The sequence below is a fragment of the Henckelia pumila genome, chromosome 3, assembly GCF_033568475.1.
Source record: "Henckelia pumila isolate YLH828 chromosome 3, ASM3356847v2, whole genome shotgun sequence".
NCBI lineage: Eukaryota > Viridiplantae > Streptophyta > Magnoliopsida > Lamiales > Gesneriaceae > Henckelia > Henckelia pumila.
The window spans coordinates 97,162,663-97,234,751 of record NC_133122.1 but is presented as its reverse complement, the minus strand read 5'-3'; the positions used below and the strand labels follow the sequence as shown (position 1 = coordinate 97,234,751).

Below are 72,089 nucleotides of genomic sequence, written 5' to 3'. Positions count from 1 at the left end.
TAGTGCGCTCTGACTGACCATCAGTCTCCGGATGATAGGCTGTACTCAAACTGAGAGTAGTACCCATCGCACGCTGAACACTCCCCCAAAATCTAGAAGTAAACCTGGGGTCCCGATCGCTGACAATGCTCACAGGCACTCCATGAAGTCGGACGATCTCCTGAATGTACATCCGTGCCATGCGATCCACAGAGTACTCTCGGCTATAGGCAATGAAATGCGCTGACTTGGTGAGTCGGTCCACCACAACCCAGATAGCATCACAGTTCCTCGGGGATACCGGCAAATGGGTCACAAAGTCCATAGTGATAAACTCCCATTTCCATTCAGGAATAGGCAGACTGTGAAGCAATCCTCCAGGTCGTCGGTGCTCTGCCTTGACCTGTTGACACACCAAACATCTCGAAACAAACTGATAAACACTGCGTTTCATTCCCTTCCACCAGAAACGAGTATGTAGATCCTTGTACATCTTGTTGCTCCCAGGATGAATACTCAACTTAGTGCGATGTGCCTGAGACAAAATCTCCTCTCGCAACTCTTCATCCTGCGGAATCACAAGCCTACCAGACAAACACAGAAAACCATCTGACTGATAATGAAATCCAGACGAGCTACCCTCGTTAGCTAGACGAGCTAAACGCTGGGTCTTCGAATCAGACATCTAAGCATCTCGGATCCGCGAGTACAAGGCTGGCTCAGATAATATCGCAAACATCTGGATACTCTGCATAGCTTTCTTATGCTTGAAGGTATAACCTGAAGTGCAACAGTCACTAATCGCACTAGACATCGAACAAGTCTGAAGTGCGGATAGTCGCACCTTGCGACTCAAAGCATCAGCGGTGAGATTAGCAGCTCCCGGATGTTACTTGATCTCGCAATCATAGTCCTTAAGCAAGTCCATCAAACGTCTCTGCCTCATGTTCAACTCCGCCTGAGTGAACAAATACTTGAGACTCTTATGGTCGGTGAAGATCTCAAATTTCTCACCATACAGATAATGACGCCAGATCTTCAAAGCGAACACAATGGCTGCTAACTCCAAATCATGGACTGGGTAATTGTCCTCGTGAAGCTTCAGTTGTCTAGAAGCGTATGCGATCACATGCCCATTCTGAGTCAGGACACAACCTAACCTCTGAAGAGAAGCATCCGTGTAAACTACATACCCTCCAGATCCTGACGGTAATGCCAACACCGGCGCAGAAGTTAACCGCCGTCGAAGCTCACGGAAATTCTCCTCACACTCGGAGGACCACTCGAAATCCACACCCATGCGGGTAAACTGCGTCAACGGTCGAGCTAACTGAGAGAAGTTCAAAATAAAGCGACGATAATATCCTGCTAGACCCAGAAAACTACGGATCTCAGCAACTGTCGTCGGACGCGACCAATTAAGTACCGCTTCAATCTTGCTTGGATCAACAAAAATCCCCTCCCTGGATATGATATGGCCAAGAAAAACCACTCTATCCATCCAGAACTCACACTTGCTCAGCTTGGCGTATAACTGCTCATCTCGAAGAGTCTGTAGTACCAACCACAAGTGAGAAACATGCTCTTCCGTATTACGCGAATACACCAAGATGTCGTCAATAAAGACCACGACAAACTTGTCCAAATACTCCCTGAAGACACGGTTCATCAAATCCATGAATATAGCCGGCGCATTAGTCAAACCAAATGGCATCACTAGAAACTCGTAATGCCCATAGCGAGTGCGGAATGCAGTCTTGGCTACATCCTGATCACGGACTCTCAACTGATGATACCCAGATCTCAAGTCAATCTTGGAGTAAACTAACGTGCCCTGCAGCTGATCAAACAAGTCATCAATACGAGGCAACGGATACTTGTTCTTCACAGTGACTCGATTCAGCTGCCGATAGTCAATGCACAGCCGCATCTACCCATCCTTCTTCTTTACGAAGAGAACAGGAGCTCCCCAAGGAGACACACTAGGACGAATGTACCCCTTGTCCAAAAGATCCTGTAGCTGATTCTTCAACTCACGCATCTCTGACGGAGCCAGACGATACGGTGCTCTAGAAATAGGCGAAGTACCCGGCATCAACTCTATCCCAAACTCGACTTCCCTAGCAGGAGGAAAACCCGGAATCTCATCAGGAAATACATCTGGAAATTCATCCACAACAGGAATGCTCTCTATCCCAATACTCTCAGCGGACAAATCAACTGCATAGATAAGGTAGCCTTCCCCGCCAGACTCTAGAGCTCGACAGGCTCTCAATGCGGATACCAAAGGCATCGGGGGTCGCGCTCCCTCACCATAGAAAAACCAACTCTCACTCCCTTCCGGATGAAAGCGTACTAATCTTTGATAGCAGTCCACTGAAGCTCGATAGGTAGTCAACACATCTATTCCCAAAATGCAATCAAAGTCGTCCATCGCCAGGACCATGAGATTCGCTAACAGAATGTTCCCTTCGAACTCTAAAGGGCAACCCATCACTAGACGCTTAGCCAAAGCAGATTGGCCGGTCAGAGTAAAAACAGACATCACTACGTCTAGTGCAATGCATGGTAACTTATGCCTCTTAACAAAACGTGCAGAAATGAAGGAATGAGATGCACCAGTGTCAATAAGTACAAGAGCAGGTATACCATAAAGCAGAAATGTACCTGCGATGACTTTCTCATTCTCCTCCACAGCCTGAACATGTCTCAGGGCAAACACTTGGCCAGAAGCTCGTGGCCTCAAATGAGAGCTCCCAGCAGACTGTCCCTGCGACCTCTGCTGAACGGTGGCCTGAGAACCCGATCCTGAACCAGATCTAGAACCGACTCCCCCAGACTGTGGACAATCCCTCCGGATATGACCAGTCTCTCCATAATGGAAACAAGCTCCAGAAGCTCTATGGCACTTGTCGGATGGATGGTTCTTCCCACAGTGATCACACTTGTCCTTCTTACCGAAACGAACAACGCCTCCAGAACCAGAGGAAGAAGAAGATCCAGACTTCTTGAAAGTTTGGGCACGGGGACCCAAAGAACTAGCAGGTCTCGACTGAGAGAAAGACCTGTTCCACCGAATGCTGTCCTCCGCCTGGTGACAACGGCTCACCAAACCCTCGTAGGACATGTCGTCGCCAACTGCCACACGGTCATGGATCTCAGGGTTAAGGCCCTGAAGGAACAGATTATACTTCATCTCTGAGCTATCAGAAATCTCGGGACAATAGGATAACAGATCAAAGAACCTCTGCTGATACTCATCGATAGACATGGCTCCCTGTCGCAGACTCAGTAGCTCGCCTGCCTTCGACTGACGGAATGCAGGAGGAAAATACCGCTTTTGGAAAGCTGTGCGGAACTCGGCTCGCCGTAACAAAAGGTGCAGAAGTAAACCTCCACCACCTGCGCGCACGCCTATCCAGAAGATGGCCAAGGGTCTCCACCTTCTGCTCATCGGTGCATTGGAAAGTCTGAAAAGTCGTCTCCATGCGGTCTAACCAGTTCTCCGCATCCTCCGGAGACTCACCTCCAACTAAGGGCTTAGGACCCATAGCTAAGAATCGACGCACAGTGAAACGCTCGTCGTCATGGTGACGATGACGCCGTTCTCGACGAGGCTCCCGGTCGGCATCACCCCAACGCCCACAAACACTGCCATGAGAACTCTGGTCGTCACGATTTGACATCTACAAAAATACCTCAAGATGAGACTAAATCCCAAGAAATCTTTTGCATGCTCTGATACCATAAATGTAGTGACCCTTACCTGGATCACCTACTAAACAGAACTTAGGCATGCAATTAACTTATTTAAACAGATATCAGAATAAAACTACGGAAACCATAAATAGTTTACAACCCCAAGTAAAGGAATCTGTAATTTAACCAATAATATACAACCAAATCGAATAGCTGTATAAACCCAAACAACAGTAATAAAACCTAAGCAAAGCTCCAGCTGGCCAACCACTGACTAGCCCCTCCTGGATCCACCCTCCTCGTCCAATCGCAAACCTGCCCCATGGAATAGGGTGTCCAGAAAAATACAGAGTATGAGACGTGAGCATAAAACGCTCAGTGCGAGAATATGAATATACATGCATGCAAAGTGAACTCCCTATAGACTCGAGGTCAAGGATCAGATAACAGAGACAGACCGGGCCCTGGTATGTAGCACGTTGTGCCGTCGCTTCAGGAGGTGGCTCCCATACCGAGATAACCGTGGATACGCCGGACCCAAATCGATGGAAGTCCATCCACTAACAGGATAGGGTACAACCCTACTAACAGACATCTCGAAAGAGATACAGCAAGATGCAAATGAATGCAGCATAATATCATGGCATATAAATCATGCAGTCACATAATACATGCATATTCAGTCAGGATATCTTGAACAGTACTTTCGTACCTCAAAACAGTGCAAGCTCTACCAACTCTAGGTCCACGCCTATAGTCTGCTCTACACTGCCAAATGATACTACTATCATAAAAATGCTCTAAAAGCCTTAACTAAGCTATTGCATACTCCTAAATATTTATAGGAAGCAAAAGCTATACCTTCGTCCGTCGTTAGCCCTTTGATGTCGATGCCTCCAGAACTTGGGCACAACTCCGCTACGACTGCCGAACGCCTCGCCGACCTCCGGACCAAGCCTAAGAAGACTAGAACAGCTCCAAAAGGACTAGAAGGGAAAGGAGAACTCGGAATTGGCAAATGAAAGTGAAGTCTCGGCCTTCTATTTATAGACAACGATCGGAACTTCCGATCCTTGATCGGAACGTCCGATCCTGCCATCGGAGCTTTCGAAGATCCTGATCTGCCACGTGTCAAAATATCACTTGTTGACTCCGGATAGGGGTGATCGGAGCCTCCGGTCCTGATCGGGGCTTCCGATCCAACCACACGTCATGCCTTACGTAATACCGATCGGAGCTTCCGATCCTGTTCGGAGCTTCCGATCTCACCTTCGGAGCTTCCGAACTCTACCCAAGTAATTATGATTAATCCCTTAATTACTCAATTAGGGTACGGGCTACTACAGCTGAGGCACTGAGGAAGCTACTTGGGAGCTCGAGGACAGGATGCATAAAGACCATCCTGAGTTGTTTTTATTTCATTCTTTAAAGTTGTATTCAGTTGCAACTCTGTAAACATTTGATTTGAATAAAGAATGTTTTTGATTTCTGTATTTTGCATTCGGTACTTAAGATTTGATTTCGAGGACGAAATATCTTAAGTGGGGGAGAATGTAGTAGCCCGTAACCAAAATCAGTAATTAAGGAATTAATCATAATTACTTGGGTAGAGTTCGGAAGCTCCGAAGGTGAGTTCGGAAGCTCCGATCAGGATCGGAAGCTCCGAACAGGATCGGAAGCTCCGATCGATATTACGTCAGGCATGACGTGTGGCAAGATCGGAAGCTCCGATCAGGACCGAAAGCTCCGATCACCCCTATCCGGAGTCAACAAGTGATATTTTGACACATGGCAGATCAGGATCTTCGGAAGCTCCGATGGCAGGATCGGACGTTTCGATCGAGGTTCGGACGTTCCGATCAAGGATCGGAAGTTTCGATCGTTGTCTATAAATAGAAGGCCGAGGCTTCACTTTCATTTGCCAATTCCGAGTTCTCCTTTCCATTCTAGTCCTTTTGGAGCTGTTCTAGTCTTCTTAGGCTTGGTCCGGAGGTCGGCAAGGCGTTCGGTAGTCGTAGCGGAGTTGTGCCCAAGTTTTGGAGGCATCGACATCAAAGGGCTAACGACGGACGAAGGTATAGCTTTTGCTTCCTATAAATATTTAGGAGTATGCAATAGCTTAGTTAAGGCTTTTAGAGCACTTTAATGATAGTAGTATCATTTGGCAGTGTAGAGCAGACTATAGGCGTGGACCTAGAGTTGGTAGAGCTTGCTCTGTTTTGAGGTACGAAAGTACTGTTCGAGATATCCTGACTGAGTATGCATGTATTATGTGACTGCATGATTTATATGCCATGATATTATGCTGCATTCATTTGCATCTTGATGTATCTCTTTCGAGATGTCTGTTAGTAGGGTTGTACCCTATCCTGTTAGTGGATGGACTTCCATCGATTTGGGTCCGGCGTATCCACGGTTATCTCGGTATGGGAGCCACCTTCTGAAGCGACGGCACAGCGTGCTACATACCACGGCCCGGTCTGTCTCTGTTATCTGATCCTTGACCTCGAGTCTATAGGGAGTTCACTTTGCATGCATGTATACTCATACTCTCGTACTGAGCGTTTTATGCTCACGTCTCGTACTCTGTATTTTCTGGACACCCTATTCCATGGGGCAGGTTTGCGATTGGACGAGGAGGGTGGATCTAGGAGGGGCTAGTCAGTGGTTGGCCAGCTGGAGCTTCGTCTAGGTTTTATTACTGTTGTTTTGGGTTTATACAGCTATTCGATTTGGTTGTATATTATTGGATAAATTACAGATTCCTTTACTTGGGATTGTATATTATTTATGGATTCCGCAGTTTCATTCTGATATCTGTTTAATTAAGTTAATTGCATGCATAAGTTCTGTTTAATAGGTGATCCGGGTTAGGGTCACTGCACAGACCGGGCCCTAGTATGTAGCACGTTGTGCCGTCGCTTCAGGAGGTGGCTCCCATACCATAATACAAGTGGATATGCTGGACCCAAATCGATGGAAGTCCAACCACTAACAGGATAGGGAAAAACCCTACTAACAGACATCTCGAAGGAGATAGCTCAGTATGCAAATGAATGCAGCATAAATCAATGACATATAAACCATGCAGTCACATAATACATGCATACTCAGTCAGGATATCTCGAACAGTACTTCCGTACCTCAAATCAGTGCAAGCTCTACCAACTCTAGGTCCACGCCTATAGTCTGCTCTATACTCCCAAATGACACTACTATCATTATAGCGCTCTAAAAGCCTTAACTAAGCTAAAGCATACTCCTAAATATTTTTAGGAAGCAAAAGCTATACCTTCGTCCGTCGTTAGCCATTTGATGCCGATGCCTCCAGAACTTGGGTACAACTCCGCTACGACTATCGAACGCCTCGACGACTCCCGGGGCAAGCCTAGGAAGGCTAGAACAACTCGAATACGACTAGAGTAGAGAGGAAATCCGGAATTGGCAATTGAAAATGAATTCTCGTCCTTCTATTTATAGACAACGATCAGAACGTCCGATCCTGCCATCGGAGCTTCCGAAGATCCTGATCTGCCACGTGTCAAAATATCACTTGTTGACTTCGGATAGGGTTGATCGGAGCTTCCGATCTTGCCACACGTCATGCCTGACGTAATACCATCGGAGCTTCCGATCCACCTTCGGAGCTTCCGATCCTGTTCGGAGCTTCCGAACTCTACCCAAGTAATTATGATTAATCCCTTATTTACTGATTTTGGTTACGGGCTACTACATTCTCCCCCACTTAAGATATTTCGTCCTCGAAATCAGATCTTAAGTACTGAATGAAATACAGAAATCAGAAACATTCTTTATTCAAATCAAACGTTTACAGAGTTTGCAGCTGAATACAACTTAAGAATGAAATCAAAACAACTCAGGATGGTCTTCACGCATCCTGTCCTCAAGCTCCCAAGTGTCTTCCTCAGTGCCTCGGCGCTGCCACTGAACTAAAACCAGAGGAATGACTTTGTTCCGCAAAACCTTATCCTTATAATCCAGGATACGAATAGGTTTCTCAACATAAGTCAAATCCTTGTTCACCTGAACCTCAGACCGCTACAGAATATGAGATTCATCCACCACATACCGTCGCAGCAAAGATACGTGAAACACGTAGTGAATACTGGATAGATGTGGTGGCAAAGTTAGTCGATAAGCCAAATCGCCAATGCTCTCCAAGATCTCAAACGGACCGATAAACCTGGGAGACAACTTGCCCTTAAGGCCAAATATGAGAATCTTGCGGAAAGGTGACACTCTCAGAAACACTTTCTCCCCGACATCGAACTGCAAAGGCCTACGCTTGATATTAGCATAGCTGGCCTGACGAACCTGTGCAGTCTTAATCCGTTTCTTGATCTGATCGACAATGTCTACCGCCTGCTGGATAAGCTCTGGTCCCTCAGCCTGTCTCTCCCCCACTTCTTCCCAGAAGAGTGGAGTACGACAACGTCGCCCATACAACGCCTCAAAAGGTGCCATCTCAATACTAGTATGATAGCTGTTGTTGTACGCGAAATCGATCAACGGCAAATGATCCTGCCAGGATGAACCAAAATCCATGACGCACGCTCTAAGAATATCCTCCAAAGTACGGATAGTGCGCTCTGACTGACCATCAGTCTCCGGATGATAGGCAGTACTCAAACTGAGAGTAGTACCCATCGCACGCTGAACACTCCCCCAGAATCTAGAAGTGAACCTGGGGTCCCGATCGCTGACAATACTCACAGGAACTCCATGAAGTCGAACGATCTCCTGAATGTACAACCGAGCCATACGATCCACATTGTACTCTCGAATATAGGCAATGAAATGCGCTGACTTGGTAAGTCGGTCCACCACAACCCAGATAGCATCACAGTTCCTCGGGGATACCGGCAAATGGGTCACAAAGTCCATTGTGATAAACTCCCATTTCCATTCAGGAATAGGCAGACTGTGAAGCATTCCTCCAGGTCGTCGGTGCTCTGCTTTGACCTGTTAACACACCAAACATCTCGAAACAAACTGATAAACACTACGTTTCATTCCCTTTCACCAGAAACGAGTACGTAGATCCTTGTACATCTTGTTGCTCCCAGGATGAATACTTAACTTAGTGCGATGTGCCTGAGACAAAATATCCTCTCGTTGCTCTTCATCCTACGGAATCAGAAGCCTACCAGACAAACACAAAAAGCCATCTGACTGATAATGAAATCCAGACGAGCTACCCTCGTTAGCTAGATGAGCTAAACGCTAGGTCTTCGAATCAGACATCTGAGCATCTCGAATCCGCGAATACAAAGCTGGCTCAGATAGTATCGCAAACATCTGGATATTCTGCATACCTTTCTTATGCTTGAAGGTATATCCTGAAGTACAACAGTCACTGATCGCACTAGATATCGAACAAGTCTGAAGTGCGGATAGTCGCACCTTGCAACTCAAGGCATCAGCGGTGAGATTAGCAGCTCCCGGATGGTACTTAATCTCACAATCATAGTCTTTAAGCAAGTCCATCCAACGTCTCTGCTTATGTTCAACTCCGCCTGAGTGAACAAATACTTGAGACTCTTATGGTCGGTGAAGATCTCAAATTTCTCACCATACAGATAATGACGCCAGATCTTCAAAGCGAACACAATGGCTGCCAATTCCAAATCATGGATTGGATAGTTGTCCTCGTGAAGCTTCAGCTGTCTAGAAGCGTATGCGATCACATGCCCATTCTGAGTCAGGACACAACCTAACCCCTGAAGAGAAGCATCCAGATCCTGACGGTAATGCCAACACCGGCGCAGAAGTCAACCGCCGTCAAAGCTCACAGAAATTCTCCTCGCACTCGGAGGACCACTCGAAATCCACACCCTTGCGAGTAAGCTGCGTCAAAGGTCGATCTAGTTGAGAGAAGTTCAGAATAAAGCGACGATAATACCCTGCTAGACCCAGAAAACTACGGATCTTAGCAACTGTCGTCGGACGCGACCAATTAAGTACCGTTTCAATATTGCTTGGATCAACAGAAATCTCTTTCCTTGATATGATATGGCCAAGAAAGACCACTCGATCCATCCAGAACTCACACTTGCTCAGCTTGGCGTACAACTGGTCATCCCGAAGAGTCTGTAGTACCAACCGCAAGTGAGAAACATGCTCTTCCGTATTACGCGAATACACCAAGATGTCGTCAATGAAGACCACGAAAAACATGTCCAAATACTCCCTGAAAACACGGTTCATCAGATCCATGAATATAGCCGGCGCATTAGTCAAACCAAATGGCATCACTAGGAACTCGTAATGCCCATAGCGAGTACGGAATGCAGTCTTGGCTACGTCCTGATCACGGACTCTCAACTGATGATACCCAGATCTCAAGTCAATCTTGGAGTAAACTGACGTGCCCTGCAACTGATCAAACAAGTCATCAATACGAGGCAACGGATACTTGTTCTTCACAGTGACTCGATTCAGCTGCCGATAGTCAATACACAGCTGCATCGACCCATCCTTTTTCTTCACAAAGAGAACAGGAGCTCCCCAAGGAGATACACTAGGACGAATGTACCCCTTGTCCAAAAGATCCTGTAGCTGATTCTTCAACTCACGCATCTCTGACGGAGCCAGACGATACGGTGCTCGAGAAATAGGAGAAGTACCCGGCATCAACTCTATGCCAAACTCGACTTCCCTAGCAGGAGGAAAACCCGGAATCTCATCAGGAAATACATCTGGGAATTCATCCACAACAGGAGTGCTCTCTATCCCAATACTCTCAGCGGACAAATCAACTGCATAGATAAGGTAGCCTTCCCCACCAGACTCTAGAGCTCGACAGGCTCTCAAAGCTGATACCAAAGGCATCGGAGGTCGCGCTCCCTCACCATAGAAAAACCAGCTCTCACTCCCTTCTGGATGAAAGCGTACTAATCTCTGATAGTAGTCCACTGAAGCTCGATAGGTAGTCAACATATCTATTCCCAGAATGCAATCAAAGTCGTCCATCGCCAGGACCATGAGATTTGCTAACAGAATGTTCCCTTAGAACTCTAAAGGACAACCCATCACTAGACGCTTAGCCAAAGCAGATTGGCCCGTCAGAGTAGAAACAGACATCACTACGTCTAGTGCAATGCATGGTAACTTATGCCTCTTAACAAAACGTGCAGAAATGAAGGAATGAGATGCACCAGTGTCAATAAGTACAAGAGCAGGTATACCATAAAGCAGAAATGTACCTGCGATGACTTTTTCATTCTCCTCCACTGCATGATCATGTCTTAGGGCAAACACCTGGCCACAAGCTCGTGGCCTCAAATGAGAACTCCCAGCAGGCTGTCCCTGCGACTTCTGCTGTATGGTGGCCTGAGAACCAGATCCTGAACCAGATCCAGAACCACCTCCCCCAGATAGTGGACAATCTCTCCGAATATGACCAGTCTCTCCACAACGGAAACAAGCTCCAGAAGCTCTACGGCACTTGTCGAATGGATGGTTCTTCCCACAGTGATCACACTTGTCCTTCTTACCAAAACGGACAACACCAGCAGAGCCAGAGGAAGAAGAAGTAGATCCAGACTTCTTGAAAGATTGGGCACGGGGACCCAAAGAACTAGCAGGTCTCGACTGAGAGAAAGACCTGTTTCACCGAATGCTGTCCTCCGCCTGGTGACAACGGCTCACCAAACCCTCATAGGACATGTCGTCGCCAACCGCCACACGGTCATGGATCTCAGGGTTAAGGCCCTGAAGGAACAGATTATACTTCATCCCAGAGCTGTCAGCAATCTCGGGTCAATAGGATAGCAGATCAAAGAACTTCTGCTGATACTCATCGATAGACATGGCTCCCTATCGCAGACTCAGTAGCTCGCCTACCTTCGACTATCGGAGTGCAGGAGGAAAATACAGCTTCTGAAAAGCTGTGCGGAACTCGGCCTAGGTGGCCACTCCTCTCGCCGCAACAAAAGGTGCAGAAGTAAACCTCCACCACCTGCGCGCACGTCCATTCAGAAGATAACCCAGGGTCTCCATATTCTGCTCCTCGGTGCATTGGAAAGTCTGAAAAGTCATCTCCATGCGGTCTAACCAGTTCTCCGCATCCTCCGGAGACTCACCTCCAACTAAGGGCTTAGGACCAATAGCTAAGAATCGACGCACAGTGAAACGCTCGTCGTCATTATGACGATGACGCCGTTCTCGATGAGGCTCCCGGTCGGCATCACCCCAACGCCCACCAATACTGCCATGAGAACTCTGGTCGTCACGATCTGCCATCTACAAAAGTACCTCACGGTTAGCTTATACAGAGTCTAAATCCCAAGAATACTATGCATGCTCTGATACCATAAATGTAGTGACCCTTACCCGGATCACTTACTAAATAGAACTTAAGCATGCATAGCTGTATCAACCCAAAACAACAGAAATAAAACCTAGACGAAGCTCCAGCTGGCCAACCACTGCCTAGCCTCTCTTGGATCCCCCAGCCTCGTCCAAACGCAAACCTGCCCCAAGGAATAGGGTGTCCAGAAACACAGAGTACGAGATGTGAGCATAAAATGATCAGCACGAGAGTATGAGTATACATGCATGCAAAGTGAACTCCCTAAAAACTCGAGGTTAAGGATCAGATAACAGAGACAGACCGGGCCCTGGTATATAGCACGCTGTGCCGTCGCTTCAGGAGGTGGCTCCCATACCATAATACAAGTGGATATGCCGGATCCAAATCGATGTAATTCCAACCACTAACAGGATAGGGAAAAACCCTACTAACAGACATCTCGAAGGAGATAGCTCAGTATGCAAATGAATGCAGCATAAATCAATGACATATAAACCATGCATTCACGAAATACATGCATACTCAGTCAGGATATCTCGAACAGTACTTCCGTACCTCAAATCAGTGCAAGCTCTACCAACTCTAGATCCACGCCTATAGTCTGCTCTACACTGCCAAATGACACTACTATCATTATAGCGCTCTAAAAGCCTTAACTAAGCTAAAGCATACTCCTAAATATTTTTAGGAAGCAAAAGCTATACCTTCGTCCGTCGTTAGCCTTTTGATGCCGATGCCTACAGAACTTGGGCACAACTCCGCTACGACTATCGAACGCCTCGACGACTCCCGGGGCAAGCCTAGTATAGTGACCCTTACCTGGATCACCTACTAAACCGAACATAGGCATGCAATTAACTTATTTAAACAGATATCAGAATAAAACTGCGGAAACCATAAATAGTTTACAACCCCAAGTAAAGGAATCTGTAATTTAACCAATAATATACAACCAAATCGAATAGCTGTATAAACCCAAACAACAGTAATAAAACCTAAGCGAAGCTCCAGCTGGCCAACCACTGACTAGCCCCTCCTGGATCCACCCTCCTCGTCCAATCGCAAACCTGCCCCATGGAATAGGGTGTCCAGAAAAATACAGAGTACGAGACGTGAGCATAAAACGCTCAGTGCGAGAGTATGAGTATACATGCATGCAAAGTGAACTCCCTATAGACTCGAGGTCAAGGATCAGATAACAGAGACAGACCGGGCCCTGGTATGTAGCATGATGTGCCGTCGCTTCAGGAGGTGGCTCCCATACCGAGATAACCGTGGATGCACCGGACCCAAATCGATGGAAGTCCATCCACTAACAGGATAGGGTACAACCCTACTAACAGACATCTCGAAAGAGATACAGCAAGATGCAAATGAATGCAGCATAATATCATGGCATATAAATCATGCAGTCACATAATACATGCATACTCAGTCAGGATATCTCGAACAGTACTTTCGTACCTCAAAACAGAGCAAGCTCTACCAACTCTAGGTCCACGCCTATAGTCTTCTCTACACTGCCAAATGATACTACTATCATTAAAGTGCTCTAAAAGCCTTAACTAAGCTATTGCATACTCCTAAATATTTATAGGAAGCAAAAGCTATACCTTCGTCCGTCGTTAGCCCTTTGATGTCGATGCATCTAGAACTTGGGCACAACCCCGCTACGACTACTGAACGCCTCGCCGACCTCCGAACCAAGCCTAAGAAGGCTAGAACAGCTCCAAAAGGACTAGAAAGGAAAGGAGAACTCGGAATTGACAAATGAAAGTGAAGCCTCGGCCTTCTATTTATAGACAACAATCGGAACTTCCGATCCTTGATCGGAACGTCCGAACCTCGATCGGAATGTCCGATCCTGCCATCGGAGCTTCCGAAGATCCTGATCTGCCACGTGTCAAAATATCACTTGTTGACTCCGGATAGGGGTGATCGGAGCCTCCGGTCCTGATCGGAGCTTCCGATCCAACCCCACGTCATGCCTGGCGTAATAACATCGGTGCCTCCGATCGCTCATCGGAGCTTCCGATCCTGTTCGGAGCTTCCGATCGTGCCTTCGGAGCTTCCGATCAGTCGGATACCCAATTCAATTAATTAGCATTAATCCTTTAATTAGTCAATTAGGGTACGGGCTACTACATTCTCCCCCACTTAAGATATTTCGTCCTCGAAATCAGATCTTAAGTACTGAATGCAAATACAGAAATCAGAAACATTCTTTATTCAAATCAAACGTTTACAGAGTTTGCAACTGAATACAACTTAAAGAATGAAATCAAAACAACTCAGGATGGTCTTTACGCATCCTGTCCTCGAGCTCCCAAGTAGCTTCCTCAGTGCCTCGGCGCTGCCACTGAACTAAAACCAAAGGAATGACTTTGTTCCGTAAAACCTTATCCTTATAATCCAGGATACGAAGAGGTTTCTCAACATAAGTCAAATCCTTGTCTACCTGAAACTCAGACCGCTGCAGAATATGAGATTCATCTGCCACATACCGTCGCAACAGAGATACGTGGAACACGTCGTGAATACTGGACAGATGCGGTGGCAAAGCTAGTCGATAAGCCAAATCGCCAATGCTCTCCAAGATCTCAAACGGACCGATAAATCTGGGAGACAGCTTGCCCTTAAGGCCAAATTTGATAATCTTGCGGAAAGGTGACACTCTCAGAAACACTTTCTCCCCGACCTCGAACTGCAAGGGTCTACGCTTGATATTAGCATAACTGGCGTGACGATCTTGTGCAGTCTTAATCCGTTTCTTGATCTGATCAACAATGTCTATCGCCTGCTGGATAAACTCCGGTCCCTCAGCCTGTCTCTCCCCGACTTCTTCCCAGAAGAGTGGAGTACGACAACGTCGCCCATACAATGCCTCAAAAGGTGTCATCCCAATACTAGTGTGATAGCTGTTGTTGTAAGCGAACTCAATCAACGGCAAATGATCCTGCCAGGCTGAACCAAAATCCAAGACGCACGCTCTAAGCATATCCTCTAACGTACGGATAGTGCGCTCAGTCTTCGGATGATAGGCTGTACTCAAACTGAGATTAGTACCCATTGCACGCTGAACACTCCCCCAAAATCTAGAAGTAAACCTGGGGTCCCGATCACTGACAATGCTCACAGGCACTCCATGAAGTCGGACGATCTCCTGAATGTACATCCGTGCCATGCGATCCACAGATTACTCTCGGCTATAGGCAATGAAATGCGCTGACTTGGTGAGTCGGTCCACCATAACCCAGATAGCATCACAGTTCCTCGGGGATACCGGCAAATGGGTCACAAAGTCCATTGTGATAAACTCCCATTTCCATTCAGGAATAGGCAGACTGTGAAGCAATCCTCCAGGTCGTCGGTGCTCTGCCTTGACCTGTTGACACACCAGACATCTCGAAACAAACTGATAAACACTGCGTTTCATTCCCTTCCACCAGAAATGAGTACGTAGATCCTTGTACATCTTGTTGCTCCTAGGGTGAATACTCAACTTAGTGCGATGCGCCTCAGACAAAATCTCCTCTCGCAACTCTTCGTCCTGCGGAATCACAAGCCTACCAGACAAACACAGAAAACCATCTGACTGATAATGAAATCCAGACGAGCTACCCTCGTTAGCTAGACGAGCTAAACTCTGGGTCTTCGAATCAGACATCTGAGCATCTCGGATCCGCGAATACAAGGCTGGCTCAGATAATATCGCAAACATCTGGATACTCTGCATACCTTTCTTATGCTTGAAGGTATAACCTGAATTACAACAGTCACTGATCGCACTAGACATCGAACAAGCCTGAAGTGCGGATAGTCGCACCTTGCGACTCAAAGCATCAGCGGTGAGATTAGCAGCTCCCGGATGGTACTTAATCTCGCAATCATAGTCCTTAAGCAAGTCCATCCAACGTCTCTGCCTCATGTTCAACTCCGCCTGAGTGAACAAATACTTAAGACTCTTATGGTCGGTGAAGATCTCAAATTTCTCGCCATACAGATAATGACGCCAGATCTTCAAAGCGAACACAATGGCTGCCAATTCCAAATCATGGACTGGGTAGTTGTCCTCGTGAAGCTTCAGCTGTCTAGAAGCGTATGCGATCACATGCCCATTCTGAGTCAGGACACAACCTAACCCCTGAAGAGAAGCATCCGTGTATACCACATACCCTCCAGATCCGGACGGTAATGCCAACACCGGCGCAGAAGTCAACCGCCGTCGAAGCTCACGAAAATTCTCCTCACACTCGGAGGACCACTCGAAATCCACACCCTTGCGAGTAAGCTGCGTCAACGGTTGAGCTAACTGAGAGAAGTTCAAAATGAAGCGACGATAATACCCTGCTAGACCCAGAAAACTACGGATCTCAGCAACTGTCGTCGGACGCGACCAATTAAGTACCGCTTCAATCTTGCTTGGATCAACAGAAATCCCCTCCCTGGATATGATATGGCCAAGAAAGACCACTTTATCCATCCAGAACTCACACTTACTCAGCTTAGCGTACAACTGCTCATCTCGAAGAGTCTGCAGTACCAACCGCAAGTGAGAAACATGCTCTTCTGTATTACGCGAATATACCAAGATGTCGTCAATGAAGACCACGACAAACTTGTCCAAGTAATCCCTGAAGACACGGTTCATCAAATCCATGAATATAGCCGGCGCATTAGTCAAACCAAATGGCATCACTAGGAACTCGTAATGCCCATAGCGAGTACGGAATGCAGTCTTGGCTACGTCCTGATCACGGACTCTCAACTGATGATACCCAGATCTCAAGTCAATCTTGGAATAAACTGACGTGCCCTGCAGCTGGTCAAACAAGTCATCAATACGAGGCAACGGATACTTGTTCTTCACAGTCACTCGATTCAGCTGCCGATAGTCAATGCATAGCCGCATCGACCCATCCTTCTTCTTCAAGAAGAGAACAGGAGCTCCCCAAGGAGATACACTAGGACGAATGTTCCCCTTGTCCAAAAGATCCTGTAGCTGATTCTTCAACTCACGCATCTCTGACGGAGCCAGACGATACGGTGCTCTAGAAATAGGCGAAGTACCCGGCATCAACTCTATGCCAAACTCGACTTCCCTAGCAGGAGGAAAACCCGGAATCTCATCAGGAAACACATCTGGAAATTCATCCACAACAGGAATGCTCTCTATCCCAATACTCTCAGCGGACAAATCAACTGCATAGATAAGGTAACCTTCCCCGCCAGACTCCAGAGCTCGACAGGCTCTCAAAGCTGATACCAAAGGCATCGGGGGTCGCGCTCCCTCACCATAGAAAAACCAGCTCTCACTCCCTTCCGGATGAAAGCGTACTAATCTCTGATAGCAGTCCACTAAAGCTCGATAGGTAGTCAACACATCTATTCCCAGAATGCAATCAAAGTCGTCCATCGCCAGGACCATGAGATTCGCTAACAGAATGTTCCCTTCGAACTCTAAAGGGCAACCCATCACTAGACGCTTAGCCAAAGCAGATTGGCCCGTCGGAGTAGAAACAGACATCACTACGTCTAGTGCAATGCATGGTAACTTATGCCTCTTAACAAAACGTGCAGAAATGAAGGAATGAGATGCACCAGTTTCAATAAGTACAAGAGCAGGTATACCATAAGGCAGAAATGTACCTGCGATGACTTTCTCATTCTCCTCCACAGCCTGATCATGTCTCAGGGCAAACACTTGGCCAGAAGCTCGTGGCCTCAAATGAGAGCTCCCAGCAGACTGTCCCTGCGACCTCTGCTGTACGGTGGCCTGAGAACCCGATCCTGAACCAGATCCAGAACCGCCTCCCCCAGACAGTGGACAATCCCTCCGGATATGACCAGTCTCTCCACAATGGAAACAAGCTCCAGAAGCTCTACGACACTTGTCGGATGGATGGTTCTTCCCACAGTGATCACACTTGTCCTTCTTACCGAAACGAACAACACCTCCAGAACCAGAGGAAGAAGAAGATCCAGACTTCTTGAAAGTTTGGGCACGGGGACCCAAAGAACTAGCAGGCCTCGACTGAGGGAAAGACCTGTTCCGTCGAATGCTGTCCTCCGCCTGGTGACAACGGCTCACCAAACCCTCGTAAGACATGTCGTCGCCAACCGCCACACGGTCATGGATCTCAGGGTTAAGGCCCTGAAGGAACAGATTATACTTCATCTCTGAGCTATCAGCAATCTCGGGGCAATAGGATAGCAGATCAATGAACCTCTGTTGATACTCATCGATAGACATAGTTCCCTGTCGCAGACTCAGTAGCTCGCCTGCCTTTGACTGACGGAGTGCAGGAGGAAAATACCGCTTTTGGAAAGCTGTGCGGAACTCGGCCCAGGTGGCCACTCCTCTCGCCGCAACAAAAGGTGCAGAAGTAAACCTCCACCACCTGCGCGCACGCCCATCCAGAAGATAGCCAAGGGTCTCCACCTTCTGCTCCTCGGTGCATTGGAAAGTCTGAAAAGTCGTCTCCATGCGGTCTAACCAGTTCTCCGCATCCTCCGGAGACTCACCTCCAACTAAAGGCTTAGGACCCATAGCTAAGAATCGACGCACAGTGAAACGCTCGTCGTCATGGTGACGATGACGCCGTTCTCGACGAGGCTCCCGGTCGGCATCACCCCAACGCCCACCAACACTGCCATGAGAACTCTGGTCATCACGATTTGACATCTACAAAAATACCTCAAGATGAGACTAAATCCCAAGAAATCTTTTGCATGCTTTGATACCATAAATGTAGTGACCCTTACCTGGATCACCTACTAAACAGAACTTAGGCATGCAATTAACTTATTTAAACAGATATCAGAATAAAACTACGGAAACCATAAATAGTTTACAACCCCAAGTAAAGGAATCTGTAATTTAACCAATAATATACAACCAAATCGAATAGCTGTATAAACCCAAACAACAGTAATAAAACCTAAGCAAAGCTCCAGCTGGCCAACCACTGACTAGCCCCTCCTGGATCCACCCTCCTCGTCCAATCGCAAACCTGCCCCATGGAATAGGGTGTCCAGAAAAATACAGAGTATGAGACGTGAGCATAAAACGCTCAGTGCGAGAGTATGAGTATACATGCATGCAAAGTGAACTCCCTATAGACTCGAGGTCAAGGATCAGATAACAGAGACAGACCGGGCCCTGGTATGTAGCACGCTGTGCCGTCGCTTCAGGAGGTGGCTCCCATACCGAGATAACCGTGGATGCGCCGGACCCAAATCGATGGAAGTCCATCCACTAATAGGATAGGGTACAACCCTACTAACAGACATCTCGAAAGAGATACAGCAAGATGCAAATGAATGCAGCATAATATCATGGCATATAAATCATGCAGTCACATAATACATGCATACTCAGTCAGGATATCTCGAACAGTACTTTCGTACCTCAAAACAGAGCAAGCTCTACCAACTCTAGGTCCACGTCTATAGTCTGCTCTACACTGCCAAATGATACTACTATCATTAAAGTGCTCTAAAAGCCTTAACTAAGCTATTGCATACTCCTAAATATTTATAGGAAGCAAAAGCTATACCTTCGTCCATCGTTAGCCCTTTGATGTTGATGCCTCTAGAACTTGGGCACAACCCCGCTACGACTACTGAACGCCTCGCCGACCTCCGGACCAAGCCTGAGAAGGCTAGAACAGCTCCAAAAGGACTAGAAAGGAAAGGAGAACTCGAAATTGGCAAATGAAAGTGAAGCCTCGGCCTTCTATTTATAGACAACGATCGGAACTTCCGATCCTTGATCGGAACGTCCGAACCTCGATCGGAACGTCCGATCCTGCCATCGGAGCTTCCGAAGATCCTGATCTGCCACGTGTCAAAATATCACTTGTTGACTCCGGATAGGGGTGATCGGAGCCTCCGGTCCTGATCGGAGCTTCCGATCCAACCACACGTCATGCCTGGCGTAATAACATCGGTGCCTCTGATCGCTCATCGGAGCTTCCGATCCTGTTCGGAGCTTCCGATCGTGCCTTCGGAGCTTCCGATCCGTCCGATACCCAATTCAATTAATTAGCATTAATCCTTTAATTTCTCAATTAGGGTACGGGCTACTACACCTAGGAAGGCTAGAACAACTCGAATACGACTAGAGTAGAGAGGAAATCCGGAATTGGCAATTGAAAATGAATTCTCGGCCTTCTATTTATAGACAACGATCAGAACCTCCGATCCTCGATCGAAACGTCCGAACCTCGATCGGAACGTCCGATCCTGCCATCGGAGCTTCCGAAGATCCTGATCTGCCACGTGTCAAAATATCACTTGTTGACTTCGGATAGGGGTGATCGGAGCTTCCGATCTTGATCGAAGCTTCCGATCTTGCCACACGTCATGCCTGACGTAATACCATCGGAGCTTTCGATCCACCTTCGGAGCTTCCGATCCTGTTCGGAGCTTCCGAACTCTATCCAAGTAATTATGATTAATCCCTTAATTACTGATTTTGATTACGGGCTACTACATATGTATTTATGCTTAAAATTAATTTCAATAAAATATATGTATTCCAAGCCAGTAGCTCAATCAAGAAATTCCTAACTACTCACCGATTGTTCCCGTCATCCTTCTAGTCCATTTGGCAACCCTTTTTCTCTGCCCAAGTCTTATGTCCTTGGCCCAACACTGTCTGGTTCAACTCTTACGTATGATTAGCCTACTTCAGAGATTTAGGCCCTAATTGGTGGAAACACATTATAACAATATTCAAATTAGAACACTTATATTTTCTACTTTTATGTTTTATTATTTTGTAATGGGATTTAAATTTCGACCTACCTGATTATTTGCATTCATACATGCAATGGTGGAGCCAGGAATTTCAATCTATCCGGGCTAGAATTTTTAGCTCTTGAATCATTTAATATTCTAAATTTAATTACCCGAACTAATATCAAATTATTTCAAAAATTTTCAAATTTAATATATATAAAATTAAAAAAAATATCCCACCCGGGCTAAAGCCCGAGTGAAGATAAGTGTGGCTCCGCCACGGCATACATGAACATGCATAATATTTAATGATTAATATTCTCCATTTGAAATATGCTTTTGGATTTGGTGTTGTGCACAAAACCACTTTTGGATAATGTGAAACTCATGTGAGGATCCAAGTTATTAAGATATGAGAAAAAAAGAAAAAAATATTTTTGAAAAATATTTTTCCAAATGACGGGTTAATTAATTTCGGCCTCGTTTGGTTTGAGAAGCTAGACTAGAAAAGCACTTTTTTTATAAAAAAAAAAAAATTGCTTTTTTAGTTAATAAAATGTTTGGATGGCAAAATAAGTGCTTAAAAAAGTAATTTTTTAAGTCAAATTTAGAGTTTTTTCAAAAGCAAAAAATTATAGCTTAAAAAACACTTTTTTTAAAAAAAATCTACCAAATCCAAGCGGGGCCTTCTTCTTCTAGTTACAACATATTGCTATTTATAGATATTCTTGCCATTCAAAAATATTTATCAAGTAAAGTTTCTAAGAAATCACTGACTAAATGTGTATTCTACTACATTTCAAAATATTTCAAGAAATAGTTTTGACAAATAAAGATAAAGATCAATTTCTTTTATTGTATTGTGGATTTTCTTGAAAGATATTGGCCACATGTAAGGAGGTGATCTCTACCAACCAAGTTATAGCTCTTTAACCCCTGCAGTACATATTTTATCACATATATAACTCATTGTCGATATCAATATTCTAGGAGTCCCAAGTTGCAATGTTTATAATCCACCCATAGGCCATAAGGGTGAGTTTCATTTCGTTCTATTTGTGATCATAAATAACCTACTTAGTTCAATGGTTTGAGAGTTATTATATATCAAACGTGGAGATCATTGACTCAAATATGAAAATCATGCAAAACGGTAAAAAAAGAAATATAATGCTCATTCTGCTGTCATACAGAATCAGAATCCCTTCTCTAATGGGGGTCGATCTGTCGGTCATCTCTCTTTCAGAGCCTTCCTTTAAGAAGCAGGGGTCCACTACTTCTATTTCTATTACGAGAGGACCAAAGGGGTCTGCCCGTTTGCATGAAATAATTTTTTTTGTAAAGGGGAACTAACAGCTATACAAAGAAATCTATGTATTGTTGAAGCAACTGGAGAATACGTTTCCTTAGCTCGAGCTAGCGAGCAACCTTGCTCTAGCACTTGGAAACTAGCCTCACTTATAAGCCAAGTATTCTACGGTTGTGATGTAGCAAAAAAATACAAGTACTGGTACGTAAGATCTGTAGGCTGAACCTTGCAACGTAGAGTACTTACGTAGCATAAAGTGAACCTTGCAGCGTAGCGTAAGGTAAACCTTGTAGCGTAAGCTGAAACTTCATGGATCGTCACCTACGTCACAAACAAATGTCAGAGGCGCCGGGCGGTTCCCCGGCGTAGGCACTCCAACGCTCAAATCAGCCAAGAGCACAATGATAATCTCTCAAAATAAGAAAACTCAAGTTAGAGAGGAAAAATGAGGATGTACCTTGAATATGGAGATGCTTCTCTATTTATAGAGTTTTAGGAGTGCTTAATGGGCTTGGGCCATAAAATTGGGCTTAGACTTAATTAATATATTTGTACCCATCAAGTTCAGTTAGCAACTCCAAGAAAATCTAGATTAAACATAACCTCAACAAAAAGATAGAGAAATTTAAAGAAAAAATTATAACATGCATGTTCGGATTGACTCAGTTTGTTCGAGTACCGCACCAATCATTGGCTCAAATCTAAAAATCATGCAAATTGATAGAAAAATATCGAGAAAGTTGAATGAAAACCGGATAACCGGTTCGGATTGTTGGAGTCAAGAGTACAACACCACCCATCCACAAGTCAACAGTATCAGTTCGCGCGGAACCAGATTGGACCAAATTTTGGCTTTTACAATTGGGCCAGTTAAAAAAATAGGAGTGAAGGAGAAAAGATTTAAAAATAAAGGATCTTGACTTTTTTTTTTAAGAAAAAAGGAGTTGACTGTACCTTTATCTTACCCTTATCTGACAAAAAAAAAAACTTGGGTCGACCATCTAAAAAACAAAACTTGTCGACCCAAAAGTATGGTCGACCAAGCTTAAAAATGCTTGTGGGTCGACCATGCAAAGTGATATGCTTGGGTCAACCCAAGTATATAATTGCTTGGTCGACCCAAGCATAATATATGTTGGGTCGAACCAAGCATATATAATTGCTTGGGTCGACCCAAGCAATTAAATGCTTGGGTCTACCCAAGCATATAGACCCAAGCATAATATATGCTTGGGTTGACCCAAGCTTTTGTTGGGTCGACCATGCACAATTGATTGCTTGGGTCAACCCAAAAAGCTTGGTCAATCAAGCTTGAAAATGTTTGGTCGACCCAAGCTTGATATTGGGTTGACCAAGCACAATTGATGTATAATTATATAACATAACTGAGATATTAATTGATTCATATGTTAAAACATTTACGATTATATAACATATTTGTTAAATTATTGGATTCATATTTCATTACATGTATCATTGAAAAACATAATTGTGAAATTAGCTGATTCATATTATAAACCATATATCATTATAGAATATACTTGTGACATTGGCATATTCATATACTAAAACATGTATCATTATAGAACATACTTGTGACATTAGCAGATTCATATGTTAAAATGTGTACGATTATATAACATATTTGTGAAATTAATGGATTCATATGTTAAAATATATACGATTATAGGTCAACATACTTGTGACATTAGCGGATTCATGTGGTAAAAGATATACGATTTTAGAACATATTTGTGAAATTAGCGAATTCATGTGTTAAAACATTTACGATTATAGAACATACTCGTGACATTAGTGGATACATTGTTAAAACATGTACACAAATCAATTGATTCTTATATGTATAATCGTATAACATAACCGTAAAATCAATTGATTCTTATATTAAAATATGTACAATCATATAACATAATCGTGAAATTAGTTTATTAATATTTTATAATATGTATAATCATATAACATAATCGTGAAATTGATCGATTGATATGTTACAATATTTATAATCATACAACATAATCTTGAAAAATAATGGATATATATATATTATACTAACTAATGTTATAGTTTGTGAAATAACTGGATTCATATATTAAAACATGTATGATTATATAATATATTTGTGACATTAGCGGATTCATATGTTAAAACATGTACGATTATACATATTTGTGAAATTAGTGAATTCATATGTTAAAACATGTACGATTATAGTTCAAAATACTTGTGAAATTATCGAATTCATGTGCTAAAACATGTACGATTATAGAACATACATGTAAAATTAGTGGGTTCATATGTTAAAACATGTACGATTATCGGTCAACATTAGTGGATAAAAACATGCATGTGAAATTTGCGATTTCATACCTTAATATGTACGAATATAAAATATACTTATGAATAGGGGTGGGTTTTCGGTATACCGTATAAAAAATATTGGCATGAAAAAAATTCATACCGGTACCGATATCGAAATTTTGAAATGTTGGTATGGAAAAAATCCATATTGGTACCATATAGATACCGAAAAAAAATTCAATATACCAAAAAAATGTCTATATTTCGAAAAACGTTCGGTACGGTGTCACAAAAAATCGGTATTTTAGCTCGATATCCCAGCCCTACTCGTGAAATTAGTGCAAAAATTGTTAAAAAAAGGTACAATTGTTAATAAACATTAAACAAAATTATGTAATTACATGTCAAAAGTATGTAATTATCGGTCAAACTTGTGAAATTAATGAATTCATATGTTAAAATGTGTACGGTTATAGAACAAACTTGTGAAATTAATGGATCAATATGTTGCAAAATATACGATTATATGTCAAAATTATGTAAATTTTGATCAAAATTGTAAAATTAGGAACGAAAAAATTATTTAACTGCCTAATTTTTTTTACAAACAGAAATGTTAAAAATACAAATAAATGTGTTACAAACAAAATGTATTATGGAATTGATAATCAGCATAATCCCTTATGTATCGCATCCTAAATTTAATGAAACATGATTTTTTCGTGGCACGCAATGCTTCTTTCCGCAGCGCGCATTTGCACGCTGCGGAAACGGTTTTCCACAGAGCGCAGCGCGCTGCGGAAACATCTTTCCGCAGCACAAGTTGGGTCGACCCAAGCATGAGCAATCTTGGGTCGACCCCAAGCAGGTCGACCCAAGATCTTACTTGGGTCGACCCAAACATAAAGAAAATTTGATTTTTAAAATTTGTTAAACTTTTTTTTTTTATTTTTTATTAAGTAAACACGAGGGCAAACATGTAAATTAAATATCCAATCTTTTTTTTAAAATATGATAGATTTCACGGGAGAGTTTGAAAAATGACCTTGGTCAACCAAATTTTTTGATTTATGACCTTTTTTCAAAAAAAATTTGCAAAATGAACTTCAAATACAAAGGAAATGCAAAAACAAAATAAAAAAAAAAATTGAGAAGGTTATATTTCCAAATCATGGTCAAACGAAGGTTATTTAGTTAAATAAATCCTAGATTTCACCCCCTTCTCCCTAAATATCCTTTTTACAATTTTCCAGCTAAAATCTTTTGTTCTGGGCTACTTGGTTTCGTTGAAATTTAAAAATAGGCCCATTAGCAGTTAGCAGGCCACGGCCCACTATTGCTTACCCTAAATTCAACTTACCAAAAGTCAAGGCTTTACCCCACCTCTCCCTAAATCTTAAATCCCCACTTCCCATCGGCCCCGCCACCTTCTCCGACCTCCGCCATTGCCTCCAATCACCGTCGCTTGCAACCGACAGTAATCTCCATTTCACGTTCATCCTTTTTTATTTTGTTCTAACTCTCTTCCTCTGTGTTTGGAATGCACTTTTTGGTGATATTATGATAAATTGGTGTGACATTGTTTGGCTATAATTTTGGAGTGTTTTGTTTGTTTGATTAGTGTATATAATGGGTCGACAAAAAAAATCAACATTTTAAATTATTTTGTTGATGTATTAAGCGTGAAATAAAATTTGTTCATTATTGCTTTGTAAAACTAAGGAAATTCTGTGATGCTGATTAGTTTGTGAGGGTGCATGTAAGAGGAGCTCCATAGGTGGTTGAATCGCATGTCTCGCTCCCGTGCGAGATGGAGTTTGTGTTTTCAAACTATTGAAAGTTCGTGAGATGGGGTATGGGCTCTTTTAACACATAAACAATTCAGATACAAATTTTGATGCAAAATTCCTTCGTACTGAACACTTGTAATTATATTTCTTAATGTGCTCTGAAAAAAAATCTCCTTCCTTGCCGTATTTTAAAACAATCCATTCAGCTTGTCTTCATGTTTCTTTTAATAAGTTTTGAACCATCTGTTCTCCTTGCTTCACGTGGTCATGTTACTAAAGTTGATTCTACTCCTGCGACTAAGTTTTTGATGAATGCATACTCTTGTTGAGGTTACTAATTACTAAAGTTGATTCTACTCCTGCGATTAAGTTTTTATGAATGTATACTCTGTTTTGTACAGCAAAAATATCTGCATCAAAATTTTAAATGGCTACGTTTGCCAGACCGGAGAACGCCTTGAAGCGAGCTGAAGGTAGGTCTATAATTAAATTTTGCATTGTAATGTTACTTGAATAATCAGTCTGTTTTGCACTTTACTTTTCGCTTACATTTTCTTAATTCTATGCTGGGAAGTCTGCTAATTATGTTCTTATGAGCTATGAGTCATTTGTATGGAAATAAGTTAAAACAATGAGAAGTCGCAATTGGCTATTTCTTTTGGTGCAGCGAAAGGGACGTTTCAAACGAAACAATAAATACTCACATCAATTTAGATAAAACAATATGAACTGAAATATTACTAATCCTTTTCCTTATCTAACTTTATAATTAAGACTCCTAATATAATTATATAATTAAAAAATACTGTTCTCAGTGCTGTAAATGCCTAAATGGCGGTAGGCAGTCGTGGGGCGGTTAATGACCACCTACCGCCTCGGCGCTTAGGCGGTTGAATTTTTTTAAACTATTTTTTTTATTGATAATTATATATATTCATGCAATGTTTATGCATAAATTAAATGATGTTTATGTATAAATAAGCGTCATACAATATAATCTAACCTAGTGGACGACAGCGGTGGTTTGAGGCAGAAGGAGGCAGGAGCACTTGTGGGTGATTGGGTTGGATGTTATATTTTGTAAAGAGATGGATATATATTAAAGAACTATGGTTTTTTTTTTGTGACTCGTCGACTTCCTAAACTGGCTTTGTTTATTGGTGACTTGTCGACTTCCTAAACCGTACCTCAGCCGCCTCTCCAGCACTGTATCACCATCGGCCGCCTGCTTCACCATCTTGGGCAAAAGCAGTGCAGCCGAGGGCCTCCTCGGCCTCTATTTAGAACACTGCTAATCCTGATGCAATTGGATCACTAAGATTCCTGATGTAGTTAAAATACTAAGAGTTCTCATCTGCATAGAATACTGATAAAAATCTGATCTTTAATAAAATATATCAATCTTGTCCTGTAACATCTTTCTTCCCCAGTGGTTTCAGAAGGAAGCAACCATCTACACTGCATTTGCTCTTCATGTTTTGTTTGTTTGGTTGTGTATAGTGTATACACTAATTTAGAGGCCCTATATCCCAAACACTGTATAATTCAATTTTTCATATTCTACATGGTGATGTATTTTCGCAATTCATAGTTTTGATACATGTACGTGCTCTAATGCTGATGCCGAGTTGATAAATGCATAATTTAATTTTAAAAATATTTTTTATAGATAATTATATGTAATCATGCAATATATGCATATATTAAATGATGTTTATGCTTAAATAAGCTTCCTACAATATAATCTAGCCTATTGAACGGCGGCGATGACGGTTTGAAGCAGAAGAGGCAGGAGAACGTGTGGGTGATTGGGTCGGGTTTTATATTTTGAAAAGAGATGGTATAATATATTAAACACCTAGGTTTTTTTTTGTGTTTCTCTGACTTCCTAAACTGGCTATTTTTTATTGGTGACTGTTTGTCTTCTGAAAGCGTGCCTCAGCCGCCTCTCCAGCACTACTGCATCACCATCAGCTGCCTGCTTCACTGCCTTAGGGCTTAGGCAAAAGCGGTGCGGCCAAGGGCTGCCTCGGCCTCTATTTAGAACACTGCTAGTCCTGTCAATTGGAATACTAAGAGTCCTGATGTGGATTACTAATAAAAATCTGATCCTTTAATGTCATATACTAATTTAGATGCCCTATATCCCAAACACTGCATAATTTTATGTCATATTCTACATGGTGATGTATTTTCGCAATTCATAGTTTTGATACATGTACATTGCTCTAATGCTGAAGCAGAGTTGATCAATGTTGGACAAAAGCAAGAGGCCCTTGAAGCGCTTCATAGTTTTATCACCTCAAGGAGGTACAGAGCGTGGACAAGGACACATGAGAAGATCATGTTGAAGTACGTGGAGCTATGTGTTGACATGAGGAGGGGAAGACATGCTAAAGATGGTCTTATTCAGTACCGTGGTATTTGCCAACAAGTGAACATTACTTCACTGGAGGAGGTGATAAAACATTTCATGCAGATGGCCACAGAGAAAGCCGAGCTTGCTCGTAATCAAGCTCAGGCCTTGGAAGAGGCTCTGGATGTAGATGACTTAGAAGCAGATAAAAGGCCTGAAGATCTTCTTTTGAGCTATGTTAGTGGTGAGAAAGGAAAAGACAGATCTGATCGTGAACTTGTAACACCATGGTTCAAGTTTTTGTGGGAGACATACAGAACAGTTTTGGAAATTTTACGAAACAACTCAAGGTTGGAGTCCCTGTATGCGGTGAGTCTTTCCCCTATTTCTATTCATTCTGATCCATCAACTCCTGCTCCTGTAAATGTATTGTTTTTCTTATTTTCTATTATGGTAACAGTCCTGGAGTAGTTTCTCTAAACCTTCTTCACTCCTTAATGCTTACGTGAATGTTAGTACAACAAATTGATGGTTTAATACTATTTCAATCTGGGTTTAAAATGTGTAGGACACTAGATATGTTCATGTTTCTGTTTGTTTGGTAGCTATAGGGCATAGGCACCTCGATGCGTTCCTTCCCAAAGGTTTGTCTACAGATTGAACATACCATAAAGAATATCCATATTGTTCGTGGTATTCTGGGAAGTATCTCTGTGGATATTTAATGCTGAAGTTACCAGATACCCTGGTGCTGATACACTTGCCTACACTTTAATCTTATTATTTTTCAGTTTGCTAAAATTGTCCGTGCTACTTTCATTGTAGTATTGTACACTTCGGAATTTGGAATTTTTGTGTGAAACTTTGTCAGAGACTCAAAAATTCCATGGACTTGTGCTTGCTCATTGCAGATGACTGCACATCGTGCCTTCCAATTCTGCAAGCAATACAAAAGAACTACTGAATTTCGGAGATTGTCTGAAATTATACGGAATCATCTTTCAAACCTCAACAAGTATAGAGACCAGAGGGATAGGCCTGACCTTTCTGTTCCAGAAAGCTTGCAGTTGTATCTTGACACCAGACTTGAGCAGCTGAAAGTTGCTACTGAACTTGAACTTTGGCAGGTTTGTTCCCTAGTTGGTGACTCGTTTCATATGCCCACAGCCCCTCACACAATGTTTAGTACCATATATGTTCTCTTTGTTTCTAAAGCATTTGAGTTGTTTTCTTGCTTTGGCATGCAGGAAGCATTTCGTTCGATTGAGGATATATATGGATTGATGTGCATGGTAAAAAAGAAACCAAAGGCCTCCTTGATGGTTATCTACTATTCAAAGCTTTTAGAGATATTCTGGATGTCGTCCAGCCATCTTTACCATGCTTATGCATGGTATAAGCTTTTCTTGTTTCAGAAAAACTTTAACAAGAACTTAAATCATAAGGATTTGCAACTGATAGCGTCAGCAGTTGTTTTAGCTGCACTTTCAGTGCCTCCATATGATCGTTCCTATGGAGCGTCTCATCTGGAGCATGAAAATGAGAAAGAACGGAGTTTGAGAGTGGGTAACCTTATTTCATTTGACGTTGAATCCAAGCCTGAGAACAAAGAAGTGGTAAATGAAGTCTTAGCTGAGGCCCTCCTTCCTGTTTTTAAGTTGCATTTTTGGAGCTTATGATTGCTAACTTTTTGTTTTTCAGCTTTCCAGGTCCTCCCTTCTTATGGATTTGGTAAGTCAAAATCTTAGATCATTTCAAATCCATCACTTATGATATTTCTGTGGTCTATGAATGTTTGGTTTCTGCTTTCTACATGCATTTAGATTCCAGCTATCCTATGATTGCATGAATGAAATTGTGAAGGAGTTTGTGCTCTTACCTTCTTGGATTGATTGAGATTGCTTTTGGTGTTTCATCTTATGGTACTTCATTCTTAATATCGTTCCTTTGTCCTTTCTTTAGGTGTCCAAAGGTGTGCTGACCTGCGTAACTCAGGAAGTGAAGGATCTTTACCAAATTTTGGAACATGAGTTTTTCCCTTTAGACTTGGCCCTGAAACTACAGCCCTTGTTGACAAAAATCTCGAAGCTCGGAGGTAGGATTGCTGCTGCTTCTGTTCCAGAAATACAGCTGTCACAGTATGTTCCTTATCTAGAAAAACTTGCAGCTCTGAGGTTGCTGCAGCAGGTGTGCTTTTCTACCAGTTGCCGTGCTTCTCATGATACAACACTGATGCCATATTTTTGTTCATTTGACATCGTGCTTTTGTCTTTCTACCTTGTGTGTATCCAGGTTTCACAGGTGTATCAGACAATCAGTATTGATAACCTGTCAAAAATAATTCCTTTCTTTGATTTTTCTACCGTTGAGAAGATATCTGTTGATTCAATCAAGAAAAATTATTTAACAATGAAAGTAGATTATCGGAAGGATGCCATTTCTTTTGGTAGTAAGGTAAGTTCACCATTTCATTGTTGATTCTTGTATATTTTTTCCAGCAAATCTTTTGTCTCTTGATTGTTTCTTCTTGTAGAATCAATTTCCTTAAAAGTTCATATTGTTGATAAAAGTTTGCCACGTTTTTGGTTTTAGACTTAGTCAGAGATTGGAGCTTAAATACTGTTGATATCGTCTCGACTTTGTGGGCTCCGTGTGTGGATATCTTCTCTGCTTTTTTGTACATGTCACATTAAATTCTATATATATATATAATATAATGTTGTTTCCTATTAAAAAAAAAATTCCCTTAAAAGTTGTTTCAATCATCTCAACCTTGTTGATTCTGCTATATCCCTTTGGGCTGGCTTCCCCTTTATACTTGTGCTCTGAGGATAATATTTTGCTAATATCGTCCTCTTTATGATTGGGCAACCAATCGAATGTGTTTATTGTATTCTCCTTTAAGTCAGATAATTAGTTGATTTTCCTACAGAGTCTGGAATCGGAGGGCCTACAAGATCACCTGTCTGTCTTTGCAGCATCTCTTAGCAAAGCAAGGGTAATGATTTACCCCCCTGCTAAGAAAACCTCAAAATTGGAGGACAGACTTTCTGATTTAGTGGAAGTGATCGAAGCAGAACACAAAAGACTTCTTGCACGCAAGTCAATAATTGAAAAACGCAAAGAAGAACAAGAACGACAACTTTTGGAGATGGTTTGCCCTTTTTTTCCTTTGAGAAGATAATGAGTTATTTTCAACTTTTAGATTGTACTTATTAGTTGAAAGAGATGATCTAATTTAGCAAATATTGGTTTATGGACTTTTTTAGGAACGTGAGGAAGAGGCAAAGAAGCAGAAATTGCAAAAAATAACTGAAGAGGCGGAGCAGAGAAGGCTTGCCACTGAGTTTGAGCAGATGAAAAATCAAAGAATTCTAAGGGAAAGAGAAGAACGTGAGCTTGAGGAGGCGCAAGCTTTGCTGCAGGAAGCTGAAAAACGTGGCAAAAGGAAATGGAAGAAACCAGTTTTAGAGGGAGTATGTCAAACTTTTCTTCGGTTTGATTTTTTCATTCTTATTTTTGACATGTTTATTTAGTTAACAGCTGTAATTTGATAGGAAAAAGTTACCAAGCAGACTTTGATGGATCTGGCCCACAGTGAGCAACTCCGGGAGAAGCAGGAAATGGAGAAAAAATCACAGAAGCTTGCCAAGACAATGGATCACTTGGAGAGGGCAAAAAGAGAAGAGGCAGCACCACTAATTGAAGCTGCATTCCAACGCAGATTGGTGGAAGAAGAAGCTATGCACACACATGAGCAGCAGGTCTGCATGAGTGACCTTTTTTTTTAAACTTAAAACTGCATGTATATCGTTTATCTTCTTTTCTATTGCATACTGCATACTAAATGTGGCATTGCCCCATAAAATGAAATTCTTTAGTTGTATACATGCGATCTGTTGATTAAATCATTATTTTATTACTATTTTGATACAGCAAGAAAGTGCTATAAGCAGACAGCGGCATACTGGAGACCTAGAAGAAAAGAGGAGGCTTGGGCGTATGTTGGAAAACAAGGTGGCTCATATCAGTTATATATATTTAAAATTATTGGTTTTGGTAATATAGTGATGGTCTTCTGGTGTTCGACTTCATCACGATAGTCATGACTTATGAGAAGTAACATCATTATATTGGTTGGATCTATAAGAAGGCATATATTTTAGTCTGTTATGAGATGTTATCTGAAAGTTTTGTTTCCTATCCAAAAAAAAAGATGTTATCTGAGTGAAAGGGACATGCCTTAAAAGGTTTTTAACTTGGGGTTGCTTACTCTTATATTGCTCTTGAGTTTAGAGAAGACCGTGTTATAAGAACTTCAATGTCCAAGGAAAACTCTCTAGCATAAACATTAGACCGAGTTGGATTTGTCTTTGGATTGAAGCTTGAAGTTGTGTAGGGTTTTTGAGTTGATCGTTGAGAACTTGCATTTGCTGCTTGTGTACTGATTTTGAATATCTGTGTGTTCATTTCTTTTGTTAATGGAGTTGATTAAACACCTGCCATGTTTTGCTAACGTTAATACAGCACATACTCCAAGAGAAAGTGCTTAGCCATAGGAGAGCTGAGTACAAGAGACTCGAGGAAGAGAAAGAACAGAGAATAAATCTGATTATCAGGTCACGTAAACAGGAAAGGGAGGCCAACAGGAAAATGATATATTTTCTGAGATCTGAAGAGGAGAAACAGAAAAGATTGCGTGAAGAGGAGGAAGCGAGGAAGTTTGAAGGTATTTTTTCCATTCAAACTCCATTTTTTCCTCTCTCCAATCATGTTTCTTTTTACTTCTCAACTTATTCTTTAATTGCACAAACCATCTAGGCTTTTAACTGCCACGCCAACCATGTCATTTCTTTGCCAAAGCTTTGTATTTGTTTTGTGTCAAATGTTCCCTTAAGGCTTAGTTTGGAAGTTGGGGACGGAAAAGAAGAAGAGAAAAAAAAAAGAGGAAGGACTAGAAGGGAAATGATGTACTCTCTTACTTGGGAGTTGAAGAAAGAGAAGAAAGGAAATAAATTTCTTTTCTTTGGGAGCTAGGAGGGAAGTGGGAGGAAAATACAATTATAATATCTGTTACAAAAAACATTCCTGCAATGTGTTTGCCCCCAATATTTTGGTCGTGGAGGAGAAAGATTTCCCCCCCTGTACTTACCTTTCTATTACTTAACAAACTCCCATGCAAAACCTTTTTTTAACTTCCGAATATTTTCGTTTCACTCTATTTTGGTGCTCCTAAGCAAAGCTTTGAGTTTGAAACAGATGGCATATCTTGATAGATAGTCATGATTTTTTGGTCATCCAAAGAATTAGTTGTTTATAATGCAATTCTTGCCTTCACGGCACTTATCTGCAGAGATGGAGCGGCGCAAGAAAGAGGATGCTGAGCGAAAGGCTAAGCTGGATGAAATAGCGGAAAAGCAGAGGCAGCGGGAGCTGGAGTTGGAAGAAAAAGAAATGAAGCGGAGAGAGGAGCTCCTGGGAAGATCATCCTCTGTGTTCTCGAAAACCGAGACTTCTGCCTTAACCCATCCGGCAGACGCAACACCTGCTGTCCCCGTTGCTGTTGATGCTGCACCATCACCTGGTAAATATGTGCCCAGGTTCAGAAAAATGGCTGCCGAGGGTGGTGGTGGTGGCCAGGCCCCTCCAACTGCTGATAAATGGTCTAGTGGAAGCAGAATGGACAATCGTCCTCCTCAGCAAAGTGACAGGTGGCAGGATGACAGGAGATCGCCCCTTGGAGGTGTTGGTAGTTCCTTGAGGCAGTCTTGGTCATCCACCAGGGCTCGAGGTGATCGCTGAGTTCTTGAGTTTTCCAGTCAGCATTCTCTGGACGATTTTTGAGAGTCAGGTATTTAACTTTCTTCTGTTTGCCACTCGAGCGGTTTTTTTTATTATACATAAAAGAGGCAATACAGAAATGTTAGCTCTTGTATAATTGACACTACTAATCTCAAATTTGCAATTTAGATCATTAAATAAATGCACATCTTATTCAACTTGTAGCCCGACTTGCATTTTAAAAAGCCATATGGTTTTGGTTCTCAATATATTCAAATTAAAACACTTTGTTCAGTAATCCGGATTCAATATCTTATGATGGGATTTATCTGATTAACAATTTGGTCTATCTAATTTCCTCTTATCTCTATTCCTACAATGCTCACAATAATTAATTTTAAATACCAAGAGGAATCGATAGTCAGGTAAATTAGAAGTTCCAAAAGTTATATAGCTTTTTTGAACTCAAAATAAAAACTTCATTTATTTTGATTCAATTGATAACATTATTAGTAAAAATGTTTTACAATCTATCTACTAAAAAAAAAACAAAAAAGAAGTTGAAACAGTGCATATGAAATTTTTTTTACGATCTATGTACTAAAAAAAAAATTACAGTCTACATCACAGTGTCACTATGACTGGTAATGTACCGCCGCCTTTTATCTGATAAGGTGTATGGGCGTATCGGGACGGGGAGTTCTTAGTCGTGATCGTAGACCATTCCCTTTTATCTGATAAGGTGTATGGGCGTATCGGGACGGGGAGTTCTTAGTCGTGATCGTAGACCATTCCATTTTATCTGATAAGGTGTATGGGCGTATCGGGACGGGGAGTTCATAGTCGTGATCGTAGACCATCATTTGGAAGCGGCGGCGTCTCCTGGAGGTTGTCCTGGTCATCCACTCTTGGCTCGAGGTGGACATGGAGTTTTCAAGAACTTATAATATATGTTCAGAGTTGGTTTTGGCCGGACTTTAATGCAATCAACGTGATGAGTTACGTTACTCTCAATTTTTTCTTTTTTAAAAATGTGATGAGTTTTACCTTGGGTATATTTTGTAACTCAAATACATGTTTGTGCTTGGTTGAACAAAATTTAAGTGGATTCAAATTCAATATATATAAACTTATGTAATTTCAATAATAAATTATGGTAAATTTCAACTTATATAAATATAATAATGTTTCAATAATATATATGAAGGTAACAAACCTCCTCAGGGATTATAAAAAATGTAATCAATTTTGAGTCCATGAGAATCAGATCGTTGAGCAATGGAAATTAAAAATGAAATCAATTTTGAGCGGGATTCGTCAAATTCTCACTGAAATCCCACATATTCTTGGCTAGAAGTTGGTTTCTTGCGAACCTGTTGGGCTTGAACTCATTGCAATCCATGAAATACTTCCCCGATATGCCTTTCAAACTCGGGTGAAGCGCGACATAGCACGTTGTGGCCGCGCCCTGTGCATTACCAAAACGAATATTATTTACATTATAATATATATTTTTATCATCGTGTTCGAGTTAGTCTAGAAATATAATTAGTGCAACGAGTTATTGTAATCTCTAATTTTTTAAGTTGGCTTATATAGACTTTTGGTTCCCTAATTAATTAAAATTTGATGTTTGTGAAATAATATGTTATTTTGTTTCGTGTTTTTTTTAAAACCATTTTTCTTCCAAAGTATATATCAACATCTGGAGCTTATGTAAGTCACTTACGTCATCATTAAGATGGTAAAAAGAACCAAAACACAAAATAACCAATTTATTATAGAGACCACATTTAATTTGATAAATTAGAGGACAAAAATCCGATCTAGGTCAACTTACAAGACGATTTTTTTAACGCTACACAATGTTGATTTAGTTTTTTTATTTTTTCAGTATCAATATTGTTTGAAGATGTTACCTGAGCGATGTTCTTCCACATAAAGCAACAAACGAACCTAAAAATTTCTGAAAAAAGGGTTGGTAAATGCATGAAAACAAAACAGATAAAATCCATAAAATTTTATGAGTTTGTAGAGGTCATACTCATGCAAACACCCGAATGCTTGAAGAGATTAGTCATTATCAAGCCTGGATGCACTGAGTTAATGGTGATATTCGCCCCCTCCGCCTGCATATATATAAAGGCATTGTATCCGAAAAATAACAAGAGAAACTTAAACAACATACAATTTTGGTCCTCAATGTTTCTTGTTTAAGCATTTTAAGCCATCGCGAGCTTTAAAAACTATCACGACATCGAGGATAGGGTACCTTTAAGCGTTGAGAGAGCTCGTTGGCATGGAGGATGTTGGCTAATTTAGATTGCCCGTATGCTCTCTTCTCATCGTAACTAACATAATAAGAAATCAAGGAAAATGAATTGTGTACACAAATAACATTATGCCCATATATATATATTTACTTTAACAAGTCTATGTGCATGCATGCAATCTATGTTATATATATTTATACGGTTATATGTTATCTTTGAAATTACAAAATTATCATGAATCCATTGATGGAAAGATCTTGTCATTGAGATATAAAAGGAATGTGTATTCCTTGCAAGATTCTTTCCTAAATAACACTATCACGATCAAATTTTGTTTGATTGTTTTTTCTTTCTAAGAGTTGGATAAACCAAGTAATAATATATTGTGTGAATCCTAATGTAGTATTGTTTCCATCTTATGTAGGAACTTATTTATGGAAAGTTCTCAAACACATCAAGTATACATATTAAGCGATATTATAGCGGATGAAAAGAAACAAGAGAGAGATAAAGACAATTACTGCAGAAAATCCAGAAGCTTTGAACGTTGAAAACTGAAGAATTTCTGAAGTAATTTCCGGCCAAGTTGTTGGCATGATTTATCGTATTGCCATGAGGGTGTTGGAAATACTTGAAGACTACACTAGTGAAGTGTTGTTCGAGAGTGGTTCTTTGTTTACTTTGAGTTTTTGGCACGCGAGATTAACGCTCTATTGAGTTTATTGGTTTATTGTTATTTATTTTTAGAGTGTTATTTATTTTCTCATTCTATTGAGAAAAATAATTTATCATAGAAAGTAACTAGTATTGATTTTTTTTAAACTGAATATTTTTTTTGTGATTATTTTTTCATGAGGCATCACACAAGCACTAGTTACTTGTGCATAAATATTTATGAGTGTTTGCATACTGCATAGTTTTAATCACGTTTTTATTCTGCTGCATGTTGTCCTAGGTGTTGACAACACGATAAGACAACACATACTCTAAATTTATATTACTGATTATTCCTGTCAAGACATCAAATCCTTTCAAATAGTATCAAATTCAGCACTTGACGACACTAAGTGAGATTCTGTTTGTGATTGACAGGGATCTATCATGGACATTCCATATCTCGGCATAGAAAAAACGACCACCAACATTGGATGGATCCAACTACGCACTTTGAAAAGTTATAATGCGAGTCTACATCAAATCTATTGATGAAAGAGCATGGCAATGTATTTTAAACGGTTGGAAACCACCACAGAAGATGGATGCAGATGGTGATTTCGTCATCAAACCCGACTGAGTGGACTGCAGATGAAATACAAAATTCCAATCTTAATAGAAAAGCTCTAAATGCTATATTTACATCTGTGGATACTAACATGCTTGGATTAATCACCAACTGCATTTGTGCTAAACAGGCATGGGAAAAACTTCAATTGCACTGTGAAGGGACGGAAAGTGTGCGCAGGACCAGACTAAGGATGCTCACAACAAAGTTCGAGAGCTCGAGGATGGAAGAAAGTGAAACCATAGATGAATATGAGCATCACCTACGAGAAATTCAAACTGAGGCAACCAGTATCAGAGAATCTATCTCTAATGAATGTCTCGATGTCAATGAATCAGACTTGAAAGATGAGTCTATTTCCTTGGTTACTAATAAGTTTGGAGACTACATGAAAAGAATGAGGGACACAAAGAAAATGGACATAAATCAAAATTTCCAATCATCCCCACTCCCAAAAAACCGTCGAGGATTGGCGAGCCTGAGAAAAAGAAATCAAATAATAAAAGGACAATCACGACCCAAGATGGAAAGGAGAAATCAACAAATAGCCAAAAGAATTGACACTGTGCAGTGTCATGAATGTCAAGGGTATGACCACTATGCTAATGAATGTGCTAATAGGCTTCGTAAAAGTATGAACACTTCACTGAGTGATAATGATTTTGAAGAAGATCAAGAGCTTAGTGAGGAAGAAAGCCACACTGCCCTAAACGTGCCGATGAAAGAAAAAAAGTGGATGCAAGTTAATCCTCTAGGTGTTGCAACACCTGACCACAACACCAGTCAAAATTTGATGCACATGAATGCCTCTATACCTGAAAATTCAAATGATCAAGTAGCTGATGAGATGGAATGTCCCTGGAAAATGTTCAAAAAATGTATGAAGAGCTAGCTATATGCTGACTGGTTCACAAGAAATAAGCTAAATACTTCTTTCTTGAAGAAAAATACTGAATTAAAGGCTGATGTTGCTAAATTGGAAGTGACTTTAAGCAGCAAGGATCTGGAATTGTATAAGATCAAGGATGGACTTGGCAATGCAACCGCTACTCTTGCAAGGTATAACTCAAGCAAAAATAGGCTTGATTCTATTCTTATGATGGGAAAGATGACAAGAAATTTCTAGGATTTAGAAACAGTATGTTTGAAGTTGGTGAGTCATCAAAACCAACTGTCTTCATTAAAGAGAGAAACCATTCTTCAAAGGCACCAAAAGTGTTTCCCAAGGCCAACCATCTTCCATCAAAAGTACCAGTTTTTGCAAAAAGGCCGAATCAGAAGAACACCACTTTGTGTGTCATTACTGTCACAAACCAGGTCATATCAAACTCTACTGCTTTAAACTCAGGTATGACTATATTTGCTGGAATGCAAACCAAATGTTGCCACCAGTGTTTCCTAACACCTAGCGCAACACCTCCAAGAAAAGTCCTATGTTGAAAAAGGTTTGGGTACCAAAAGTTAAAATCACTGTAATGTAGTTTATACTTCCTTGAAAACTAAAATTTCAGGAAATTGGTATTTTGATAGTGGAAGATCACGTTACATGACAGGTTCAAAGAAATATCTCACGGACTATGTTGAACAAGAAAGTAAAAAAGTGACGTATGGAGGTGGAGCCAAAGGCAAAATTGTTGGAAAGGGTACTTTGAATGTGGAAGGAATTCCCAAGTTTCGCATTATGCTACATGCTGAGGGATTAAATGCAAACTTGATAAGCATTAGCCAACTATACGATGAAGATATTTATGTCAAATTTGGTAAAAATTTATGTGAAGTTTTTTATTATACTAAATCATGTGTTTTGATAGGTACTACTAGATCAACGGACAACTGATATCATCTAGGGGAGGAAATTCTTGCAAATACACAAAAGTGGATGATTTGTATTTGTGGCATCAAAAGTTAGGACATACTAACTTTAAAACACTGAAGAAATTGAGTCAGTTTGATGATGTTTGAGGTATTACAAAACTAAATTCATGTGTCCCTTATGTTTGTGGAGCGTGCAAAAAAGATAAAAAAAAAAAACTTACGTGTCACACCTAGTGTTGCAACACTTTAGGACAACATGCTATCTTGAACTCTTACACATGGATTTAATGGATCTTATGGGAGCTGAAATATCCAAAGGTAAGAATTACTCCTTTGTGTGTGTGTGTTGATTATTTCTCTCGTAAGTTTGGTTATAAGAGTTACTAACTTGCATAATTTTAAGGTAGCCAGAATAACGACTGACCATTATAAGGAATTTCAAAACTTTTTTGTTTACTAGATTCTGTGAAAAAAAGTGTTTCACATGAGTTTTCTGCCCCAAAATCAACCCCAAAAAATGGCATAGCCGAACGTAAGAACAAAACTTTACAAGAAATGGCTAGGGTGATGCTGAGTTCGAAAAATATCTTAAAATGGTTTTGGGCAGAGGCTTTAAACACATCATTCCATATCTCAAACCGAGTGTATTTAAGGAAATGTTCTACTATGACATCCTATGAGATTCTCATAGGAAAGAGGCCTAACCTTAAATACTTTCATATTTTTGGGTGCATATGCTACATTTTGAATGATAGAGATCACCTAGCTAAATTTGATTCCAAGAGTGATAAGTGTTTGTTCTTTGGATATGCTTCAAATAGTCGTGTCTATCGGATATTTAACTTAAGAACTAGAACGATTATGAAATCAATTAATGCTATGTTTGATGATTTTTCAGATCTAAAAGGAAAAATAGTTGAGGATGAGATTGATGATTTGCTGGAATTCACCACACCTCAAGAGAACCCAGGTGTTGTCCCAAGTGTAGTCGCACCAAGCCCAACACCTAGACTAACACGACATCTGACGGAACAAGATAGTGATCAACATGCCTCAAAGGATGGTGATGGTGGAGTGAACAATGATGGAAATAATATTCCAAGTAAAATTCAAAATAACCATCCATCATCACAAATCATTGGAGATGAACATGGAAACATGCAAACCAGAAGAAAATAGAAGGTGGATAATGATTGAGTTAGTGTGCATGAGTTCCGCATACTTTCAGGTAAGACATTCGTGTTTTATTTCCAATATTATACCAAAAAATGTGGATGAAGCATTAAAAGATGAATTTTGGGTCAATGCTATGCATGATGAGCTTCAATAGTTTGTCTGAAATGATGTTTGGTATTTAGTACCACCTCCTGGTCACAGTAACATAATTGGTACAAAATGGATTTTCAAAAATAAAACTGATGAAACAGGAAACATCGTGATGAACAAAGCGAGGGTTTTAGTTCAAGGGTATACACAGGTTGAGGGGGGTTGATTTTGATGAAACCTTAAATCCTGTTGCCCGTATTGAGTCTGTCCGACTATTGCTAGCAATTGCATGTCATATGAGAATAAAACTGTACTAGATGGATGTCAAAAATTCCTTTTTAAATATACTTTTGAGTGAAGAAGTGTATGTGATATAACCCAAGGGATTTGAAGAACCACAACACTTGGATCATGTCTACAAATTGAATAAAACACTTATGTATTGAAGTAAGAACCTCATGCATGATATTATAGGTTTACCGAATACTGCCTCAATATTGGTTTCAAAAGAGGTGAGGTAGACAAAACTCTTTTCATTCAAAAATCTAAAGGTGAAATACTTGTCTGTCAAATCTATGTAGATGGCATAATCTTTGGTGCTTCGTCTAAGAAGCATGTGGATTATTTTCTTGAGTGCATGTCTTCTACATTTGAGATAAGCATGGTAGGTGAGTTAAATTATTTCCTTGGATTTCAAGTTGTTGGAAAATTTCAAGGTTTCGGTATTGCCAAAAGAATAAGTAAATTCTCTAGGTAAACTATTTTTGTCCACGAGCCAAACTGATGACGTAAACTGGACACACTCACCCCCAGAATGAAGTGCTACCTAAACTGAGTTGAATTTGACCAGAGCCAAACTGAAGTCATCAATTGGTCAAAACAAACTAGATTGAGTTTATTAACCAAACTTCATTTAGTTTAGGGAACTAAACTGAAACAGTCTACCATGACTAAGACTGAACCCACAACATCTGTCTACCTCTTGCGGATAAAGTTTTCCGTACATAGCTGACGCCGCAAAGCTGTAGAGCCACAATGTTCCTACATAACAGAATAGTAAGATGTTGCAGTACGAATACAATTTAAATTGAAAGCGTCGTTATAATCAGTGCCTATATAAAGGAGATGAAGAACAAAAACAAGTAATAGAGTCGCGCATATTCATACATAGAGACAGAGAAACTTGCATGCAACAACTCTACGCATCTATATTCAATCAAAAGCTTCAATTGAAGAAAATGGATCAAACTGAAGACGTAAACTGAACACAAGAGTTGGGACTTTTGACAGCAAAGGGCTGACAACGGACACATGTATAACTTTGGATTCCTAGTAGACTTAGAGAGTATTTAATAGTCTAGTTAAGGCTTTTATAACAGTAATAGTGATATGGATAATATTGGCTTGTAGGCTTGGATCTAGACTTGTGGTCTTAGAGATTCTGGTATTGAGGTACGTAAGTACTGACCGAGATAGCCGACATGATATATACACTAATATATTGCATTTTATGTGCCATGTTTTACTGTCTTTTGCACATGCATGATCATATTGGACTCGTATCTCCTTAGAGATGAGTCATATCGGTAAGGAGGCTCAGCCCTATATTTTTTATATTTTTTCTATCACCGGGAGACGCTGCGACGGTGAGGACTGACGCTACAGTGATAGGGCGAGTATGTGGATGTACCCTGCAGAGTGGCTTCAGTCACTGCATATTCGATTGGCGCCCCTGAGCAAACTGTTTTAAACCAGTATTTGTATGAATCATATTTGTTTTTATATCTATGCTTTCGTATTGAGCGTTGTCACTCACGTCCAATATTTTTATATTTTCTGGACACCCTATTTGATAGAGCAGGTCTCAGACTGGGCGACGCCGGAGGATCGCGAGAGAGTGGAGACCGGGGTCTAGGGTTGCAGTGATTTTTCTTTAGTTGTTAGGGATCTGATACTCCTTTAGATTTGGTTTTATTATACTAATTTTATGGTTTTAGTGTCGATTGTATTCCGCCGACGGTGGTGTATTTGGGATTTTATTATTTTCCTCTGTTAATCTCTAATTTGATTTGCTTAAGTTAATTGCATGCTTAATTAGTTCTGATTAATAGCGGATCCGGATTGGCTCTCTAAAATCATCATACGAGAAAGGAAGTAGTTCAGTTGAACAACCTCAATTGAACTCGGTTTAGCATCGTTAGTGGTCAACTGCTGCAGTAGATAAGTTTAGGAAGATCACACCCCTACTACCCGATCATAACAAGTGTTATCAGGTCCCTTCTCATCTCTGATCATATTTCAAATGGCTACTTTGAGTGAGATCACCAAGAGCTTTTGGTACACCACTGTGGAAAACTGAACTGCCAAGAATGTTGAGACATGTTCTACGACTAAGAATATTTGGCAGCAGTTTATGAAGCTAGGCAATGAGGAGATAAATACTGAGGAGAGCAGGAGTCCATTGATTAAACCTATTGAAGAACCCTGTTTCTTAGATAGATCCTAAAGCTTCATTGATGAAGATAAAGACAGTTGTTTTATGGCTCATGATGATCAATCTTTCATCAATGAACAAACATTCAACCAGCCTTCACCTAGTGGACATATATTTGACTTTAACTCAAATTATTTTACATAAGAAGAGTTATTCAATGAACTAAACGAAATGACTGATGTGAACCAAAGACTGTTCTTAGAATTTGAGGAAGTCAAAGCAAAACAAAATGATCTTCTTGACACCTAAAATGAGCTCGGTTGGGAACATTTAGTTGAGAATATCAGTCTAAAGGCAGAGAGTGGTAAGCTCAAGACTGAAAATTGCAAGCTACAAGTTGAAAGTCAGCAGTTAAAATAAAAAAATCTGAGGCTAACTGAACTGAATCAAACTTGAAATAATTCTTCAGTTATGCTAATTGAGATGCAGGAGTCACAAAAGCCTGTTGGAGATCAGACTGGTCTCGACTTTATTAATAATGACTGCATTACTGAGTCAAGCACTCAACCAAACTAGATATGTGGAAAGGCAAATACATTCAATTTGTTAAACCTAGTTTTGTACATGAACAAAGTAATCACAATCTGCAAGATGACAAATCTGTGGAATTTAAGAACAACGATCGGAAGTTTGGAATTGGATATGTACCACAGAGCTCTTGTGCAAGACAAGACTATGAAACCTGTCGAGTCAAACACATCTCAATGAATGGAAAACACAACCACATACTCTATGAAAGATCGGTTCAAAGAAGATACAGACTAGATCAAGTTGTATGAAGGACGAAATCACACACTACACCACAATCATATCAAGCACGCACACAAATGCATCATTCACATGCACTTGTTTATTCACAACCCAAATGGAAAATTGTCAGTGGTCGACCAGTTAGGTTGATCCAAGTATGGATTCCTAAGGAACTAATCCACTAAGGGCTCACAAATACTTGGGCTACCATAGTCTAGTTTGATTTAGTACTTGCAGCTGACAAGAACTAAAGAATTAAAAATAATAATCAGTTTGGCAGGAATACATCGATCTACTGAAGAGACAAACTGATACTTCACTCTATTTTAAAGAAAAAATCACTCAACTAGATTAACGAGAATGATTAGCTTATCAAAACCTCGCAAGCTAAACAAATCGAAGGAAAATCAGTTTGAGGGAAAACTAATGAAGGGGGAACTTCAGTAGCATTTTGACACTCTAACTGATTATCCAGCCCAGAAAGATGACGCATTCCAGTCCATCTCTCACAATTAGAATCTTGTGAGACATAATGTAGCACCTAAAATCCAATCTACTAAATCACATGGATTAAATTAAATAAATATTATGATTATTATTTTTAAGTTTAATCGGTTAAAAATTATTTATCTGAATTATTTGTTAATAAAATAATAATTATTTATTCAATGATTTTATTGTAATAACTATTTAATTAATGCTTTTAATTGTTTAAGTTTATTTGTCAAAATGATTTTTATTATGAAACTTAATTGTTTTAAATATTTTAAAGGTTTAATCTTGCTTAGTTACATTATTTTAATTATTTAGTTTATTCATCTAAATGATATTAACTGCTCCACTTATTTATTTAAAATGACTTGAGTTTATTGGATAATTATTTAAATAATTTTAATTGTTTAGCTTATTTATTTAAATATTTATTGTCCAACTTATTTATTTTAAATAAATTAAGTTTGGCGATTAGTTATTTTAAATTATTTTAAATTTTTAGCTTATTTATTTAAATACTTTTAACTGTCCAAGTCGTTTTAAAGGTTTTTACTCCGCTTGTGTATTTTATTTAAATGACTTTTAAACAATCATTTAGCTTGTTTAAATTATTTTAATCGTCTTTTTATTATTTAAATATTTTACTTATTGTCGTGACATAAAAATATTTAAAGTATTGATTTTAATTTTTAAGTTAGTGTTTAAATTTCTTTAAATGTTTATTTGTTTAAATTATTAAGTTAACTACTCTTGAGATACTTGAATTTAGTGACCTTCGGCCCCGGCACGCAGCAAAGATGGACAAGGTGGAAAAACCTCAAATTCTAATTTTTGAGACCTAAAATTTATGATAGTTAAAGAAAATAAAAAAAGAAAATTTTATTTTTAAAATTCCGGGTGACAAAAATCGCGTAAGTGCATTCTTGCGCGTAATTCTCGATATTTCTTAAAATTAGCCTTTTTGGACCCTGACTAGTAAAATTCTATTATTAATATTTAAATTAAGTATTTTAAACTTAGAAATTTAAAATGAGTAAAAAATCCTAAGCCTAAATTTCTAATAGTGAAAATAACACTTTTATAAGTGTAGTAACACTTTTACATCTATCCTACACTCACACCATCTACCTATACATACACATACACACACTAATACCTATACATACATTACACTTCAAATATTACACACAACACAAATAACTCTACTAACTCTCAAGCTTCAGCCGCCCATCACTTTCTCCCCAAGTAAAGCCCTCGACTTCTTCCATTTCTCCTTCCATTCTCTTAGGCCGCCCATCCCAGCCACCAAGCCGCCGCCGTGCCGCCCCGAGGTCCACTTAGAAAGATAATTTCAACAGCTGGTCGAAGTCTTCAGCCCTCCCCTTGGTCGTTTCCTTTTCCTTTTGGGTTGCTAGACTAGGCAAGTTTTTACTCCCTTTTTTAAACCCAAACATAGAATATATATGTTTTTCTTCGTTTTTTCTCTTTGATTTCGAAATTTTCAAATTATTTTATGCATATGTGGTGAATTTGGTTCGAAAAATCAGTAGAGTAGGAATGATTTTGAAATTTATGCATATTTTCATTGCTAGAATGTTTTATGGATTGAATTGGATTGAAAACTTGCTTCTAATTGAAAATATTTGGTAATTTGAAAGAAAAATAAGAATGTACAAGTACAAATTCGATCCAATGCATGTTATAATGGTGGTTATGAATTATATATTGTGATATGCTAGCCTTTTAATTTTTATGTGTTGAAAAGTTGCAAATTTGGCTTGAGTCTTGGGCGTTTGAAATCAAAATTTTGATGAAATGGATGAAGAGGTTAAGGGGCTTCCTAAGATGTGTTATTAGGATGTAAATGTGATCTTGAAAGTGTGTTAAATGGATGATGGGCGCTGGACTTGGAGGATTCTGGATGGGGTGTTGGTTTGTAGTGTTTGAGGAAGCCGGGTGAGATCGTATAGGGTCAAACATTCGACTTGAGCTAGCACCGGACAAGTGACTATCTCAAGGGGTCTTGCTGGTCATTTAGAGAGTCTTAGAGTGTGCTTGGATAGATTCTTGGTCTGGTAGTCCATGAGGAAGGGGTTTGGAAAGCCTTAGAAATAGGAGAGCCAAAACAGAATTTTCTAGTCCATGCGGCTCGCCTCAAGGAAATGGGATCTGGTCGTGGAAGTTTTTAGGTCTGGACATGGTCTACCCTAGCTTCTCTGATTGTGTGTGATGTTGGGGTTGTGTCGGTTCAAATTGGGCTTAATTCAGATAAGATTCGAGTAGGAAAGGGGTGTTTTAAGTTGAAGTGTCATGAGCAGATTTTTCCAAAATTTAGGGGGTGTCCGGGAAAACAAATTGACCGGGATGTTTGGGTTGTCATTAAAGGATTACTAATGATCCTAGGTGTGTTTTAAGATGTGTTTGAGGTGTTGGTTTGAACGGAAGGCCTTTTGGATAAGAATGGGCTAGGTTATGGGCCGTACGGGCCGAACGCCCGAGATGACCTTTTTGGGGATAAGTCTAAATGATGCTAGAAAGGTCTATAAGCCTAAGGGTGGCCACTTATACGTCATGCATCAATTAATTCAAAATTTATATCATCCTTTTGAATCGTGTCATTTCATTCATTCAACGCCCTTATCCTTCGCGTGAGTTGACTTCAAATTATTCTTATTTTAGTCCTGAAGTATAATTATGAAAAGATGAAAAGGTGAAAAGATGAAAATTTAAATGTGAAAAGGTAAAATTAAATGTAAATTTAATGAATTAGGTGATTTGGTTGTGACTTAAACGTGCAATGTCGATCGGAGGATGCCCTGGCTCACTTGCCAAAATTAGACGTGTAGTGTGCGACCGAAAATCATCTCGGCTCCCCTACCAATCAGAGGAAAATGGGAAATGTGGCAACGGGAGAGATCTTGGCATCCTTGCCGGCATAGTACTGTAGCCATTGATTGATCAAAACCATAGTCACAATAGAGGATCTAAATTTAAAAAAGAAATGTTCATGAATGTTATGTTTTTTATTGCATATTGTGAAGGTTCTACTTAGGGCATGTGTTGTGTTACTTTCGCGAGAATTCATCGTATAATTATTATTATTTTTAGTATGATGCATGTATTTTTAACCCTCGTAATTTTTAGTACAATCTTGTTGGGCTTTTAGGCTCACTACTATGCTTGGTGCATGTTAGAATTTTGTTGAGATCGAGGGGCATAACTCTCGAGTGGACTGCGATGCGGGCACGACTCATCCCTCCGACCTATGCTAGTCTTCCGCAGATTTTCCTCGAATTTAAATGTTATTAAGTATTAATTTTGTTTATTTGGTTAATGTAAATGTAATGATTTTTAAGATTTGTTTCTTGGTCTGTAAGGATTAAATTATTAAATTTTGGATGTTTGTGATGTCGAACCTTTTCCCCTAGGTTCTCTTTCATTTTTCCCGGTCTAGTTTATCTGTGATGTTGGTTGTATTTTTAGTTGGCTGTATGTGACAGGTGGGTTTTAATATAAATAGATAGGTCATGCCAAATTTTTTGAAAAATTCGTATTTTATTTGATTATTAATTAAAGTAGAGCTAGTGGTCGTTTCACATTACCTTTTAAGGGAGAACACCAATCGATACTAAAGAGAAACAGTTTATGATAAACATCAAACAAAACATCAACTGGAGCACACTTCAACGGATCAAATACCACGACTCATAACTAAACCTTCTTATCCTTATCTTTTATTTTAAGCATTGCTGTTTTTAGCCTATCTTGATATGCTATATTGAAATTTAGTCATCAGCTGATATTAAAATTATGGTTCGCATGGACTAAAATAAAATGAACAACATAATGAATTTGAAATAGATTTTACTCATAACTGATATTTTACATTAATGTATATTTTCCATTCAACTGTCATCTTCTAAAAGCTCATCCAGACGCCTAGTTCACCCTCAGTTGTCTCCAAAAATTCTAGAGAAGAGGAGATCTTGTTTATAGTTTGTAGCTCCTTCATAAGCATCAGTAGGATAACACCTTAGGATGTGAAGATATCCTCAGACTTGGAAGTACCAAGACATTTTTTGTACTTCATTTCGATTCTAGCAAGTATTCTGGCTTCTATTGGTTCTCTTGGCAGGAGAAGTGTAGCACCTAAAATCCAATCTACTAAATCGCATGCATTTAATTTAATAAATATTAGGATTTTTATTTTTAAGTTTATTTGATTTAAATTCTTTATTTGAATTATGTGTTAATAAAATATTACTTATTTATTCAAATGATTTTATTGTGCAATTTAATTGTTTTAAAGATTTTAAAGGTTTAAGGTTTTTGCCTATTTAAATGATTTTTGATTTTAATTGTTTAGTTTATTCGTTCAAATTATTTTAACTGTTTAGCTTATTTGTTTAAATGATTTTTAGTTGTCAACCTTATTTATTTATTTTAAATAGCCTGGTTTAGCGGTTAGTTATTTTAAATTATTTTAAATGTCTAGCTTATTTATTTTAAATGCTTTTAATTTTCCAAATCATTTTAAAGGTTTTTATTTCTGCTTTTGTATTTATTTAAATTGTTTTTTTTAAACGTTAGTCTAGTTTGTTTAAATTATTTTTAATCGCTCTGCTTGTTATTTAAATATTTTACTCGTTGTCGTGACATCAGAATATTTAAAGTGTTTAATTATTGAATTTTCAAATATGGCCTAAGGTTATTAAAATTTTACGTATTATATTTTATTTAGTATTTTTTCTACCCGCTTAAACTTATGTGCTGACCCGGCCGGAAGGTAATTCCCCAACCCAGTTCACGGCCCATTAAGAGTTTCACTACCCAAGTTCTCGGCCCTGTAAGATTTCCCCCTTCTCCATTTTCATCAGACGCGATCCCTCTCATTTCTTTCTCCCCATTTCTCACGCTCAAGGGACCGGCTTCCATCTCCTCCAACTATTTCTCGCCGCCGCAGCCGCCGTTTCTTCTTCTCCGGCGTAGATTCACCTTAGCGAGCAGAGCAAGTTGTTTCTTCTTCGTTCGAGCCCTGTTCCAGCTCGATTCCAACAGCTCGAGCCCCATTTCCGAGATTTCCAAACCGAGGCAAGATTTATGGGCTTTTTGGCCACCAAGTAGATTATTATATGTGTGCTTGTCTTCCCTCTTGTTAGCATTTCGAATTTTTACTGGGTTTTATAAAGATTGTTCGTTCCTGTTCTCTATTTTTTTTTCTTGATGTCGTTCGAAGACTCTGTTCTCTTTGCATCTATCTATGCGTTTATTTCAAACCCTTTTTGGTATGTCATTCATGTTTGTGATCGGTATACATACTCAATGTTCTCTGTGTTGAATAGAGTCGTTTGTGAATCTCGATTAGTTGCTCGAGCCCCCTGTTTCCGATCACTCAGGTTTAGTCGTTCCCATTTTTGATTCCTTTGTTGTGTTGCACGTACTTGTTATTGAACTACAATGTTTTTCTGATAATGGATAGGTGCGAGTCAGATTTCATGATTAACATTCACACTTTGTCACAGTTTCGAGACTTTTGCTTGTGTTGTGCACGCTTGATTTGAGTTCTTATTTTCTTGTGTCTGGATGGTGATTTAGAGGCTGCCATGGTTGATACGTAGCTCACATGGTAGCACCTAGGTTTGGGTGAAATGTCTAGCAAGATGAGGCGAGGGACTGTTGAACAGGCATTGGAGGAATCAGGTTTTCTGAGGGCTGGGGCAGGGCTTTCACGTGCTGGGAATTTGCTCTAGGACAGGGGTTTCCTTGAGCTGGGTAGTGGCTTGAGGACAGGGGGCCTGTTTTCGAGCTGGGATTTAGCTTGAAGCAGGGCGACTCAAGCTGAGGATGTTTCGGGAAAGGGAGATTGGTCATGGGTTATTTGATAGGAGCATAGAAATCCATGTCTTAAGTGTCTAGAAAAGAGTGAGGAATAAGGAATTGGATGAGCAGTTTTTGTGCTTGCGATGGCTGTCCGGAAATGGTTGATTAGAACGGGATTACACTCATGTTTCAATTAAGCGCTCGGGTTTGGAAATAGCCTAGGATGTTAGGGAAATATCATTTAAAGTGGGAACTAATTCGGTTAAGGTTTGGTTGAGTTCTAGGCTATTGGATGTTAAGGTGCAGAATTTTAAATGTTAAGTGAGCTGCCCAGAATGATTATTGTCAGAAATTAGGGGATAAGATTGGTACCTCGAGGATAACTTCTTAATTAAGTTATAAGTGTGTGGGAGTCGTGGTTTCAAGTGGAACTCTTTTTGAATAAGGATTGGGCAAGTTATAAGTTTTACGGGAGAATCGCTCAAATTGTTCTAAGCGCAAACCTATGGTTTAGAATCTTACCCTTGGTTGCTTCCTAAATCACCATCCCGGTCATCCACATTTGAGTCTCTTGCATGATCATTGAGTAAATATTTTCAAGTACATTACATCTACTTATGCATCCTAAGTTCTTATATCAAGGCAAGAAATAAATTATGAAAGAAAATATTTTTATGAACGAAGTGAGATGATTGTGACTATAGAAATGACGTGTATGTGTGGGGTTGGGAGACGTTCTGACCTACCTTACCAAAGGATGTGTATGTGTGGGGTTGAGAGACGTCTTGACCTACCTTACCAAATATAGACGTGTATGTGTGGGGGTTAAGAGAAATATTGGTCTCCCTTACCAATTACAGGGCAAGATTGGGTTTGGTGTTATCTTGACCTCCTTGCGGTATAGTGCACTGCAGCCATGATCATGATCGAAACCACAGAGTCACAATCAAGGATCTAAGTTCACAGTTCGCAGTTCACAGTTACAGATTTCAGTTACAGTTTCAGTTACAGATCAGTTCTAATTTGACTCGACTTAGTTTATATTCAGTTTCAATCTTGTATGAGATTTAGTAAATTTTAAGAAAGTTTCCAAGTTTAAATGTGTGAGTTCATTGCATGCATTACATCTCATTCACATTTATCATTCAACTTTTCGGAGCAAGTTTCAAGGTATATTAAGTACAAGTATTTTAAGTATTAAGCATGTACTTTTAAACCCTCGTTATTTCGCCCCATATTCTTGCTGGGCCCCTAGGCTCACTACATCTACTTGGTGTAGGTATAAGTTATCTTTGTGATTGAGGGGCAAGACTATCGAGTGGACTGCGATACGGGCATGGCACATCCCTGCGACCTATGCCAGTCTTCCGCAAAATTTTATTTTATCATTTTTATGGTCTTTCATATTGTTGATGGGACAATTGTTTGTAATAAATGTTAGAATTATTGGTGGGCATGTAAATATTAAATTATATGATTTATGGACGGTTGAAATGTCGAATCTCTTTCTCAGATTTTTCGTTCACTTTGTTGGTCTAGTTTATTTAGTGTTGTCAGTTGTTTCTTTTATTTTATTATGTTTGTTGTCTGGGACAGGCGGGTTTGATTATAAATAGAGAGGTCATGCCAAAATTTTCAGAAAAATCCGCATTTAATTTAATTTAATTTAATTTAAAGTAGAGTTAGGGTCGTTTCAAGAAGTGTAGCTGTGTATGACTGCAACTCCTTTATCTTGAATTTAGTAGACATTGTCTTCAAAAAAAAAAAAAAAAATACTCTCATACCTTTTCTTTTTTCTTTCCAATGAAATCGTATCAAGAGACTTCAACAAGTCTTTTTCTTGAACATTTGGAGAGGATCCTACAGAATCCATTGTTTGCACTGATAATTTATTTTTATCTAAATTGATAATATTGCTCTGAGTTAGAGTATGCTTAAATTCGGGAAATTATGTTGTTTTTATAAGATAAACTTGGAAGAATGTGAATATTCGCACGTCTATCCACCGCCTATTATGTATGTTCACCACCTATCAGGTATCATGTGAATTCAAAAAGACGCAATAATTACATATAAAAGTTTGGAAACTCAGTCATGAAAATTAGATCAAGAGCAACTGAGTTCTGAAGTCGTAAAAGTATTTTTCAAATTGACGTGTTTATCAACAGAAAGGAGAAAATTGTTAAGATTTGAAGAGCATAAGAGCAAACTGAAGATCAGTATCGTATCTAGTTCAAAAGCTAAACTAAAGATCAGAGATAAAAATGAAGATCAATCAAAAACTGAATAATTCGAGTTCTTGAAGATTTCAAGATGTGATTTTGCCCGAAGATGGAGTTACATGCTAAGGTTTAATCAACACCAAAAAAGGAGAAATTGTTGGAATATTTCAAGGTTTCAGTATTGACAAAACGAATAAGAAAAATCTCGAGGTAAACTGTTTTTGTCCACGAGCCAAACTGAAGACATAAACTGAACACACTCACACCCAGACTGAAGTGATACCTGAGCTAAGTTGACTTTGACCAGAGCCAAACTGTATTAGCCCGTGCCCTAATTGAGTAATTAAAGGATTAATGCTAATTAATTGAATTGGGTATTGGACGGATCGGAAGCTCCGAAGGCACGATCGGAAGCTCCGAACAGGAGCGGAAGCTCCGATGAGCGATCGGAGGCACCGATCGATATTACGTCAGGCATGACGTGTGGTTGGATCGGAAGCTCCGATCAGGACCGGAAGCTCCGATCACCCCCTATCCGGAGTCATCAAGTGATATTTTGACACGTGGCAGATCAGGATCTTCGGAAGCTCCGATGGCAGGATCGGACGTTCCGATCGAGGTTCGGACGTTCCGATCAAGGATCGGAAGTTCCGATCGTTGTCTATAAATAGAAGGCCGAGACTTCACTTTCTCTTTGCCAATTCCGAGTTCTCCTTTCCTTTCTAGTCCTTTTGGAGCTGTTCTAGTCTTCTTAGGCTTGGTCCGGAGGTCGGAGAGGCGTTCGGTAGTCGTAGCGGAGTTGTGCCCAAGTTCTGGAGGCATCGACACCAAAGGGCTAACGACGGACGAAGGTATAGCTTTTGCTTCCTATAAATATTTAGGAGTATGCAATAGCTTAGTTAAGGCTTTTAGAGAACTTTAATGATAGTAGTATCATTTGGCAGTGTAGAGCAGACTATAGGCGTGGACCTAGAGTTGGTAGAGCTTGCACTGTATTGAGGTACGAAAGTACTGTTCGAGATATCCTGACTGAGTATGCATGTATTATGTGACTGCATGATTTATATGCCATGATATTATGCTGCATTCATTTGCATCTTGCTGTATCTCCTTCGAGATGTCTGTTAGTAGGGTTGTACCCTATCCTGTTAGTGGATGGACTTCCATCGATTTGGGTCCGGTGTATCCACAGTTATCTCGGTATGGGAGCCACCTCCTGAAGCGACGGCACAGCGTGCTACATACCAGGGCCCGGTCTGTCTCTGTTATCTGATCCTTGACCTCGAGTCTATAGGGAGTTCACTTTGCATGCATGTATACTCATACTCTCGCACTGAGCGTTTTATGCTCATGTCTCGTACTCTGTATTTTCTGGACACCCTATTCCATGGGGCAGGTTTGCGATTGGACGAGGAGGGTGGATCCAGGAGGGGCTAGTCAGTGGTTGGCCAGCTGGAGCTTCGTCTAGGCTTTATTACTGTTGTTTGGGTTTATACAGCTATTCGATTTGGTTGTATATATTGGATAATTACAGATTCCTTTTCTTGGGATTGTATAATGTTATTGGTTTCCGCAGTTTTATTCTGATATCTGTTTTATTAAGTTAATTGCATGCATAAGTTCTGTTTAGTAGGTGATCCGGGTAAGGGTCACTACATTTATGGTATCAGAGCATGCAAAAGATTTCTTGGGATTTAGTCTGATCTTGAGGTATTTTTGTAGATGTCAAATCGTGACGACCAGAGTTCTCATGGCAGTGTTGGTGGGCGTTGGGGTGATGCCGACCGGGAGCCTCGTCGAGAACGGCATCATCGTCACCATGACGACGAGCGTTTCACTGTGCGTCGATTCTTAGCTATGGGTCCTAAGCCCTTAGTTGGAGGTGAGTCTCCGGAGGATGCGGAGAACTGGTTAGACCGCATGGAGACGACTTTTCAGACTTTCCAATGCACCGATGAGCAGAAGGTGGAGACCCTTGGCTATCTTCTGGATGGGCGTGCGCGCAGGTGGTGGAGGTTTACTTCTGCACCTTTTGTTGCGGCGAGAGGAGTGGCCACCTGGGCCGAGTTCCGCACAGCTTTCCAAAAGCGATATTTTCCTCCAGCACTCCGACAGTCGAAGGCAGGCGAGCTACTGAGTCTGCGACAGGGAACCATGTCTATCGATGAGTATCAGCAGAGGTTCTTTGATCTGTTATCCTATTGCCCCGAGATTGCTGATAGCTCGGAGATGAAGTATAATCTGTTCCTTCAGGGCCTTAACCCTGAGATCCATGACCGTGTGGCGGTTGGTGACGACATGTCCTACGAGGGTTTGGTGAGCCGTTGTCATCAGGCAGAGGACAGCATTCGGCGGAACAGGTCTTTCTCTCAGTCGAGACCTGCTAGTTCTTTGGGTCCCCGTGCCCAAACTTTCAAGAAGTCTGGATCTTCTTTTTCCTCTGGTTCTGGAGGTGTTGTCCGTTACGGTAAGAAGGAGAAGTGTGATCACTGTGGGAAGAACCATCCATCCGACAAGTGCCGCAGAGCTTCTGGAGCTTGTTTCCGTTGTGGAGAGACTGGTCATATCCGGAGGGATTGTCCACAGTCTGGAGGAGGCGGTTCTGGTTCTGGTACAGGACCGGGTTCTCAGGCTACCGTACAGCAGAGGTCGCAGGGACAGTCTGCTGGGAGTTCTCATTTGAGGCCACGAGCTTCTGGCCAGGTGTTTGCCCTGAGACATGATCAGGCTGTGGAGGAGAATGAGAAAGTCATCGCAGGTACATTTATACTTTATGGTATACCTGCTCTTGTACTTATTGACACTGGTGCATCTCATTCCTTCATTTCTGCACGTTTTGTTAAGAGGCATAAATTACCATGCATTGCACTAGACGTAGTGATGTCTGTTTCTACTCCGACGGGCCAATCTGCTTTGGCTAAGCGTCTAGTGATGGGTTGCCCTTTAGAGTTCGAAGGGAACATTCTGTTAGCGAATCTCATGGTCCTGGCGATGGACGACTTTGATTGCATTCTGGGAATAGATGTGCTGACTACCTATCGAGCTTCAGTGGACTGCTATCAGAGATTAGTACGCTTTCATCCGGAAGGGAGTGAGAGTTGGTTTTTCTATGGTGAGGGAGCGCGACCCCCGATGCCTTTGGTATCAGCTTTGAGAGCCTGTCGAGCTCTAGAGTCTGGAGGGGAAGGCTACCTTATCTATGCAGTTGATTTGTCCGCTGAGAGTATTGGGATAGAGAGCATTCCTGTTGTGGATGAATTTCCAGATGTGTTTCCTGATGAGATTCCGGGTTTTCCTCCTGCTAGGGAAGTCGAGTTTGGCATAGAGTTGATGCCGGGTACTTCGCCTATTTCTAGAGCACCGTATCGTCTGGCTCCGTCAGAGATGCGTGAGTTAAAGAATCAGCTACAGGATCTTTTGGACAAGGGGTACATTCGTCCTAGTGTATCTCCTTGGGGAGCTCCTGTTCTCTTCGTAAAGAAGAAGGATGGGTCGATGCGGCTGTGCATTGACTATAGGCAGCTGAATCGAGTTACTGTGAAGAACAAGTATCCGTTGCCTCGTGTTGATGACTTGTTTGACCAGCTGCAGGGCACATCAATTTACTCCAAGATTGACTTGAGATCTGGGTATCATCAGTTGAGAGTCCGTGATCAGGACGTAGCCAAGACTGCATTCCGTACTCGCTATGGGCATTACGAGTTCCTAGTGATGCCATTTGGTTTGACTAATGCGCCGGCTATATTCATGGATTTGATGAACCGTGTCTTCAGGGAGTATTTGGACAAGTTTGTCGTGGTCTTTATTGACGACATCTTGGTGTATTCGCGTAATACGGAAGAACATGTTTCTCACTTGCGGTTGGTACTACAGATTCTTCGAGATGAGCAATTGTACGCCAAGCTGAGCAAGTGTGAGTTCTGGATGGATAGAGTGGTCTTTCTTGGCCATATCATATCCAGGGAGGGGATTTCTGTTGATCCAAGCAAGATTGCAGCGGTACTTAATTGGTCGCGTCCGACGACAGTTGCTGAGATCCGTAGTTTTCTGGGTCTAGCAGGGTATTATCGTCGCTTCATTCTGAACTTCTCTCAGTTAGCTCGACCGTTGACGCAGCTTACCCGCAAGGGTGTGGATTTTGAGTGGTCCTCCGAGTGAGGAGAATTTCCGTGAGCTTCGACGGCGGTTGACTTCTGCGCCGGTGTTAGCATTACCGTCAGGATCTGGAGGGTATGTAGTTTACACGGATGCTTCTCTTCAGGGGTTAGGTTGTGTCCTGACTCAGAATGGGCATGTGATCGCATACGCTTCTAGACAGCTGAAGCTTCACGAGGACAATTACCCAGTCCATGATTTGGAATTGGCAGCCATTGTGTTCGCTTTGAAGATCTGGCGTCATTATCTTTATGGCGAGAAATTTGAGATCTTCACCGACCATAAGAGTCTGAAGTATTTGTTCACTCAGGCAGAATTGAACATGAGGCAGAGACGTTGGTTGGATTTGCTTAAGGACTATGATTGCGAGATTAAGTACCATCCGGGAGCTGCTAATCTCACCGCCGATGCTTTGAGTCGCAAGGTGCGACTATCCGCACTTCAGACTTGTTCGATGTCTAGTGCGATCAGTGACTGTTGTACTTCAGGTTTTACCTTCAAGCATAAGAAAGGTATGCAGAATATCCAGATGTTTGCGATATTATCTGAGCCAGCCTTGTATTCGCGGATCCGAGATGCTCAGATGTCTGATTCAAAGACCCAGCGTTTAGCTCGTCTAGCTAACGAGGGTAGCTCGTCTGGATTTCATTATCAGTCAGACGGCTTTCTGTGTTTGTCTGGTAGGCTTGTGATTTCACAGGATGAAGAGTTGCGAGAGGAGATTTTATCTCAGGCACATCGCACTAAGTTGAGTATTCATCCTGGGAGCAACAAGATGTACAAGGATCTACGTACTCGTTTCTGGTGGAAGAAAATGAAACGCAATGTTTATCAGTTTGTTTCGAGATGTTTGGTGTGTCAACAGGTCAAGGCAGAGCACCGACGACCTGGAGGATTTCTTCACAGTCTGCCTATTCCTGAATGGAAATGGGAGTTTATCACTATGGACTTTGTGACCCATTTGCCGGTATCCCCGAGGAACTGTGATGCTATCTGGGTGGTGGTGGACCGACTCACCAAGTCAGCGCATTTCATTGCCTATAGCCGAGAGTACTCTGTGGATCGCATGACACGGATATACATTTAGGAGATCGTCCGACTTCATGGAGTGCCTGTGAGCATTGTCAGCGATCGGGACCCCAGGTTTACTTCTAGATTCTGGGGGAGTGTTCAGCGTGCGATGGGTACTACTCTCAGTTTGAGTACAGCCTATCATCCGGAGACTGATGGTCAGTCAGAGCGCACTATCCGTACGTTAGAGGATATGCTTAGAGCGTGCGTCATGAATTTTGGTTCAGCCTGGCAGGATCATTTGCCGTTGATCGAGTTCGCTTACAACAACAGCTATCATACTAGTATTGAGATGGCACCTTTTGAGGCGTTGTATGGGCGACGTTGTCGTACTCCACTCTTCTGGGAAGAAGTGGGGGAGAGACAGGCTGAAGGACCGGAGTTTATCCAGCAGGCGATAGACATTGTTGATCAGATCAAGAAACGGATTAAGACTGCACAGGATCGTCAGGCCAGCTATGCTAATATTAAACGTAGGCCTTTGCAGTTCGAGGTCGGGGAGAAAGTGTTTCTGAGAGTGTCACCTTTCCGCAAGATTCTCAGATTTGGCCTTAAGGGCAAGTTGTCTCCCAGATTTATCGGTCCGTTTGAGATCTTGGAGAGTATTGGCGATTTGGCTTATCGACTAGCATTGCCACCGCATCTATCCAGTATTCACGACGTGTTCCACGTATCTCTGTTGCGACGATATGTGGCGGATGAATCTCATATTCTGCAGCGGTCTGAGGTTCAGGTAGACAAGGATTTGACTTATGTTGAGAAACCTCTTCGTATCCTGGATTATAAGGATAAGGTTTTACGGAACAAAGTCATTCCTTTGGTTTTAGTTCAGTGGCAGCGCCGAGGCACTGATGAAGCTACGTGGGAGCTGGAGGATAGGATGCGTAAAGACCATCCTGAGTTGTTTTGATTTCATTCTTTAAGTTGTATTCAGTTGCAAACTATGTAAACGTTTGATTTGAATAAAGAATGTTTCTGATTTCTGTATTTGCGTTCGGTACTTAAGATCTGATTTCGAGGACGAAATATCTTAAGTGGGGGAGAATGTAGTAGCCCGTGCCCTAATTGAGTAATTAAAAGATTAATGCTAATTAATTGAATTGGGTATTGGACGGATCGGAAGCTCCGAAGGCACGATCGGAAGCTCCGAACAGGAGCGGAAGCTCCGATGAGCGATCGGAGGCACCGATCGATATTACGTCAGGCATGACGTGTGGTTGGATCGGAAGCTCCGATCAGGACCGGAAGCTCCGATCACCCCCTATCCGGAGTCATCAAGTGATATTTTGACACGTGGCAGATCAGGATCTTCGGAAGCTCCGATGGCAGGATCGGACGTTCCGATCGAGGTTCGGACGTTCCGATCAAGGATCGGAAGTTCCGATCGTTGTCTATAAATAGAAGGCCGAGACTTCACTTTCTCTTTGCCAATTCCGAGTTCTCCTTTCCTTTCTAGTCCTTTTGGAGCTGTTCTAGTCTTCTTAGGCTTGGTCCGGAGGTCGGAGAGGCGTTCGGTAGTCGTAGCGGAGTTGTGCCCAAGTTCTGGAGGCATCGACACCAAAGGGCTAACGACGGACGAAGGTATAGTTTTTGCTTCCTATAAATATTTAGGAGTATGCAATAGCTTAGTTAAGGCTTTTAGAGCACTTTAATGATAGTAGTATCATTTGGCAGTGTAGAGCAGACTATAGGCGTGGACCTAGAGTTGGTAGAGCTTGCACTGTATTGAGGTACGAAAGTACTGTTCGAGATATCCTGACTGAGTATGCATGTATTATGTGACTGCATGATTTATATGCCATGATATTATGCTGCATTCATTTGCATCTTGCTGTATCTCCTTCGAGATGTCTGTTAGTAGGGTTGTACCCTATCCTGTTAGTGGATGGACTTCCATCGATTTGGGTCCGGTGTATCCACAGTTATCTCGGTATGGGAGCCACCTCCTGAAGCGACGGCACAGCGTGCTACATACCAGGGCCCGGTCTGTCTCTGTTATCTGATCCTTGACCTCGAGTCTATAGGGAGTTCACTTTGCATGCATGTATACTCATACTCTCGCACTGAGCGTTTTATGCTCACGTCTCGTACTCTGTATTTTCTGGACACCCTATTCCATGGGGCAGATTTGCGATTGGACGAGGAGGGTGGATCCAGGAGGGGCTAGTCAGTGGTTGGCCAGCTGGAGCTTCGTCTAGGCTTTATTACTGTTGTTTGGGTTTATACAGCTATTCGATTTGGTTGTATATATTGGATAATTACAGATTCCTTTTCTTGGGATTGTATAATGTTATTGGTTTCCGCAGTTTTATTCTGATATCTGTTTTATTAAGTTAATTGCATGCATAAGTTCTGTTTAGTAGGTGATCCGGGTAAGGGTCACTACACAAACTGAAGTCATCAATTGGTCAAAACAAACCAGATTGAGTTTACTAACCAAAGTGCATTCAGTTTAGGGAACTAAACTAAAACATTCTACCACGACTGAACCCACAACATCAGTCTACCTCTTGCGGATATTTCCGTACATAGCTGATGCCACAAAGCTGCAAAACCACATTATTCCTTTATAACAGAATAGTACGATGTTGCAATATGGATACAATTTAAATGAAAAGCCGTTACGATCCATGCCTATATACATACATAGAGACAGAGAAACTTGCACGCAATAACTCTACACATCTATATTCAATCAAGAGCTTTAGCTGAAGCAAACTGATCAAACACAAAAACATAGATATATTTGACCAAGTATAGGATCATATTGTGCCAAAGATTATCAAGTTACAAACCCTGTAATAGATTAGTTTAGTGAACTATCAAACAATACTGTTGTAACAAAAATCAGTCGAGAACTGAGTTCTTGAGATTTAGTCTAGGAGTTCTGAGATAGGCAGTTGGGTAAGCCCTAATCTTGGATCGTGCTGTTGCATAGTGTTGTAATAGTCAAAGTATTCTAGAGTGAATCTTTCCGAAGTGGAAGAAGGGGTGACGTAGGAGAGTTTAGCTCCGAATATTCATAAACAAATACTTTTGTTCTTACTTTCCAATTATACACATATTTCAGTAGAGCATACTCACTCACACACAAATTCAGTCTGGTCATTTAATATAAGTTCTAATATGTTAGTTGGCATCTTTCTTCACAGATTATTTCTTTTCCAATTAATATCAATGTACGAGAAAGTAGTAGTTCAGTTGACCAACCTCATCTGAACTAAGTTTATCATCGTCAGTGGTCAACTGCTACAGTACATCAGTTTAGGAAGACCACACCCCTACTACCCAATCCTAACACAAGTGAAACAAATACATGATGACATCTTTCTGTGTCAAATCAAGTGTGCTACAAACTTGGTGAAATATTTTTTCAATGATAATTTTAAACACATGAAAACACCTATGAGATCAAGTTAAAAACTGTATAAGGATGATGTTGCGGACGGTGTTGACAAATCCCGTACCATATGATCATAAATAGTTTCCTATATTTGAGTGCTAGTCGTCCTGATATTATGTTCAATGTGTGTTTGTGTGCGAGATATCAGTCTAATCCTAAGATCATACATCTTAAAGCCATGAAAACAATTCTGAAGCATGTTGCTGGAACACTAGACTTAGGACTGTGGTACATGATGATTGTATTTTGTATGAATTATTTAGTGATATTTTTATGTCTATTTTGTGTGCATTCATATTTTTTTATGTGTTTTTATGTGTTTTAGTGCATGCATGTACATTTCACTCTCCGGATTAATTTTGTAGGAAAATGGATTTTTGAAGAATGAATTACGGAGCAGCCTTGGTAAAAATATAATTTTTAAAGATTGAAAGATCCAAATCCAATCTTTATTGTTCAGAATAAATTTAAAGATGTTTTAAAGCTTCTGTCCAAATTTCGTCTTGATCCAACGGCTATAACTCCAGATATGAATTTTAAAAAAACATTGCGCGGAGCACAAAAATTCACTCGCTTGAGAAAGCGAGACGTGCCAAAAATCCTCCGAGACAGAAAGTTGCTCGCTCGAGCAAGAGAAGCGTGCCAAGAAATCCTCCGGAACAGAGTCATGCTCGCTCGAGCGAGCGGAGCGTACAGAATTTATATTTTTGGAAACTCTTGCTCGGGAAGGATATTATCTTTTGGGGATTGTTGGACATTTAAATATCATTTATTCATCAGATTAAGGGTTCTAGAATGTATATAACAGAGGAGGCGACTACTACAACTTGGGAGAGAAGATTTCTCGTTTTATTCTTCTTTTCTTATTTTTAGTTCATGATTAAAAACTTGTTTTGAATCATGATTTTGTTTATTGAGTAGTCTTTTATTTCGATCAAGGCCACGTGATTGGGACAGACAATTTATGTAGAAAACTTGGATGTTTATTTGAGAATTTTCAGACTTGATTTTATTTTATTGATTGCCGAATTAAAATTTGTCTTGTGAATTACCTTGCCAGTTATTTGCTTGCATGTTAATCGATTCCAAATCGACAGAGGAGGTTTTGATTTTGATCACTTTGATAATCAACATATTGTAAAACCGACTAGAAATAGAATTCGGTTTCATTATGCGGTTTGGGTGTAAACTGAATTTTCACCGTTCGTCATGCATTCAAATTTGATTAGAATTACGAAAGATTAATCCGTCAATATTTGAATATGTTTGATTGTTCTATAAATAGTCCTTTGAACAAATTAGGAGAATTCCCGTGAATTAAGATTAATTCTGAGTCTTGAATCAACTACTTGTTACATAATTTGTCTGGTACCTACGTGAGTCCTTGATCGAGCTTTTTCCCTATCGAATTTAATCCAAAAATCTCTGCTGTGTTTTGAGTTGAATTTTATTTGCAATTTAATTTCTTAGTTTAAAATCTAAAATCACTCTTTTTGATTAGTCTAGATTAAATAGAATAATCATATTCTGGTACTCATACTTATACAGTCCATGTGGGTTCGACATCTGGACCTTTGTCCACTTTACTATAACTTGACCCGGTACGCTTGCCAGTTGATTTTAATCACACCGATTTAAGCGGTCAGTACACTAAAGAAACCAACATTAGTCTAGTAGGGTTTAGTGATGCCGACTGGGCTGAGGATCTGGATGAGAGAGAAAGTACCATGGGTGGATGTTTTTATGTAGGAAATAATTTGGTTTCATGGTATAGTAGAAAAAAAATTTTGTATCACTTTCAACTGCTGAATCCGAATATGTGGCAGCTGAAAGTTGTTTTTCTCAACTCTTGCAACACGAATTTTGTCCCCAGGTGTTGCCAACACTTAAGGACAACAACCAGCATGCATAAGTATTTTTAGGACTTTAGGAATTTTTCATTTTCATTTTGTCCTTTGTTTCATACTGTGTGTTAACATCAATTAGAAAACCTTAGTTTTCTGCAAAGGTTTTTTTTTAGAAAAACACTTGCCATGATTTTTTTGCTCTTACTAAATCACAAAGTAGTTGAGGGAGGTTCGTTTACTCCACGATCTTATCTCATGTGAAATGTGCTTTTGAAAATTTAGAGTATGGTTTTATTAAATTTCATTGACCAGCTTTTCATGAAGATCAAACTCATAGAAAAATCAGAAAAAATTGGAAAATGCTACCTAAAGGAGTCCAAGGAAGACCGTTCCTATAGTGTGTAGGCTACCACTTCTAAATCAAAATTCAATGACTCATAGCTTAATTAGGGTGAAAATTTGTAAAAATAAATTTTACTATGATGTTGAAAGATGACAACACCTTTGCGTAACACGTAATGTGCATACACATCACTTGCATTTTTCTATTACTCCAATTGCATTGCACTATGTTTTAGGCATAAATTAGGTCATGCATTTATCATGAATTTTAAATATAATTGTTCAGGGTTCGAAGTTCAAAAATAGACAAAATTTATCAATATTTGTTTTGTGCTGGTTGTACTCTTGCCAGTAGTTTTAGTTGAATTATTTAAGTTTTTGCTTGTTTAATTGATTATGTGTGTTAAGTTATTTTGCATGTTTAAGCTTTGATTAGTTAGTGATTCCGGGACAGGTCACTACAACAGGCATTTGTTAGGAAAATAAAGATGTGATCGCAGGTGTGTTTATTATCGTTCAAAGTAGCTTATTTCCTTATATTTGGCACTTGGTTGATTTTCACCCTACTCACCACATATTTTTCTTACCCTAGCGTTGCAATCAAGCTCTATGAAAATTTCTTTGTTTTAATCACTCTCAAAATCTCTGATAATGTTATGAAAAGGTTTCATTTCTCATGAAGTTCGATCATAAATGGGTCACCCAGAAGAAGATATTACATCAGATGTTCCCTCTCCAAACCCTTCTCTCGGGATTGTTCCTGTAATTGAACAACCAATGCATTTGGAGGCTAACGCCCTTGGTGAGCTTGGCAAAGAGATTGATGTGCAAAACTTGCCATTTTTTTCAATGTTGAATCAAGTGTTCCCAGCACCGGTGACAACACGCAGATCAAAGCACCAATCAGGGTACAATCCTGATTTTGAGGTTGTGTTTAGGACCAAAGCCTCTGATACTGCTACTGTAGTGACCCGTATCCGTAATTAGCGATTAATGTGTAATTAATAGTATGATAATGTTTTGATTTAGTAAAACATGATTAAAGAGATTTCAGATGGATTAACGGACTTCGGAAATGGATTCAAAATGATCAAAAATGGCCCGAAGGGTGAGCTGGAACGGAAGCAACGTTCGTGGAACGGACGCAACGTTCTGGTCAGCTGATGTCATCCGTGATGTCAGCAAGATGACGTCATTGCTTACGACCATGATGGGAAAATCGGACGCAACGATCGTGGAACGGACACAACGTTCAAGAACGGACGCAACGATGGGAGAACGGATGTTTCGTTCTACGTCTATAAATATAGGATTCGAGGCCTCATTTCAAATCGCCTCTCTCCTCTCTTCTCTCTCTTTTCTTATCCTTCTATCTTAGATCTAGGAAATTCTAGGCGTCCTATTGGAAATCTAGAAGTAGCGGAGCGATCCCGGCGTCGTAGCGGAGCTGTGCCTAAGTTTTGGAGGCAGTCGCCATTAGTGGGCTTATGACGGACGCAGGTATAGCTTTTTACTTTCTAAAATTATTTGGGAGTATGCAATAACTTAGTTAAGGAATTTAGAGCTTATTGAATGATGCATGAGTATTTGCATTATAGAGCTAATGATAGACTTGGAACCTAAAGTGAGACTGCTAGGAACTGCCTGTAGTAAGGTACGTAAGTACTGACTGAGATGGCCAGCATGATATATATTATATGTGTTGCATGAGTATGTGCTACTTGTTTTATATGTTTTACGGCTTTAGCACATGCATATTTTTACGGTAGACTGCATCTGGTATGATGTGAGTCATGACAGTTTCCATCGGTGATGAGTTACTCCTTATGGATTCGTGTCTGGGGACACTCAGCCTCTGGTTTTGCTATCACTAAGAGCGACCACGAAGGTGGAGTAGACGCTATAGTAGATAGGTGAATATAGGAGCGACCCCGTGGACTAGCTATCCAGCACGGCCCTGTATATTCATGGTGCCCCTGAGTAGATTGTTTTACCCTCGTTTTAAATACACTTATGTGGTTCATTTATTATATATATCATTTCTTATGTACTGAGCATAGTAGCTCAAGTCCAGTATTTTTTGTATATCTGAACACCCCATTCGACGGGGCAGGTGTAGATGCAGGGTTGAGCACCGTGAGCTAGGAGAGGCCAGCGACCCTTGAAGACAACTCGATTAGCTGTAGGTTTTATTTTGCCCTTAGGATTATTCAATTTGGGTTGTATATTTGTTTTATTTAACAGGTTGTATTCGGCCGGTCTGATTTTATTGAAGTCTTTCGCAGCGATTTATTTAATGCATGCTTAATTATGCTCTAAACTCTGATTAGGTAGTGGATCCGGGTTGTGTCACTATATTTATTGGTATCAGAGCAGCATACAAGAGACTTGGGAGATAGTAATGAGACTTTTTGGGTTATCCTTGTAGGATTTGATGAGACTTATAAAGAGATGATGATGAGGCGATTAGGTTTCCCGAAGACTATCATCATCGGCAGGATTTCTAAAGATTTGGCTTATGGGATTCCAGCAAGTGCGGACAGGAGCGATGGATCGTGTCCGAGTTTTCGAGATTTTTACTCATGTGGATCCTAGCTTTGGATCGAGTACCGGATGCCAGAGGTAGTGGCAGAGGATTGGTTAGGACACATTTGATGCTAGCATCTGTACTGTCCGTACCAAGATGACACTACTCTGAAGATTCTCCAATCGTAGTTGGAGATATTGTCATGAAGATCTTCACCAGGGAATTCCTCGAGTGTCTAAGGCATGACTGGGTCTAAGCGTAAGGTCATTAAATTTATGCAGAACATGGTTTTGCCGGTATGATTATATCGATGCGTTAGGTAGGCACACGGGAAACTTCATGTTCAAAATCATGAATTAGATACAAGAAGAAAGCTGACGGTATATCGTGAGAAAAAGAGGTCGACTAACAGACACTGATGCAGAGCTTAGCTGGTTAGCGAGAACGGATCATTTCTCCGGATGTCTTTGCAGGAGGATGGGTAGAGAGATTTGGTCAAGAGTACGCTAGTATTGATGCGTGTGTGTCTATTAGAAGCTTCATTGATATGAATCAAGGAGGTGCTCGAAGATTCATGTTGTTCCAAGATTTGTTTGGTGATTTTCAATCGAGACTTGAAGGATTTGGATTACATGGCAATCAAATTGAAGAGCTTGAAGACCAGTTTGGAGGCCATTGGAATATTATTGAAGTGTTAAAAGTGAAGAGAAAGAGGATTTTAAAATTCGGACAGAAGGATTCTCGCTCGAGCGCGGTATTCGTCCGCTCGAGCGAGCTTGAGACAATTTGCGAGACAGTTTGTTTCTCGCTCGAGCGCGGTTTCGCTCCGCTCGAGCGAGCCTGGATTTTCGAGAAAAAAACACACACTCGGCATGTTTGTGTGTGTGTGCGGGATTTTGATATTATTTTCCTATTTTTGGGAGTTCTAATTATACTAGAAAACTTTTAGGAGATATCTTTGATATCTTTATATATTATTTTGCTATATCTTTTATTATTTTGTAATTGTATTATAAATACAACAAATACATTCATTATTGAATAACATAATTCAAATTCAGTTTATACACAAATTATTGAAATTCTCTCTAGAATTTTATTCAAAGCTTTTCTTTGGCTTTTAAAATCAAACTTTTTTCTAGTTTAATTACTTGGAAGCGTTTGTCGATTGTTTTTCACTGAAAATTGTCAGATACAAGTTATCTGAATATTTTCTTTGGTTTCAATTGTCGTGATTTATGTTGTTAATCGTACCGTCGATTAAAGATGGGAATTCAAAAATTCTATCACTTTTACTTGTTTCAAAGATTGGGCAAAACTTTGGATCTTTTGTTTATTGATTAGAGGGTGCGATTCAGATTTTTAATCGTGTTTGCTAATCTTACACATCAAGATTCATATCATTCATGCTCAAGAAACGAAGACTAGTACGATGATTTTAGATACTGTATTGTTGAAGTTGTAAACATTATTTCAGTTGTAATGAATTATCAGAATGTAGTATCATTTCAAGTTATTGGATGTACATTTTCATTGTATTTTGAATACTGTATGTATTACATGGATTGCAATAAAGAAATTGTACATAACTTGAAGTAATGATATGTGTATTATTTATCCAGCAATTCGTGAATGATTGCAAGTGATTTTGCTAAGATTGACATGGTGTTAGTTGATTAGAGTTCAACTATTGTAACTCATAGGTTTTGAGTAGGCCGATTGTAACAACTTGACTTATGGTTAGTCTAAGCATTTTCCTAGGATTGACTTAGTTAGTCAGTGGACTAAGTTAGTGCCAGTGATAAAGTGATTCATCTGGAGGCATGAGAATATTGTTCTGTTTGGAACATTGAGTTGTGTTCTAGGTTGTTTCCTTAGACAGTAGTCTGTGTGACCTTCTTAGGTTGAGATTTTGTGACGATGAGTTTTCATCAGGATGCCAGGTCGAGTATATGCCGAGAGTTGTGGACTATGACCATGATTAGATGTGATGGGGCGCGACCATATGCCAGTGTTACTTTGGGAGTCTTTGTACTTCAGAGGATTACCTGGGAGTCGTTGTGCTTCAAGAGATGGCGGCGGGAAGGCTACTCAATGTTGTCGTGATTGTTGGAATCACTTGAAGACTATACGAGTGAAGTGTTGTTCGAGAGTAGTTCCTTGTTTACTTTGAGTTTTCAGCATGCGAGATTAACACTCAATTGGGTTTATTGGTTTATTGGTTTATTGTTATTTATTTTTAGAGTGTTATTTATTTTATCATTCTATTGAGAAAAAAGTTTTTCATAAAAAATCACTAGTATTGTTTCTTGTAAAGTACTGAATATTTTTCTAGTGATTATTTGTCATGAGGAATCACATAAGTATTGGTTACTTTTGCATAAATATTTATTTGTTTTTGCTTGCTTAGTTTTTATTCATATTTTTATTTCGCTGCATGTTGTCTTAGGTATTGACAACACCATAAGACAACACCTACTCTACATTTATATTACTGATATTATTCCTGTCAAGAGATCAAATCTTTGCAAGATAGTCTTGTAATTTCAAAAGTAACATGTGACCATACGTAAACCTGTATGCGCTTGTAGCATTTTTCTCTTTCTACACCATTTTCTACTGATCTCTTCCCACGACTATCCTCCTTTTGCCATATTTCCAATTAATTTTGATTATAGATTTAAACGATTTTTAATTTTTTCTAAAGTTAATTATAAAATTTATGAACTAGATATATGACAACAAAAAAATGGTACAACAAGAAATTTTATACGTAGTCTATCTGATAACAAAATCCTAATTTTAATGAGATATCGATTTCGAGATACAACTATAATAAGATCCTCTTCAAATGCATAAAAAATAAAAAAAATGTTGTGTTGTATTGTGTAGCATGCTGCATGTCTTAGATATTTGAATGTGAAAATTTAATTTAATTTTAAAAATTTAGTACAATGATGTATATGATATAAATATAAGATACCTATTTATATCATTGATCTTGCCAAACATAATCCCTCCCTTGTAAGAATAGTAGACATGAGCCACCGACGATAAGTTGACGATTCTACCCTCCACGCCACTAGCATTGGCCGTTTGTTTCATCCGATCAAGGAGAAGGTTAGTCAAGTAAAAGTGACCTGAGAACAACCAATTAATATTAATTATTGTGCACAAATTTTCAAACATAGTACACTGAAATTAATGATATAAATAATTTAAAATAATTAATTATGCATCATTTAATAAAAAAAATAACAAATATGCATTATTTACCTATATGATTTGTAGCAAATTGCAACTCAATGCCATCACTAGAGAGCTGATAGGGACAGAACATGATACCAGCATTATTTCTGAAATTCAAATAATTTTTAAGGCATACAAATAATAATAATAATAATAATAATAATAATAATAATAATAACAACAACAACAACAACATAAAGATATATATATATATATATATATATATATCTCTGAAATTCAAATAATTTTTAAGGCATACAATTAATAATAATAATAATAACATAAAGATATATATATATATATATATATATATATATATGTGTGTGTGTGTGTGTGTGTATAAAAGAAAAACTAGACCGAAACCTATCTAGTAGAACGATTTATCTGCTCTAATTCGTCAAATTTAATTTAAACATTTAAAATGACTTTTTATCAATTTGAATCGATTTATTTATTAATTTTCTCCCTGAATTTGACTTGGTCTCGTCACACTTATCGTCTCGATATAATAAATAAGCCTTATTAAGAAAAAACCTTACATTAAAATGTTGAGAGGAAGATTGAGAGCTAGGAATTTATCAGCAAAATCCTTGATTGATTCGAATGAAGCAAGGTCAAGTTTTAGGACATCAACTCTTGCATGCTTGTGCTTTTTAAGAATGAGTTGCTTTGATTGGTTTGCCGACTCCATATTCCTTGCACCAATGATAACATGAGCGTTTCTAAGTGCTAAAACTCTTGCAGTCTCTAATCCTATCCCACTTGCACCACCTACAAACACAAAGTTTATAAACCAAACATCATATATTACTCATATTCAATTCATTCTAAAAATGATTGTATTGTGTACGCTTTTCAAGAATTAGTTAGTAGAGGTATATATTAGTAAAAGAAAAATGCTTCTAAATATAGGAACTAGACCTTATATTTGGGACAACCGAAAAAAACGAAACATATCTAATTGGGACGGAGAGAATATGTATGTAATTCTAGTTTCAGTGTGCCAAATTCTTGAACAAGTAGGAAGAAGTACAACAAGTTTAATTTTAGATCATCACAATATATGGAACAACCCTTGGCACCTTTCATTATTTTAAGACCGATTTTCAATATTTTTGTCGACTATGTGAAGTTTAATTTCGTTCATAAATGACATTAAATCAATTGTCCTTAATGTGAGGTCCATATCGGAAGGAACAACATATATATCACAAGTACTAGCTAGTGATCGTTAATTAATGATAAGGTAGTAATATGGTTGTGGTAGTAGTAATGATATATAAATGAAAGAGAACCATTAATTAATATATCACGATTTGTTATAATTATTAACTAAAAGAAATTTAATTACAACTGACGTTCCAGATTGTTATTATCTCCGTTATTTCTTATTTTTTCGGTTATCCCAAATATACATTCAAGTTTTTACATTTAGTTGTATTTTTTGATTTTACTGATATACTCATTAACTAAGTTTTAAAAAAAATTGGACAACCATTTTTCCATTTTGTAATGACTCGAATGTATAAATCTTTCCGATCGTCTCAACTGCGATACAGAATTAATTTTTTTCCCAAATCTATTCTATCTATTCTATATTATAAAAGATGAGTATGTTAGAGTAACTACCACCTTGAGGACACCAAAATAATTTATTTCAAAATTATCCTTTTCTATCCAATATTTTACTAAAAACTTCCCACTAACTCCATATTTGTTTTAAAAAAAAATAACTTTTTTTTTAAACACACAAAGTGTGTGCATTTTTAACTAGTACGATTAAAAAATCGATGACTTACATTTAAGCTTTGCTGCTTTAGATGGACAAGAATCTCATATTTTGGAAAAGGTATTCTAAGCAAGATTTCTAGAAAATAATGAATCTTAAATATTTCACCTTTATAGAATTAAAATAAATTTAATTAACGTCGGTTATCATTTTAAAAAAAAGAAAAAAAAGAAGAAAAAAATTAAAATTTCAAAAAAATTTATTGAAAGAGCCATCTGAGATTTTTTGAACCCCGGTTATACATTTTTTTCCCACTTAAACTGAAAGAAGAAAAATGAATCAAATTTTCCCAAAAAAATATATTAATAATAAAGGAATGAAAATATAAAATCATTATCAACAACTAGAATAAAGGTCAAAATATTTATATGCATGCATGTATAATATTATATATAAACTTAGAATTTTGGTTGAAACAATGAATTATCTTGGTTTGTTTCTAACCTGTGATTATTGCAGTAATATTGGTAGCATCGATCCCATCTGTGACATTTTCAGCAGTTGAAGCTGATCCGAATCCACTCGGTCCTCTGATTCCTGTTATCAACCTTAACATTTTTTCTGGGATTTAATTTCTTTTATGTTTTCTCTGCCAAAAAAGCACTTAGAAATTAATTTCTCATTCATCTCAAAAAAGCAAGTTGGAAGAAAGGTGACGGTATTTAAAAGGAATAGAAAAGACAAAACAGTGCATACGATCGAAAAGGACGGACAAGAAGTAAGGTACCAACTCAACGAAGAGTTCTTTAGTTGAATTTGTGCTAGAGTTGTTTTTTTGTCCTGTAATTTGCGCCTTTTTTTCTTCTTCTATTTTTTGTCGTGTCGTTGGTCGATTCATGTACAAACATTTTCTTTTGGCAATCTTAATTATTTTTTGTCAAAATTACTGACTGTACATCAAACATGTTCATCAAAACACTAGCACCAGAACACGTCATTAATTTTTTTATGTCACGTCATTATTTTTCAAGTGCAAAAC

The 72,089-nt window shown here is 39.7% G+C and overlaps 2 protein-coding genes and 1 long non-coding RNA gene across 4 annotated transcripts; 2 read left to right on the top strand and 1 right to left on the bottom strand.

The window, feature by feature from the left end:
* The first annotated feature begins 25,735 nt into the window (after positions 1 to 25,735).
* On the top strand, positions 25,736 to 34,607 carry LOC140887022 (eukaryotic translation initiation factor 3 subunit A-like). 2 transcript variants are annotated; one of them, XM_073294019.1, is made up of 14 exons: positions 25,736 to 25,863; positions 26,578 to 26,649; positions 28,420 to 28,901; positions 29,444 to 29,659; positions 29,780 to 30,148; positions 30,234 to 30,263; positions 30,495 to 30,719; positions 30,825 to 30,986; positions 31,465 to 31,686; positions 31,802 to 32,008; positions 32,090 to 32,296; positions 32,469 to 32,549; positions 33,060 to 33,261; positions 33,886 to 34,607. In XM_073294019.1, the coding sequence occupies exons 2-14, from the start codon at positions 26,604 to 26,606 to the stop codon at positions 34,332 to 34,334; spliced, it is 2,898 nt and encodes a 965-aa protein (XP_073150120.1). In that variant the 5' UTR covers positions 25,736 to 25,863; positions 26,578 to 26,603; the 3' UTR covers positions 34,335 to 34,607. The 2 variants fall into 2 exon arrangements, with proteins under 2 accessions (XP_073150120.1, XP_073150121.1); XM_073294020.1 differs by lacking the exon at positions 25,736 to 25,863 and adding an exon at positions 25,926 to 26,239.
* Positions 34,608 to 35,606: 999 nt separating this feature from the next.
* LOC140887201 (short-chain dehydrogenase TIC 32 B, chloroplastic-like) lies at positions 35,607 to 71,690 on the bottom strand. The gene is made up of 8 exons (XM_073294295.1): positions 71,555 to 71,690; positions 69,861 to 70,092; positions 69,349 to 69,428; positions 69,056 to 69,212; positions 36,586 to 36,664; positions 36,358 to 36,442; positions 36,233 to 36,279; positions 35,607 to 35,781 (listed from the first exon to the last, which is right to left on the bottom strand). The coding sequence occupies exons 1-8, from the start codon at positions 71,664 to 71,666 to the stop codon at positions 35,611 to 35,613; spliced, it is 963 nt and encodes a 320-aa protein (XP_073150396.1). The 5' UTR covers positions 71,667 to 71,690; the 3' UTR covers positions 35,607 to 35,610.
* Positions 49,568 to 52,030, top strand: LOC140887202 (uncharacterized). Its single transcript, XR_012151763.1, has 2 exons — positions 49,568 to 49,776; positions 51,785 to 52,030. It is a non-coding gene; the product is annotated as an uncharacterized lncRNA (long non-coding RNA).
* Positions 71,691 to 72,089: the final 399 nt, after the last annotated feature.

Bases quoted from the DNA above. Each gene is read 5' to 3' on its own strand.
- LOC140887201 (XM_073294295.1), bottom strand. From the start codon at position 71,666: ATGTTAAGGTTGATAACAGGAATCAGAGGACCGAGTGGATTCGGATCA. The intron at 69,213-69,348 runs GTAAATAATGCA...GGTTGTTCTCAG, and splicing joins ATTTGCTACAAATCATATAG to GTCACTTTTACTTGACTAAC. The intron at 36,280-36,357 runs GTATGACCTCTA...CCCTTTTTTCAG, and splicing joins GCATTCGGGTGTTTGCATGA to AAATTTTTAGGTTCGTTTGT.
- LOC140887022 (XM_073294019.1), top strand. From the start codon at position 26,604: ATGGCTACGTTTGCCAGACCGGAGAACGCCTTGAAGCGAGCTGAAG. The intron at 30,149-30,233 runs GTAAATGAAGTC...TTTGTTTTTCAG, and splicing joins AGCCTGAGAACAAAGAAGTG to CTTTCCAGGTCCTCCCTTCT. The intron at 30,264-30,494 runs GTAAGTCAAAAT...TCCTTTCTTTAG, and splicing joins CCTCCCTTCTTATGGATTTG to GTGTCCAAAGGTGTGCTGAC.